The following is a 71,406-nucleotide window of genomic DNA, read 5'->3' as shown; positions in this document are numbered from 1 at the left end:
TAAACATGTGCTCGCTAGCTGATTGACGTCTGTCGTTGTCGCAGTGCACATGAGTCTTTTTGCAGTGTGTGTGCAGTTTTACACATATATATTTAATCGTTCTGTGATAACAAGTTTACCGGGACGCTGTCCTCCGTATCTGTTATTTTGAAACGGCAACAATTAAACACTTTTTTTTTTTTAGTGCAAACAGAGGGTATGCTTGAGTTGGTTATGGCACTCTTTGCCGTGAATGTGTTTCATTCAGTGTGTGATCTGTGCTCACGGGACCTCCCGGATTCTCGGTGTGGCACAGACTAATCTCTCAAAGAACCCTTCACTTTTATACACACAGAGCTACAGATAGTTTAGTAGACTCACAAGTGAGAAGGCTAGCTTTTTACCCACATTTTTTTTTTTCTGGAGTCAAATGACTGTGCATTTTTCATTTCCAGAACGTCGCATTTAACATTGTAGGCGAAGCAAGGTGAAGGCCAAAAAGTCTTTCTCGGCTATTGTAAATCTGTCGATATGTGCATGTAAAATGCGACGTTCAGAAAAAGGTTGTAGCGCAGGAAAGGCATTCCGTACATGACAGGGACGGAGGCCTTGAGTATCTAGTCAGTGGATTTACACACGTGTCCGTGCATATGAGCGTCGTGCGTGAGTGCTGTTGTCATGTAGTGTTGCATAAGCTTATCTGTTGACATTGTGCCACGGTCAGTGACGAACGCGTGTGGGTATCTTCTGCGCTTTCGTTTTCTTTCTCTCTGTCCTTACTGAGAGATGATTTCAAATTGTCAACGTCCCCACTTAACGCTGCACTTTGTCACGACGTGTAGTGTGACCGCGCACCGGCCTGTGCTTTTTTTTTCTTTCCATGCATGCTTTACCTAGCGCATGCGCAGTAAGCCGCTCACGTGCGAGGACATGCCCGTGCGTGCAAGTAGCGACGAGCGCGGCCGAGTCACCTGTCGCTCACAAATCGCCTTTGCTTTTCCAGCGAATTGCCCGCGCCTCGCGGCGCGCGCCAGACGCTCGACCGCTCAGTCCTTTCCTCTCGGCTGTTGGACCCATGCGCCGGGGAAGATTATAGGCGACTGCCTTTTCCTTTGCCATCCTCCCGCATCCTCCCGGAGCAATTGCTGCTGGGGAAAAAGCTGGAAGAATCCGGCTTCTTTTTACGTCTGGGAGCAGGCAGTGCGCGAGCGCTGAACTGATGAATTTCGGCGCTGCGACGATTAGCCAAGGAGGTCGAAGTGCTAGTCGTTAGGCGAGGAGGATCGCTGGCATCTTTTAAGAAGCTGAGAGCACTGATTGTGTTGCTTCGTGTCACTCTCGCAGAAAAGACGCATTGAGGCGAGAGATGCTCGTAGCAGTGAAACCAGAGATCATTTGTCGTCCTGGCGTGGCGCCCCCTTAATTGCCCCGCACAGCAGGTGTACTACTCACCACCCAAATCGTTTCCCGCCACCCACCACCTTGCACCCACCCGAGATTGTTTTAAGAAGTGAAAAAGAAACCAAAACGCCGTCGACTCGCACGCGGCGCAGTCTCTTCGTGGGGACTTGAGATAAAAACACGATGAGTCGAGTCACAGGGTCGCATACACACTTGTACAGATCTCGTTTAAAGCCAAAGCTGTTGCCCCCATTCGCGTGACTTGGCGGCCGAAAGGAGCCGCGTAAAGAATTAAAGTATGCGCGCGTTGTCAGTTGAGTTTATTTTTGTTGATGACATGTGGTGAGTGATGAGGAGGGGGCAGCATGCCTCCTCAAGTTGTTCTCGCCGCCTCCGTGCGCACCCAGTCAGCTGGAAACGTCAAAAAGTATAGAACAAGCAGGACAGTGCAATATGAGGAAGAAACCTTTTGTTCCTGCGTCAGTGCGCGCGAAATGGAGGTAAAAGAAAAAAAAAACTTTTTGTAGCCCGGCTGCGTATCGCTTGCATGTACATTATTAGATCGTACTCTGTTATTGCGTTCTTATTTTTGTAAAAAAAAGATGAGGAAAGCGCGCGTGCAAAAGCAAAAAAACAGTGCTCAAGAGGCGGAAAGTTTGTTCAAACAATCACTACCGTGTATGACTGTTTCTTTTTTTTCTTTTGGGCGGGAGAGCGAGGGGAAAAAACAGTGTGGCGAGGGGCGGCGAAGCAAACGCGACGCTGTGTATAGATATAGATATGTATCTATATATGTGTACTCTCTACACCCACTAAAAAAAAACATATCATGCACTTTTTTCACAGTTTGCTCACATATCTCGTCGAGTGTGCTTGTGCTCGCTTGAGCGCGCGTGCACGCGCCCCGGCAGCGATTCGCGGTCTGCGCACCCCCCCCCCCCCCCCCCTTCCTCCCCCCGACGCAGGCGGCCATCTCTAAAAGCAGCGCAGTGGTGCCTGTCGCAGGCGCTGGCCCGGCGTTGCACCGTTCCCACCGCCATACCGCGGAAATATGTCGTAACGAGCCAGATACATCATCCTCTTCTCTGTGGTTGGGCGTGTCAACGGCCGAAGTAATCAAAGCTCGAAACGCGATGTCACCGAGGCGTGGCCGTTTGTAGCAGCATGCTTCGTCTTATGCCTTGCGGACTTATGCTAAAGGTATTGTCTCCGGAGAGTGAGTTTGCTAGCGTGCGGTGTGCCTCCTGTACCATTCGTTAACGTCACAGAGCACAGGAAACGCGTGTAAACGGCATATTTTACGCTAATCTGTGGGCTTATGCTACTGGGTCAACAGAATTGCAGCCGTGACGAAGGCGCAACTGTGAAAACTTCTCAGTGTCTGGCTAGCGCATAAGGGTGCCGTTATAAAAGAGATTAAAGAGGATTTGGAGTTTGTTGAGCATGGGACAGTTACTGAGAGTACTGAGAGGAGAATATGCCACACGTCGCATCCCGTAGGCAGCGCCCCGAACTGAGGTTGCTTAATCTGTGTGACTATTCTTTGTAGCGCTCGCTTCGTAGCTACTCTGCGGCGTCGCGATCGTTGCAGTAGTAGGTAACCTCTCAGCAGCCGCCGATGTATGACGTAACGCCGTGCAAGCGCATCCACTCCGGCGTTGCATTTTTTACCTGCAACGGTGTGCGCGCCGGTGGTTGTGCCGTATTCGCCGCGTCGGCCGTCAATCGCTGTCGGGGCTCGGGGAAAGGAGGGAATAAGATGACGACGCCCTGAGTTGTCTGCCAAAGTCGGCGCGTCGATGCCAAGGTCTCATTTATGCAAAAAAAAAAAGAAGTAAATATAGTGTGTAAAACCGCAAACCGGAGGGAGAGGGGACAGGAAATATACATACAGCAAACACATGAGTTCGTTCGTTTTTTGTCGAACTTGTTTCACTCATTGTACAGCGGAGATGTGTGTGACTGTGTGTGTGTGCGTGACGCGCCAGCTGGTGGACGTTTTCTATTGTTATTTATTTGCTGTTTCATTTTCTTTGTCGTCGTCTGCATGATAGAAGTGTCTCTCGTTATACTCAGGAAGCAGACGCCACTAGTCTTTAACATAGACCTGCGCGGTGATCGTAACGGAGCCCGCCTGCGTTCGTTTGCACCAGATATATCGTGTATGCATAGTAGCCGTACTGTTCTCTGCCGTTGATGCACTATTTCTCTTGGGTTTTTCTCTGTCACTTTTTTGCCGCTTGTTGTTCCCGTATTGTGTGTATAACGCGGAGAAGGAAAGCGCATTAAACATTATATACACAGTATTTAAAACACCGTATCGAGCGTGGTGTAAAAGAGCGCGGAGATCTGGTGGAATGTACTTACATCGGGAGCTGTGAAAGGAGATGAAAAAAAGAAAAAAAAGAAATAAACACGCAAACAGCGCCGCTATTTGATGCAATAAACTCTGATGAAGGCGTGTGAGCACCTCGATTTACTCGACTCTCGAGGTAATAAAGGAGATATTTATAGATGTTCTTCACGACCCTGTTTCTTGTGTGTGTGAATCTCTTGTCGGCTCCGCCGTGAGCGCGGCGGCCGCGGCTTGCAGAGCTGCGCGACAAGCCGACACAAACTGCGAGCACCTACTGGAAGTAAGATCGCGCAACAACATAAGAAAACAAAACAAAGCCTGTGCGAGTGTTCACTCAGATGTCTCGCTAAGAGTACAGTGGAGTAGCACCAATATCTAGTTAGTGCGTGCATACACACAACAAATGTATAACAGGGAAAATCTAGTTGGCATTTCAGAATCCAAGCTATCCTCTAGAGCCAAGAACGAAAAACTGATGTGCGGGCTACTCTTCCTAAACATGCACAAGCGACTTTTTAACTGTGAGCTAATGCGTACGCCTCAACTGGATACAAATGCGCTGTTCATTTCTGGGGTAAAATGATGCCATGGCTGGCAATTATCGTAGCATGCCGAGTCTGCTGTTCGGATCCAAAAGAACTGTGGAAAGAAGTTTATTGACAAGACAGCTTGCATATATGCGTTGTTTTCGGTAACTTTAGAATGCAAGCAGCCGGAGTGCGCGTATTCTGTAGATAGTCGGGCTACCTGAACATTCCAATTAACGAAGTCCCTTGCAGCTTCCCCCAGCAGGCCCTCACTGGCTCAGGATACAGTGCGACTAATAGTTCAGCTTCATGTTGCTCAACTGCACCACTAATCTGTGTATGGTGGAATGCGTGCAGTGACCTACTAGTGCCCCCAGATGTTATGCTATGAGGCGTTTCCTGCCGAGGCCCGCATCCTGCTTGCGGTGTCATTCCCTACACAATACGGGCAGTTCTCGTTGGCTTCCGCCCCATGTGACTCTAGTCATGCAAATGTGAGCGGGAAGGGACAAAAATGCTTTCCGCTTGGCAAAAGCTAGGAAAACAAGCACTGGCAGCTGCGCACATTATGACAGATTCTAGCTGCTCCTGCTTATAGCGAGGCTAAGCTATGAGTCGGAACAGAACAGCTTGGAAGGAATGCTCGCTGACCAAGAGCATAGGATCGGCCTCTCCGAAATCTGAACTGACACCAATATACTTCGCCTGTAGACAAAGAATACGTTTTCCGCCGGAGAAGAATTTATGCAGTCCATAAATTCTTCTCCTTAGGTACGAGCCATCGCGAGCACGTGGGCACCAACACTTATCCGCATGATTGGAACTTCATGTGCAGAACGCATATGCCAGGCCAAAGGCTTTGACGATCGCCGCATTGTGGTCAACGGAAATTGGTTTACTTTTTCCTTTTCCACCGCTTGGCCCTGGGAAAATATATAGCGGGACCTCGATGCCTTCAAGGGCACCAAGCGCACTTCCAAAACTGTTGTAACCATGCGACCATGCTGCTTCGGTACGGAAATGTTGGGCACCATTACAAACTCAGTGAGGTTCATTGCAGGTTCGTTATATCCCGTTGTAGGAAAATTCCACTTCGTAAAAACAAGATATCAAATACATGGGCTTTTACAAAAGCTCGCAAAAGGAATGATTATTTCTTCGTTATAACCATTGTTTCTTAGCACACCGTTTCGTTATGCGAGGTTCGACTGTATATTGTCATGTAGCAGTTTGATTTGGGAACTTAAAGCTTTTAATAGGCGGACCCTAGACGGCGGGGGAACGCCAACGACGAGAAGCGGCCAGAGCGGATCTTCAGCTTCTTGACCAAAGTACCAGTGTGGCGCACAAGCTCCGCACCAAGCAGCCGCCTAGCGGCTATCTGCTGCGCGCCCGTCACGTACTCTTTGCCCGCTCGCTGCTCCCACTCGAGCTGTGCGAAAGAGCATGTAACATTTGTGCCGCTTTGCCCTAGATCAGCTTGTCTAGGGACTTTAGGCGTGGCAATCGCTATCTCTGGCCCCTCGGCTTTGGTTTCGCCCCTATGCAGCCCCAAAATTGTTTGCTGTAGCGGCGACGAGAATGGCTTTTTCGAAAATCTAGAAACTGATATAGGTATTACTTACGATGGCCTACAAACCTCTCAATAAATGGGGAGTGTAAGTGTAATAGTTAAAAAGATAACTATTAGTATCATTCAACTATTAGTAACTATTAGGTGTTAGCTGGCCTGCTAGCTAACACCTTTAGATGTGTTTTGATGCACGCCTCCGCTGGCAATGTTATGCCGAATACAGAGCTCTTCGAACTCGGAAACCCTATCTTTCTTAACAGTCTTTGGAGGAACACCCTGTACACTTAATGGAGCGTCGAGGGCCTCTTGGCCTCTTGTGTTCAGCAGGTCGTTTCCCTTGGATAATATTCGAAGAAAACGAACAGAAGAGAAGCGAAAGAAAGGATACCAGTAGGCGAATATAGCTTTTCGCTGAAGACGGCCACGGAAAACTCAAGACAGGGGAAGTGCTGTCCAGCTAAGACCCGAAAGTTGCAATGCCCAACAGACTTCTGGAATAGGGGGGCACCGACCGGAAATTTTAGCTCAAATTAAAAAAAAAGACGATTTAGCATGGTTAGGCCAAATGCGAATCAGGTGCACTGGCACTTCGGTTGTCACTTCGGTTTCGATCCGACGCTCAGCTCGCAAGGTCAAGCAGGCTTCAAAGATTGGCAAAATCAGCGAGAGGGACCTTAGTGCCAGCGCACTAAGACTGTAGAGGACTATTAAGCTCCGCCTTGAGGGTATGACGTGATAGCGTCAATTAATGGGTTAACTCCCATATATGCGGAACTGGTCATTCTCTATTTAACAGTTATGGATCGCTGGGAGTCCCCACACCACTCCTGGCGTAGTGGTGCAGAGGTTAAGAAAGCGACGCGCCACTGCCACCAGTGGGGCACGTGAGACAGGTTGCTCTTCCCGAGCAACCTCTCGTGACCAATCGTTAACTGAACTGCCACGGTGGGCAGTTTGCTCAAAATCCGGTGGGCAGGTTGCTATGATGTCACCATGTTACATGACCTAGGTGGCCCACCTAGATTCTTTCAAGGTCAAGCAGGCTTCAAACATCGGCGAAATCACGGAGTGCGGGCTGAAGTGCCACCGCACTAAAATGCTTTCATCATCATCATCAGCTTCAGTTTTACCACCTGAGCACTTCTGTGCGGTAACATTGTCGTTGCAGCCAAAAGTAAAGGCCACCTGTAACGCAAAATTGTAGCTCGAATTTCTGGTTGTTGGTAACTGCATTGCGACACCGGTAACTTTTGGAGCCTACTTACAACCTTTGTCCGTAAAGTTCCGAGACTGAGCCCATTAACAAAAAATGTGTTTAACATTGAAATCATTTGTGCAGCACCCCTTTGAAATAGTCTTCCTTGCAGTCTATACACAGCTTCCAACGCTTCTTGAGGTCTTGGAAACAGTTGGAAAACGCTTCTTTTTGCAGGGCTGTCAGCTCCTTTGTCGTGGCGTCTTGAATGGCCTCCACAGTCCTCATCCAGCGACTTTTTAGGGTTCTCTTCACACAAGGAAACAGGAAAAGATCGCATGGGGAGAGGTCAGGCGAGTATAGCGGATGGGGAAGTCCAGTAATGTTGTGCTTGGCGAGAAATTTTGTCACGCTGAGAGCAGTGTGCGGCCTTGAGTTATCGTGGAGAAGGCTCCATTGTCCAGTTGCCCATAAGTCACGGCGACGGCTTCGCAGTGCATCCCGCATAAGTTGGAGTACGCGGATATAAAACTCCTGATTCATTGTCTGCCCTTGTGGGACAAACTTGTGATGTATGACAGTTCTGGCATCGAAAAAAAACTATCAGCATCGTCTTTGTTTTTGTCTTCTATCGCCGCACCTTTGGAGAGATTGTGGACCGCCATTCGGCGCTCTGCCTCTTTGTTTGAGAATCGTATTGAAAACGCCATGTTTCGTCTTCAGCAATGATGCTGTCGACGAATGCAGCATTCTTCTCGGCCTCGGGGTGCAAATCAGCGCTCACTGATGCCCGCGTGTCCTTCTGGTCCTGTGTGAGGGAGTTCGGCACAAGTCTTGCATTCAACTTTCGTTTCCCCAAGTTCTCACGCAAAATTTGGTGGCATGTTTTCTTATGGTGACTTCCAATCGCAGAGTTGGAGCACTTCTGGAGCAACGTTTCCTGCTCCTTTCGGAGCAACTGTATTCCAAACGCAGATCTGAGGCACGGATCGAGTCTTCCAATCGTAGACAGGGAGCGGTTGCCGAGCCGAGATTGCTCCGCCGAAATCGGCAGATCCGACCGGAAGTTTGCGTGACGTTCTTTTTCAGCGGGGATAGCGGCGCCCTACATGCTCTGGCCAGAGCAAGTGTACTCCAATCGCAATTTCAGGTCGCGCGCTCTGCGCCGGATTCAGGCGCTCTGTCACAGAGCGTGCAGACCGCTCCGGGCCTGCGGTTGGAATTCACCATTACTAATGTCGAGAGCATTTGATAACATGTGGGCTGTAATGGTGCGGTCTTGCTGTACGATTCCCCTGATCCAGGTCACGTTGTTTTCATTCCTTGAGGTTGAAGGGCGGCCCTGCCTTGTGTCGTCTTCCACCGACGTTCTGCCCGAAACGAACCTCTTGTGCCACTCGAAAACTTGCGCCCGCGATAATGTCTCGTTGCCGTAAGCGTCATGAAGGAGCTCATGCGTCTGTGTGGCTGTCTTGCTAAGCTTCACATAGAATTTTATGTTTACACGCTGTTCGAGGTGGGCATCGATCTCTCCGCATTCACTCACAGTGAAATGCGCAGACGAAGACGACTAGTGACAACCTATTTTTCTACATGTGCCATCTAGCGGCTGCCACAGCAATTAACATAAATAGCTCAGGTTAGCCCGAAAAGATTACGCTACACATACGCACCGACATTTGTTTTGGGGAATCATTTCTATAGAAGGAAATAAATGAGTCTCGAAATGTTATGGACGAAGGTTGTATTAGCGTGGTTCAATTTCTGTCGAAAACCAATTTTGGTATGCACGCGGATACAACACTGATTCTGTGGACGGAGTACTGTAAGAAACTGGCTATTCGACTTGACGGCACACTCCGCTGTCCTTTTTAATTTTTTTCAGCCGGCTGTATTTGAAAGACTCCACAAACATCGTAGGGGGAGACGTGTGCCTAGTATCCCCTGAAGCCATGGACGTGTTTACCGTCTTGCGGTGAGGCGTCAGATGATACGAACATAACAGTACCGTGGCTTGGCGATCTCGTTGTTGTTGTTCTCTGTAGAAATGGCACAGGCCTTAGACGGAGGATTGGCCAGGGTTTGATGCCGAATCTCAGAAAAGAGAAGAGATTCTACTGACACATAAGCCAACTAAAAATCCTTTCAATCACCCCGTTTTCCTCACTTGATTTTGTACTCTCTGTACTGAACCTCTCACTTCTGCTCTCCATCTCCTTTCTCATTGTCCAGCGGATCCTTCCCCGTGCGGCATAGTGCACCTCAAGACGTGGGAGGACTGGGAGGTCTTGCGCGCTCCGAGGACTCGGTCGCGCAGACCATCACTATACCTACCGAGCTGCCAACGTTATGAACCGCAGCAACATAAACGCTTGAGTGCAGTGGCGCTGTTCGGGGGCTCGGGAGCCTACGTGCTCCAAACTCCTCAGTTGGTTAATAAGGTTTCTGATGATGATGATTCAACGTAGAGCTATGAGGAAAGGCGATATGCAGCCTTTCTTTCCTCTTCTTTTAACAGCTCTGCAATGGCGGCACTAATATATTGTTGCCGGGAAATACAGTTAAAAAAAACATGATATTTATTTATTCCATGTAGCTAAGAACGCGCCTTCATGACTGCAACGATAGTGGCCATGTGCCGCTTACCTTTGCCAGGACAGCATGAGATATTAAACGAAGAAACACCAACTTCTGTCGGCACAGTGGCGTTTATCCTACATAATTAAAGAATTTTGCTGGTGAGCGAAGAAACCAGGGGCCGTTTGATTCCTGTTAAGTTGAGCAATGGTCTATAAAAGGCGTCGCGAGGGCTGTCGTGTTTAAACATTCATCCTACGGGACTCCGCATCGAAACATGCCGTGTGGGTTTCCATCTGTGTCGAAAGTACCGAAGCACACTTTGTGGACACATCACAGCTATACATTTTTCCTAAGCAGCCAACTCCTTGCCCGTAACGGCTAAGCATCAAGAACTTTTCACGTTTCAGCAGCGCAGCATGTGCTGTTAGGAATGGCGATTGGCTGTGGGTATTGCTCCGTCTGGTGCAAGCGTGCAAGTAGTAGGAGTAGTAGACCTTTATTCAATCATAATTTACAGGCCGAGCATTCGAACGCCTGGGCGACCAGGCGACGCTTTTCTTCCCCTTCAGCGCCAAGCCAGTCTGGCCAGGAGGCGATGGATAAGGAAAGGAGGGGGTTATAGGAACCAGACTGCTGAGCAGCCGGGCAATAGAAGAGGCAACGGGCTAGGTACGCATAGGCAGAGGGGAGTTCGGACAAGAAGGGCCCGATCGACAGCGATAGAACAAGAGGCGGGAGGGGGGGGGGGGGGGTAATGACTGTATTCATTTGGATGTTCCGAAGAAGGCGAGCCTCCGGCACTGTGAGTGATGGATGAGGGGAATGGTAAAGGCGTTTGTCAAAGCGGAGCTCGAGGTAGACCTACTTTACGGTGCGGCGCAGGGAGAGCTCTTCCACCGTCCTCCGATGGCTTGGGCCAGGGAACCAAAGAGTGTTACAGGCGAGCTGATTGGCCAGATGATTGCCGCCAATCCCTGAATGCCAGTGACCCAGCGAAGTAAAACGGTGAAAAGCGGCTGCGTGGAGACCGCTCGTTCGACCTCCTGTTGGAGTGGTAGGGGGCGGTTTTGTATGTGGCGGATAGGGGCTTGAGAGTCGAACTAGACCGTGTACTCTGCAAGAGAGGGAAGTAGGACAAATGACTGGAGGGCATGTGCAATGGCGAGGACCTGCGTCCGGAGGGCGCAGGTACGGCCCGCTGGTGTGGGTTTCAGGTGCAAGAAGATGGGGAGCGTGAAATACACTTGCACTAAAACAAAGCAAGCGAGGAGATGTGTTGCCAATTTACACCTGGCTGCTTGTCTGTAACCGCGTGCGCTTTAAAACGACCGGGAAACAAATCGCCGCTCGCATACCTTCCAAGGCGCAAAGCGATTCCGTTCTGCCAAAAGGTATGATCTGATTCCGATTTTGCGTGAGCGTAGCTTATGGCCTTCTTGCGATGCAGTGCCTCTCTTTCTGCAGTTCATTCCGTAAGAAACTCATCCGTCGAAGAGCCGAGCACGGTTTTATCCCTTTGTTCGGGACAGAGGCAGTTTCACTTGCAGGCATGAAACATCATGTTGAGTCAGTGTTACCTCACCGGAATCAACGATGTTATGCTTGCGCTTCCCGGGCCGTTAACATGTGTGACTTCACCTGCAACCGGGTCCGTCCCGCTAACACGTGACATTTCTGCGCTGCCTGCGGGTAGGCGCTGCCTTTCAGGAAGCGCGTTCCCGTTTTGTTTTCACTGGAATGATACGCAGAGGTGCGCTCAAGAACCTACACTGATTGCGGAACCAATGAGCTCCTGTTTGGCCTCTGTCCTTCCCTTGAGGGCAAAATATTTCGCATCTTCTATAACAGAGATAAACCACTATAGTTACTGATTTCCAGGGTGTGGGCTGCTGCGCAGATGAAACGTTATGACACGTTTTTTTATTTATATACATGGACACGAAAGGAGAGATTTACGTTATGCTGAATTGTGTTTAACGTCCCACAGTTCCCCTGGCACAGCATGACATTCAGGTTGTTTGTATTTCGCCTGCATGGAAATGCTGTCTACGCGGCCGGGATTCGATCCCGCGACTTTGGGATCAAGAGCCGAAAGCCACGGCCACTAAGCCATCGCGGCGGGTGTCCAGATGGAACATGTTGGTGACAACTACGTCACTATACTCAGGCTTTAGCAATTTCAAAAAGGTCTGAGCTAAATCACGAATGTGAAAATAGTGCGTTTGGCACTTTTGTACATCCTATTTACATAGTATTTAGTTCTATGTTTTTTCTGCAACGCTGCCCCTATGCTGTATGCATATAAAGCCCCAGCTGCTTCATAGCTTAATTCATTTGGAAGTTGGCGCTTCTCTTGTCTCCATGTACAAGTCCCCGTGTCTGGTGCTCCGGTACCCGTGGTTATGTTGTCGTTGTTAGTGCAATGAAATTACCTGAATGACTTCCGATCAGTACGTGAGGAACCCTGGAACCAGAGCATAATTAACCCATTTGGTTTTTCTCTCTCAAAGTCTTCTTACGCCTCCTCCCCCTCTCCCTTTTCAATGCAGGGTAGTTAGCGGCACGCAGCCATGGTGGTTGTCACTGCTACTCAGAAAATATATTCACCAGATTAAGAGTTGAGGGGTTCTTCTTCTGTTGTTGCTAGGAAAAATGAAAAGGAAAGTGCACAGGCCTGCCCACTGGCTCAAGCTGAGCCACAATCGCTACCACGTGCGGAAAGTTGGAGAGTTTAAAGATAGGATAGAAAAGACGCGCGCTATAATGTCCCAGGCCGATCCCGGAGGCAGTGCAATACCAGGCCAACCGGTGGCGGAAGTGAAGCAACCTTCAAGCACTCCGCCACATTTCCAAAAATATGTTAGGTTCAAATGGGACCCGTATCAGATATTCTATAACCGAAAACGGCCCACGGGGCTTCGAACTGTTCATCTTTAATAGAAATAGACATAAAAATAGGTAATAGAAACGGATAACTATAAACGCGTGACAAAAGAAGAGCAAGAGGAATGCACAAAATTGGCAGTCAGGCTTGGACACGGAGCGAGAGCAGAAATATTGTGGTAGTTAGCACGGGCACCCTCCCGCATCTCTCAGCAAAGCATTAATTGACGCTGCAGACTGGAGCCTCAGGTTCCGCTCCAGGGCCTGCCTGGATCTCACGCTTCCAGAGCATGCCATCGAGCTATCTTCTTCTTCTTCTTCTTCTCCTCAAGTAATATGGCACATACCCACGTGGGGGGATTGGCCAAGGTATAGGGTAGAATGCCAATGAAGCATTTGCGCGGGGGAAGGAAACGTCAGAAGACTGAATCAAGATAAAAAAAAAATTGGGAAAAATAAAATGAATTCAAGAGGTATGAGTCATCCGGAATAGAATCAATCTAGCCTTTTTTGGACATGCGAAAGAATTTTGTGTATAGCTAACAAGATAATCGATTAGTTGCACTTATGTAATCGTGAAGGTAGCCGCATACACTGCTTAACGGGAATCCCTTGGCACTCGCACCGAACGATAGAAGAACTGTAAGAGACAGAGGCAGTCCTAGTCTCGAAAGAGGAACCCCAGATATTGCTTTCTCTGAACCGCGAACCGCCGGCAAGAGAGCAGAAAATGATCGATTGATTCAACTTGCCCACATGATACACAAAGGTTTGTCGCAGCGAACCCGCACCTGCATAAGTACAAGTTTAAGTGAGGTATTCTACATCGCAGGAGCGTCATGGACACTTCACAAAGCCTTGACTTACACCACCGGATATTCCATGGGTACTTTAGGTGTTGAAAGTCCACGGTATTCAGTAACGGATCACTCAAAGTGGCTGAAATATGTTGAAACCGCTGGAAACGTGAAGCTGCTAACAGAATGAGGTGAGGGACGGGATATATTACAGGTGCGCTGAGAGCTGACCTTGCCAATAAATCAGCCACCTCGTTAAAATAGACGCCTGAATGCCCAGGTACCCAGACCAAACGGATCTCGCGCACTGTGCTCGGAACAAAAAACCTAAGTGAACGAGTCAAGAAAGATTTTTCCGAATTTTGGAGAGAGACAATAACTGAAAGGCAGTCTGTGAGAATAAGAACCCGTGCGACATGTCTGGGAATTTTGAGAAGAGCCAAACCAATGGCCAAAAACTCTGCGAAGAATATAGGAGTATAATCAGGGATACGAACGGAGTAGCTCCAATCTAGATCCTGCGAATATATGCCAATCGCCGCCTTCTCACAGCTGCCGGAGGCATCAGTGGAGAGAACAGTATGATGTGGAAAATTCTGTAGGTGTTCAGAAAGAAGACCATTTAGGGTATGTGCGGGCATATGCGAGCTATGCCGGGCACTCCTCCTTTTCCTCCAGTACCCGGCGCGGCCGCTGCACGGCGATCGGCTCCTCGACTGCCAAAAAACACGAGCTCTCATTAATTCAGTAAAAGTGCTTTCGATCATTAAATTCTTCTTCCTCCGCGTCTAAATTTTGTGAGGGCGCTCGAGTTGCCGTTTTGCCCCGGTCTGCTCTGCGTGCTGGCGTGCGCGCGACTCGGGACGAGCACGAGCCGGACCTGGGCACGGGCAGTGGACCTTTGGATCCTGTGTTCCACCGGCGCTGAAGATCGGCGCGCTCGTCAGCTCTACCGGGCCCCGCCTTTGGCCTTCGGAAGCCGCAGCTGACAGGCTGGTAAGGACATCGCTGCGCTGACAGTATGTAAGTTGCCGAAACGCAGGGACTGATGTTGGCTTCTGACACTTTAGCGTCAGTTAATTCCTTCGGTCGGGCGGGGAATGTGCTTGAGGGACCCGTTGTCCGTCTTTGCTGGTACATCTGTTGCTGCCGTGTGGCGGCTCGAATTTATAGCTTGCTTATTTCGAGCGTATAGTGCATTCGTCACTACTTTTCGGTGTCCTCTTCGCTGAAATGCGAGAATGGGTTGTGCGTTTATGCAGAAGTCTCAAACATTCGAAATGGTTTCGAGGCGGCATGACCTGCGGATTATGTGAGGGGAGCTTCGAGGAATGACTCGACATTTCACCGCGACGCCTGCTTCACTGGTTGACTGCGCGCTGATATGAGCTTTCCTTTTCAGAAGCCAGCATGAAGAACCTACTGCAGAAGGAAGAAAAGAAAGAAGAACGTGAGTTCCTGACTGACTCTGTTTCTCTGCTGATGTGACATCGCCAGAGGCTGACGCTATATCTTGCGCAACTGGTTTCGCCCCACGGTGCAATCTTGGCTTGGCTTGCATAATTGCTCATAGTGCCTCTTGCTTTGCTACCGGCAGCAAAATATTGCATTGTATATTTCAATACGTCTGTTCCGATATGTCATCATAATTACCACCACCAGCTCGACTAGGCCCAATCCAGGGCAAAGGCCTCTCCCATGTCTCTCCAATTAATCCTGTCATTTGCCAGCTGCGGCCACTGTATCCTCGCAAACCTCTGAATCTCATCCGCCCACCTAACTTCCTGTCGCCCCCTGCTACGCTTGCGTTCTAATGGGATCCAATCCGTTACCCTTAACGACCAGCTGTTATCTTGCCTATTCGCATTGAAGTGTGAGTTGTAATTGTACGTAACTGTTTTTGTGCAGCTGGTTCTCACACTAAGGCATTCAAGTGATATGGCAATGGTATAGGAACCAGAATAATGTCTTGCGCCTTCAGCAGCATTTGTTTCTGAGCGGAAAAGAATATCTCGCCGGGCAAAAAACTAGATGCGATGCATTTCTATGCTCCTGGCTTATACTGTTAATTAATAATAATAATAATAATTGTTTTTTCGGGGAAAGGAAATTGCGCAGTATGTGTCTCATATATCGTTGGACACCTGAACCGCGCCGTAAGGGAAGGGATAAAGGAGGGAGTGAAAGAAGAAATAGGTGCCGCAGTGGAGGGCTCCGGAATAATTTCGACCACCTGGAGATCTTTAACGTGCACTGCCATCGCACAGCACATGGGCGCCATAGCGTTTTGCCTCCATAAAAACGCAGCCGCCGCGGTCGGGTTCGAACCCGGCTGCGTTTTTATGGAGGCAAAACGCTATGGCGCCCGTGTGCTGTGCCAAGTCTTCTGTATACGGATTTATAGTCGTCTCTAAATCGGCCGTGGAGGGTGCACTAGCTTTCCAAGCAAGTAATGAATGCGCGAAAAGTATGCAGTACAGTTGTGCGTTTCTTTGCGCGAGTCACATTCTCTGTTTGTTCGCGAGAACACAAACATTAATAGGCAAACTTAGCAACTATAGTTTTACCACAGCTGAAAACGCATTAGATATATCGACATCGGCAGCCACTTTTCGCTGGGCGCGAAAAGCACAGGTCAACGTACGTGGTGGTTCTAGCATTTGTTAGTCAGCCGTCCTACATTATGTGGCGCCCATTTAGCCGGCAGCCGCAAGTACACCGCAGGTACGCCGCTCTAATAGCCAAACTTATCATGCCTGTTGACAGCAACTAGACTACGGTTCCTTGGTGTGAAGGCACTTTCGGTTGGAGGATTTCGAAGAGAGACAAGTTTTCATAGGGTGGATGTTACTGCACAAATGCGGTACTTAAACGCTCGACCGTAGCCGCAGTGTGCAGTTCCGCAAGCCGCATGTTATCCGCATTGTGACGTCATAACTGACGTCACAGTGGCCGCTTTTGGCGCCACTTGTACCCCCCGTGTAAGCGGTGGAGCGAACTTTCGGAAACTATTATGTTTCCTAGTAACCGAAAGAAATTGATCTGCTCGATCTATATGCACAAGTAGCTTTCGGTTCTATGCCGCTCCACTCCTGTTATTTTCAGTGGGATTGAAAAATAATCCTTGTTAATTATTTCACCTTGTGTCATTGTTTGAGCAGCTATTATATCACGAGAGTACGGCTGCCCTGACAGCTTCATCCAATATTATAAAGAACGCTCGGTTTATACTAAAACGCTAGTATTGTCTCTACGCCTTAAGAAAACTATTGTTGAGGCATTCATCTCCAGAAATACTAATATAGGGGCGCACAAATGAGCCTCGAATGCATGCACGGACGGCAGTCGTCGAATAAAACCACCTTCCATGTAAGGTTGTATGTGGTTTAGAGCCATAAAGTACTGAGGATAGAGAATGTGGTTCAGCTGGCAGCAGAGGGGTGCACCTTATGTCTTCGTGTGTGCAGCCGAGCAGGCCGTCCCCTGCGACCACAGGACGGCCTCCCGCTGCCTGCTCAACCTGATGCCCGTGGTGTCAGAGACGGTGAGCGGCACGCTGCTCAACGGCACCTTCCTGCCCGACATCTGCCTCGAGGTGGTGCACGACCGCGCCTTCTCCAAGCTGCCCTTCGCCAAGATGGCGCTCACGGTGGTCTTGTTCGCCGACATCTCGGGTGAGTCCACACGTGTGCAGCGCGAACACGTTGCTAAACTGGGCTCTATAGTGGCTCTCATAGTGGGTGGATGTGCACGAAATCAAGCACGTGTTTAGTCTCCTGTCTAATGGCTTATTTCAGTGGGCGAGCAGGTGCCTTACACCTGGCGAATTGTAGTGCGTGCCACTGGATGAAGGGTGAAAGTGCTTTAATCCAGTGGCAGAACAAGAGTTGTTTCGCTCCACCGGGAGCAGTCTAAGCATTCCATGCTGTACTCTCGTAAAAAGCAAGAGTTCGGAGGAATTTACGCGACATTAAAGTGTCATATCCTCGCTGTCTCGATTTTTTTTCGGCGGCACAAAAATGGCGGCAGCAAAGCATGATCGGCCCGCAGTTGGTATGAAGATGAGTTTGGTACCTCAAATTCTATTCTATGCGCTGGCTCATTTCCTTTTTCTCGGTCACTGGTAAAGAATTGCACAGGCGCCAAAGCATCGGCGCTGTCGAAAAATCCGGTGCGCAATCGTCAACTCCGGTGGCCGCGGTTCCGGAAAACAGGGTTGATGTTCACGTAGCTAGCAGGCACGCAGAGAATGATGGGGAAACACACGTGGTCCGCGGAATGCTGCTCTCGGAACCCAGTTACTGCTTTAGCGGGGGAGATCAAGTGCTCCTCCCTCCCTTGGTGTGCTTCTGCTTCATACCCATCTTCTTCAATAACCATCATCCTCTTCAATAGACGTCATGGAGGAAGAAAAGAGGAGAGGCGGATACCACCTGCTCCCCCTCTACTTGGCCACCGTCTCAGCGCGCTTGCGCATGCGCAGCAGGAAGTGCAGCAGACGGCGGCGCTGAAAAATTGAAAATTGTTTTTTGAGGAAAGGAAATGGCGCGGTAATTGTCTCACTTATCTCGGCGGACACTTGAACCGCGCCGTAAGGGAAGGGAAGAAAGTGGGAGTGAAAGAACAAAGAGAGAAAGAGGTGCCGTAGTGGAGGGCTCCGGACTAATTTCGGCCACCTGGAGATATTTAAAGTGCACTGACATCGCACAGCACACGGGCGCCTTTGCGAAACGTGGCCGCCCCGGTGGGGATCGAACACGGGTACACCGGCTCAGTAGCCGAGCACTCTAACGACTGAGCCACCACGGCGGGTACGCCGCTGCGCCCAGCGTTACTACTGGCTGCACCGTCGGCCAGAGACTCCCAGCAGTCTTTGCGAAAACACATGACTTCCGGCACACTTTTTGACGTGTAGCTCAGATAGCGAGGGCCTCTTCTGTGTTTTGCTTCCTCCGTAATAGACGTTTATTCACTCACTCATTCCTCCCTGCTCGCCTCTGGTACTGTTGGGCAATGGACTGCACCGTAAACCTGAGGTGGTGCGAACGCAGATGCACAGTTGCAAAAGCATGACTCTTTTTAACTTCTTCAATAGAAGTTAGCAATTTTGCAAAGGCTGAATAACATAACTGCGAATTGTAAGTAGCATAAGTGGCTCGATGGTAATCCTCTCTCAGAATTTTGGTTTGACATGCAGACTGAAACTTAACACCCACATGATTCGTACGCTTCAGACACGCTCTGCATACACAGCTTCGCACTTCTTGAATTCCTTCCTGTACCAAACGAACCAATGTCAGCGGTTTTAAGCTGACTGGCGCATGTTCTTATGTTTCGTTGCTGTGCTGCCCATACGTCCAGGGTTCACCGCGCTCACCGAGACGTACTCACTCACTGGCGCTCTCGGCATTGAGGCGTTAACCAGGACACTAAACCACTTCTTTGGACACATCATTCAACGTACGTACAGAACATAGTCTAATTATTTGGTTGATGGGTCAAGTTGCATTCCAGTGTTCATGTTTTCCCGCGGTTACTTTTGCGCAGATATTTTCTCTGCCGGAGGAGACATTTTCAAGTTCGCCGGTAAGACGAATGCCCTCTTCCTTGTTTATCAGTCGGACCAGTGTAGAATCGGTTGTACATTCTGCGAGACACGTACATTCTCTACGCTTTCCCAGAACGCAATATGCATGCATTTAGAATGCCGCAGTAATTCGCGATTCTGAATTCACGCAATTCTGGGTCACCATGCGTCCTGCATTTAAAAAATTAAAAAAAAATGTGTCCTGAACTCTTTGACGTACACAGTTCTGACGTTTGCCGGGCGCTTGTCTCGAATTCGGCAGGCGATGCCCTGTTCTGCATCTGGAAGGTTGACGACGACGGCACGCTGGCCGAGACCATCCAGACGGTGGTGGACTGCAGCCTGAACATCCAGAAGAACTACGGCGAGTGGCCAACCTGCATCGGGGTCACCCTGCGCGTGAAGATCGGTGAGCGAGCTCGTCTTTGGCCATCGATCCCTGGCTGATCAGCGCGCTCTAATTTCGCGACCTGGCCACAGCTCTCTCTTCTCCCCGAGGGCCGATCTGTGAGAAAGACTGCGGCGCTGTGCGCTAACGGGTGTAAAATTTTATTGCGCGGAGCGCTTATGTACCCTGCCGAGTAGAACATGCTGTAACGTTCCTGCAGTGAGAAGAAATACGAAAATTGATCAATAGCAATACATTTATTGCACAAGGAAGGGCTTGACAACCAAGGAGATCGATAGTTCCTTTTTTTAGTGAGCTGTAGTGCTCCTACGAACTTTATTGCCCTAGTGAATCCCATGCTTTTGCAGTTAGGGACATAGCACTGAGGTGTTTGCGTACCTTTGAGCGGCGCTACATGGCTCGCGTCATTCTGCTTCCTCCAGAAGTTGGCGTCGGAGCTTTATACCGTGAACCAATTAATTTGGACGATGCTTGCACAGCAGCGCGAGTTTTGCTCGAAAGGGCGGGATTTTGGTCTTCATTCAGCCACTGAATGATCCAGTGACAAAGAAGCAATATCAAGTCAGGGCAGCGTGTGCGGTGTGAACACTATTTGGCATTTGGGGACAGCTGGGAAGTCTCTCGAAAAAAAGCTGTTGGAAAGAGGGAATTAGAGGTGACCGTTTCACATTTCCACTTCTTACCTATATAGCACGAGTTTGTCCGAGTTAATATTTGTCCGCTTACGTTAATATCTCTGGACTTTTCTTCACTTCGCACAAGCTGCATTTCGCCTTTTGAGGCTGCTGCTTTCCACTACTCCCCCGTCGGTGGCAATGCAGTGTTCAGTTTCCATGCATCGTATATGATGCAGTCGCGATGCTTCCGTTTCCACGTGGCCAACGTACGTGTGAAGTCCGCCCCGTGGCTTTCGGTTCACCCCGCAGGGATCGCGACGGGACTGCTCGAGTACCACTTCTTCAACGACGAGTACGACTCCGTCCATTACTCGGCCAGCGGCACGGTGGTGGAGTACGTGCGCAACGCCGAGATGCTCTGCACGGCCGGCGACACCATCCTCACCACCGAGGCCTGGCGCTACCTCGAGAGCAAGGGCATCCACACCCGGTACACCTACACCGCCCTGCCCGAGGACATGGTCAAGGTTTGGTTTGGTTTGGTTTATGGGGGTTTAACGTCCCAAAGCGTCTCAGGCTATGAGAGACGCCGTAGTGAAGGGCTCCGGGAATTTCGACCACCTGGGGTTCTTTAATGTGCACTGACATCGCACAGCACACGGGCCTCTAGAATTTCGCCTCCATCGAAATTCGACCGCCGCGGCCGGGATCGAACCCGCGCCTTTCGGGCCAGCAGCCGAGCGCCATAACCACTCAGCGCCATAACCACTCATGGTCAAGGTGCGCCCTGCTTAATCACGTCTCACCTGCCGCTCTAGGTGCCAGTGAACGAAACTTGAGGGACAGTGAGGACAACTTCATCCAACTACTGTTCTATCATTAAATATTGACTCTGGCTCTTTCAGGGTATGATGACGTTATTCTATCGAAAAGGAGTGGTTGCTACAGTTTTGTGCTGAATGGTGCGGTGCAGCCTATCCTTTAACACACCTTGCGCTTTTCTTTCTAGAAGCCCGCTTAACGAAGTAAGGCCAACAATCTATAGTATCGACGAGTGATTTGGAGATCCCATGTGCCCACAATTCTTGCGCGCAACTTGCTTACTGTTCTCGTTCTCTGCTATGTTCTCCGTGTGGAACAGCCATCTTGTAGGTAACGCTGTGCGAATTGCGATGCACTCTATGGTAAACTTCTAGCCTCTACTTAAGTGCATTTAGTTGCGGGGCCAAGCGCATCGACAGAGGTAGTTCGTGCTTTGGTTCGTGTTATAGACGGCTTCACTTGCTAATTTATTAACGCGCCTTTCACTCTAAAAAATATCGGTTCACTGCTGCCTGAGGGCCTAAATGTTTCTTGTGTTTGTAGCGTAGTGTGTGTTCCACGTCAGAAACCATTGTCAGGACTGGCGGGGCTCAGCTCTCTATAGAATGGGTGCTTCGTGTTCATGAATATTCGTGCAAGTTGATTGGACAACAGCCAATGCATAAACAGAAAAAAGAGACTCAACATGTTTAGGCAGTTTCATTCTTCCCTTCCTTCTTGTGAATGTCTATACCTTGTTTTAGTTATTGCTGGGTAATTTCTTTAGTTCTGCACGAATTATGTACTTCTCGTCTTTTCTTGAACGCAGTGGCCAAGTTCTCACGGGAGCGGTATATGCGCGAATATTCTACGTATCTAATGAAACCGCAGCTGTAGCCGAAAAAAGAAAATACTGTACCATGTCTCCACTGCAGTGTCCTTTGTTGCCTGTGGTGTTACTCCGGCACATAAATACACGTAACCGCAAACTCGTTCGTTCGGAATAAACAAGCACATTTGTTTTATCGTCGACAGGTACTGTGCTTTGACCCAGGCGTCACGGAGGAGGACAGAATGGCATTCACAAGCGGTAAGGCGACCGGCCCTGCACCTAAACGGGAAACGAGGAAGGGGGCAGAATATACTCACGGCTGCGGAACAGGCAAAGCATCTCACTCTGTCCCACGCTTGCAGCCTTCACCGGTGTGCGGCCCGCCCTTTACGCGCTCAACTTCGAAGACGCGCCTCTTCTGAAGCGCTTTATCTCTCCTGTGGTCGTCAACGTGAGTGTCCCGTTTTACGTGGACTATGCCGTGAATTCGCTGTGTGGTGCCTGTAATAGTAACCGGGGAGAAATCTGCAAACACGAGAGCAGGAACTGGGCATGTAAAATATCTAATTAGGAGGCTAAAATGAAACGAACTTCACCTCATGTAGAATTGTTAGGAAAAGCGTGGCGTAGCGACCAAGTATAGCGAGATCTATAACTAGCCTAGCCTTGAGAAGCCAGCGATGAAAAGTAGTCCGGAGTAAAGAAATAGACGAGTTAGCAATTAACGAAGGGAAAAGTACAGCAGTTCAGGACTTTGCTAGACAACATATATTCCGCTTTGACTGAGGGAGACTACACTATCGCGTAGAGGCGGTGAATCCGAACCTCGCCAGTATAATCACAGCGCGGGCAATTGAAATTGAATGTAGGGAAGATATGCAGGTTACTGACAAGTTTACCCAGGAAACAAGGTGCCTTATTGCAAACGTTGTAGCATGAAAGAATACGAAGTCGCGTTAGTGAAATGTACATTGGTGGCACATGCAATGTTGGATATTCGATGGCCCGTTAATGTAACAGGGTAGATTATAAGGAAGGGAATACGTTGAGGGGATGGCAGTTTGTCAGGTTGACAGATGGAATCAATGTGAGAGGCCTTTGTCCTGAAGTCGACGTAAGCGGTCTGAAGAAAGAAAATGTTGTAACTGCGATGTAATACCTCCCTGACCAAGCCGCTGCCTTCTGAGCGCTACCTGCCCTGCACCGTCACAGAGGCTTGCGAGCAAACAAGTGAGTCTCTCCTGAAGGGTCCTGTTTCTTGATTGCGATCCTGGTTTTCAGAGAAATCGCGCGAGCGTTGTTATCGCGGAGGTTCGGTAAACAGCAGAAGGGCACTGCCACAGGTGGGACCGGTACATAGAGTGCAGTACTTATGCCTTCCTTAATTTGTAGAGGAGGCCTTTCCTTTTCACATTCTTCTTGCCTACTGGCGTAAAAAAAAAGTACGAAAATCCGCCAATTTCACGTGGTAGACATACTAGCTGACATTCTCCCCTACACACAAACCCACGCGCTTGAAAAATAAAGACGGTGTGGCACTTCTTTCAGATCAAGACGCAGGAGGAGCTCATCTTCCTGTCCGAGATGAGGCACGTCACAATCGTGTTTGTCTGCATGCCAGACTTCATCGACATCGATCTGCCCACACTCTCCGCGCTGTACAGAATTGTCAGCGCCGCCCTCAAGGAGACGGACGGTAGGTGCAGACGGGGCGACCTGCAAGGCGCTTGCTTAAGTTGTTGCGTGCGAGCATAACAGCGTACCGAACGCGTAAACAACTCAGAAACCCAGTTTGATCGCTGGAACTTTTGCGCAAAAGCAAGCTGTTCTTACGGTGCTTTCATTTTGGCCTTTACGCTAGGTGTCCTCAACAAAGTCATCACATTCGATAAAGTAAGCTCACTCGCTCCTGTGTCCAAGGACGCGCACTTTGCTCATTGGTTGTCGTTACTCTCTACGCCTCGGTCGTTGACTGCAACTGTGCTGCCCCCTCGTGCGTTCTTCCCGCAGGGCTGCTCCTTCCTGGCCGTGTTCGGCCTGCCCGGATACAAGGGCAAAAACGAGACGTGCAACGCGCTCATGTGCTGCAACAAGCTGGTGCACGAGGTCAGCGCCATGAACATGTGAGCACGTCTCGCTCGTATTGCGCCCCTTTCGAGATGCAACCTTAGGCCGACTGTGAGCGCGATGTAAAACAACTTTCCTCCGCAGCAAGGTGACGGCGGGGATCACCTCAGGCATGACATTTTGCGGTATCATTGGACACCCGCTTCGCCAGGAGTACACAGGTGCGTCGTGATAGCCGTAGAGCGGCGCTGTGTGCGTTTCCCATGTGCGCGCCTCTCATGCTTACGCGGCCACCACTGCAGACTTTGTTACATTTCACATGGCGGCAGCGAACAAAGCAGTACGCCAGATTTATGCACAGGTAGGTCGTCAGTGTCATGAACCTGTTTAAAATTCAAATATTTTCTGGTAGGATGACAAAGGGTAGTGCAGGCGCGGGCCTTTCAGTGGTGAATCAAATATGCTCTTTGCGGATAAGAGGTTTTAAATGAAATAGGTTTTCAAGGGGCTTCAGAGGGGAGGGCTCTGCATTAATCTAGACCGCCTGAGGTTTTTTTAACACGCGCTCATATCGCACAGCACAGGGGCGTTTTCGCATTTTGCCTGCATCGAATTGCAATCCGATCCCACGACCTTAGCATCAGTAGCCGGATGCCAAAACCACTGAGCCACAGCGGCGGGTCTTTAAATGAAATAAAAATCCCCTTATGACAAGCTATTTCCCATCCTATTGCGACCCTGTGGGAAAGCGCACTTCCCCGCTCCTCTGCGTCGCATGACCACGCACATGGCACAGTCTCGAAAGTGCCGTACTCCTCCGGCCCCCTTTCGATAAGGTCCTTCCTGGGCAGCGGGTAAACGCAACATACCTTGACGATGATGTCGCAACCCCGCGTAAATCTTCCACATAATTATCGTTGCACTCTGAATACGAATACGCTTGAATGGAAGTAAAATGGAGTAAGCTGTCCTTAAGGACACTCCCTTTTATAAAAGGGAGTGCGCTAGAGGAAGACAGCTTACTCCATTTTAACGCCTTTCTGCTTAGAGTGTGCAGAGAGAGGGAGTTGGGCATGCAGAGTGAGTATCGCGTGCCCGCCCTGCTTGCAGTGATCCCCCATAACTATCGCTGTAGAAGGAGGGAGTTGGGCATGCAGAGTAAGTATCGCCTGCCGGCCCTGCTTGCAGTGATCGGCCGCAAGGTGAACCTGGCCGCTCGGCTGATGAGCAAGTACTCGGACTACCTGATGGTGTGCGACGAGGACACCTATCAGCGCTCGGTGCTCCTAATGGGGCCCAACAACTTCAAGGAGCTCGAGTGGCGAAAGCTCAAGGGCATCGAGCATATGGGTCGCGTCTTCCAGGTCAAGATCACCACCGAGGAGTGAGTATGCACTTCTAACCCCTCCCTCGACTCTTGATCGATCGTGCACTTGGATCTTGTCCCTGGACTGCTATGCGTGGACAAACTCTGCTCCACTCATATTGACTGTTTAGATATCGATCACGCCTCGTTCTCTGGACGCGGCCCACAGATAATGTGAGTGCCCGCGAGATCTCCCATCGGTGCAGGCCGCCACAGCGAGGTCACAAATTTTTCACACTTTTAAATGGCAGCTTTAACTCTGCCGTTCGGGCTTGACTTCAAGAAAAAATGAATGTGGATTAGCTCAGCTAATCCAGGATATACAAAGCGAAAGATGTCGACGTTCACTGTGTTCATTGGCGTTGGCGTTGACGATGTTCTAGACGGCGATGGCTTTGAGCAAAGGAAGGGCGCATAACTGGCTCCCTGGATAAGCGGACGCCTCATTCGTGCTCTGATACATCTGGCGGTGTTGAGAGAGAGATGTGGCCTGAATGCATTAGCGCTGACAGCGTTGTGGCTGACATGCGGCACTGCAGCTAAAGCTAGGCCGCAGCGTTCATTTGGGGATCATTCTCTCGCGATCAACCATTAACTGCATGCCACCTCCCAGGGTGGCAGGGAGGGCGCGCTGCCTATCCAGTGTGCGGAACGCAATCAAAGCAGGCTTTTGCAGTTGGACACCAACGCCACATACATGAAAGCGAGATTGAGGTCCCCCTGACCCACGGAGCCGGTTGCGCGCCTTTCCTTTTGTGAAAATGAATGGCCTTTGCAAAGTTGTCAACGCCAATGAACTCTATGAACGCCGTCGGCTCACTTGTTTTGTTTGATTTTTGAGGAAAGGAAATGGCGCAGTAACCGTCTCACCTATCTCGGTGGACACCCGAACCGCGCCGTAAAGGAAGGGATAAAGGAGGCAGGGAAAGAAGAAAAAGAGAACTGAAAATTGAAAGTTGGATTTTGAGGAAAGGCACGACGCTGCGCAGCGGCGGAACACCTGTGGCTCGGTGCTACTAGTGGCGCATGCGCAGTAGTGGCTAGGGAGCGAGAGAGAGAGAGAGAGAAAAAAACTTTATTGGCGCCAAAAATTGGTCGATTCAGAGGGACCCGGGTGTCTTCATGTTGAAGTTCCGAGTATTCCAGGGGTGGTGCCCTTATTCCAGGGCCCCACTGAGTCTTGCTACCTCACACGCATGCTGGACCAGTCCTTTTTGAACCGCCAGCACGCTGCTGGTGAGCAGGCTCTCCCACTGTTCCGCATTGGGCTCTTTTAGTTTACGGAATGAATAATTGTTTTTACACTCCCATGTAATATGGTATAAAGTGGGGGTTGCTCCACACCACTTGCATGTGTCCGCGTACTGGTTCGGAAACATTTTGTGAAGTATGTGTAAGTTATGAAAGCTTCCTCTTTGCAGTCTACGCCAACCGACTGCCTCATATTGCGTTAATAGCTGGTGTGGTGGAGGATACGCTATCCTCTGTCCTCTGTAGTGATTTAGGATTTCCGCGTACGATGGTTCCACCGTTGTGGTGGGCTCAGGGTCACTTGATGTATCTGCTCGGTTGGTAAGCTCGCGAGCTAGATCGTCGGCCCTCTGACTCCCAGTCACCCCGGTGTGCCCGGCACCCAGAAAATTTTATGCTGAATTTCTTTGTTCGGGGGTCCCGCCTGGAGGATGATGCGTAGCGCTCCCTTGCTGATCCTACCATTAGTGTAGTGCCTGCATGCTTCTTTGGAGTCGGTGATTATTGTGATCGGTTTATTTCTGCGGTATCCTTCAGCTACTGCTAGCGCAACAGCAGCTTCTTCCCCCTCGGATACTCTGCAGCCGCTCTGTGATATACTGGTGACTAGGTCCCCTTGATGGTTCACCACCACCGATACTACTCTGTGTTCGTGTTTCTGTTCCATCGATGCAAAGCCGCATCTGTGTATACTACATTTGTTTTTTCAGCTAAGTGCTTTTCTACATATCTGCGGCGAGGCTTGCGTTGTGACGTCATGTGCCTCCTCGGAGTACCGCCACGGCGAAATCGCAAGTTCGCGGCCAGTAAAGCTTTCGCTTGAAAAGATGAATACATGTTCGCAGCACAGGATGAAGTGGCTTTTCTGCAACACAATAAGTAACGGGGACATGTGTCGCGAATTGGTAGCGCGTGCCCGACTTTACGAAGGGGAACGCTATAGCGTGCAGATTCGAACAAGACAACAAAGAGATAAAACAGAACAAAACGAAGCCGTGTTTATAATTTAAAGGAAAAGAGCCGATACGAAACGAAAACATAAACACACTCTCAACACGCGTACAACACTACAGAACTAAACAGTTCGCCAGGTACTGAGCGTCCCAGGTGAAGCGGGGATGCCTTGCAGACAGGGCGGACGCGGGTGGATGTAGTGCGATGCGTCGCTGGCGTTGCGTCGGAGAAAGCGGCGGAAGGGAGCCAGGTGGTGGTAGGAGCGGAGAGGAACACAGGGAGACGCCGGTGGACTCCCGTCAGCAGCCCGAAGAACTTGGCAGCAACAGAAAGAACAAGCGTTGCCGAGACCCGTCGATGGCGGCCCGAAACGCCAGAGGCTTAAAGCAGGCTATCCAAGGGTGTCTTTAGGCAGCACGGACCCTCAATCCATCGGCTGCCACCTCCACACTTGCAAGGAACGCAGGAGGCTTGCGTCGATGATCCAAGGGAGTGAGTCACGGCAGCACAGACCCAACGTCCGACGGCTGCCACCTCCACCACGCTTGAATGACACGAGCTCCGCTGCACTGTCTCCATGCACACCTCGGTTTTCTGACAAGTCAGCTCTCTGCTCCTCGTGCTCGCCACGCTCTTCGTCGCCGTCGCCTCACACACGCCATTAGCACACGCGTAACGCTGGGATGGAACGCGCAGCGCTCGACTGTCGACACGCCACTGTCGGCGCACGTACCGCACTCAAAAGGAAAACGTCGTTCAGAGGCCGGGTGAGCGGACGCGCTTCACATGCGCTCCGCAAACTTGTCCTTTACGACCGGATTTACTTATCCCAACCGTCTGAAACTAATGTCTTCAACCACCGCTTCTCGTCAGGAACCTGCCGATACCAACCTTTCCCGATTTGGACCACCACATCAAGAGGCAAGTCCATATCTTTTCATCACCCCGCTGCGCTGAGGCTAAGCCTCGCGGCGCAGCAGCCGCCGATACCGAACGCCGCTAGAGACGCAGCTTCGCGCTCCAACCATCGGCGCGTCGGTTCCTCGACGGCGGCATGGGACCCATTGTAGCAGAGGGAGAAGACATATCTCCCTCGGAACTTACCTCTACTAACGACTGGCAATCAGCGCACGACAAGCGAGGCTCCAATCGGAAATCCCCTCCCACCGGTACTCCGAATCTGCCTCAAGCCCCGGCCGGGCACCGGCCGCCGCAACTGTCTTCCCTACGCCACCCCAAGCTCCCCATCGACGACCATGAGATCATCCTCCGTCCCCGTGGCGGCCTCAACCTTCCGGCCGTGAACGGCGTTGTGCTTCGCGATGCCATTCTGCAAGCAGCCTGCCTCGGACCTCAAGAGGCCAAGCCCGACACAGTCATCATCAACACCCTCCAACATCTCATCCTCACCAACACTTCCGACCCGCAGCGCAGACTCCGCTACCTCGACATCAAGTCCATACTGATCAAAGACACCGCCTACGACATATACTCCTACCAAGTGGCACTGGAGGACTGCACCCGCGGCGTGGTCCATGGGGTCCCTCTCGACCACTCATTCGGAGACATCAAGGACCGTCTCAGTCACGAGCGGAACCCTCACATCCTCGAATTTAGACGCATGGACTCGACAGAGCCCATCATCATCCTCTTCGAACAAGACTGGGTGCCCAAACACATCTACTACTCTTCTGTATTCTATAGGTGCGACCTGTTCAAAACGAAGATCGAGCACTGCCGTAACTGCGGCGCACTCGGCCACGTTGCGGATGTGTGCCCGGCTCCCAAGCAACACCGCTGTCCCGCACCCCATACCTCGTCAAAAAGAGGTACGGGATGCCATGCGAGCCGCCGAGGCAAACTCCAGCCAGACTCCCACCAGTCAGTGTCCGCCTCAACACCGCAGCCGCTCCACGACCCGCAAGCCCCAGGCCCCGCAGCTCACATCGAAGTCCTTTCCAGTGCTGCAGCTTGCCGCACCAAAACAGCCGTCCGCCCCTAACAAGCTCAAGGCACGGTCCCGCTCCTGGACTGGAACCAGGCCACCACCACCTCCAGTCCCACCGAGACCACCTGCCCAGGCAGCCGGCCGCTGCACCAATGAGGTGTGGTGGGCAGGCGTAGTTTCCCAGAACTCCACCAACTCCCTCTATGAAGACCTGCTGCGTGTCCGCGCGCAGCTCGCCTCCCTCATAACCACCAACCTCCACCTTCAGGCACAGCTGCATGCCCACCAGCAGGCCCAAACCCCTACCCAGCACCAGCGTCCCCGGCCGCTCCTACCCCCACTCTTCCACCGCCACCTCTCCCTACTCGCGAACCGCCGACCAAGAAGCGGGCCGCAACACCCACTACTTCCCTGTCCACACCAACCCCGATCGAGGGAACGCCAGTCCTGCTTCCCAATTTCGAACAACTCATGGAGGCGAGAATTCAGGCCGCGGTGCAGACGGCCATCCAGGCCTTCACAAATCGATTCGCGAACCTCACTACCCGTCTAGACGAATTTGCTCTCCAAATTGACGAGCGATTTATGGAGCAAGAGGCTCGCCACGCGACAGCCTGTGCTGCCGTGCGGCTTAAAAAGAAAGCCGGGCTCCACACTTTCTTTAACTCCTCCACGGCAAACGACAGCTTCAGTGATGGCGAGACCACGCACTAGCCTCACCATCTGAAAGTGGAACTGTCGAGGCTTTGGTTCCAAGCGGGGGCTGCTTTACCAGTTCCGAGCTCGGGCAGACGGCCCCGACGTGCTCGCGCTGCAAGAGCCCTCCAAGCCTCTCACCCTACCCAGCTGCGTGCCCATCGTCCCCTTTTCTCCTACACGCCCTCGGGTAGCATTTATTTACGCCGTGCGCTCAGTACTATCTTCCACCCCTTAGACGTCCCCGAAATAGATCATCTCCTCATCGAACTCGTACTGCAGCGCACTCGGGATACTAGTCTCTTTATCCTCAACGTATACAGCCACCCGAAGTGCCCGCGGCACGACTTCGACCGACTATTCACGCTTGCTAAGCGAGCCGCACACAAATGCCTCCTCCTGACTGTAGGGGACTTCAACGCCCCGCACACGGCCTGAGGCTACACAGCCGACACCCCCAAGGGGCGCAGGCTATGGCTCGCAGCTCAGCAGGCCGGCTTCTCCCTTCTCACAGACCCCTCCACCCCTACTCGCACCGGGAACATCGTCTGCGCAGACACTACTCCTGACCTCACCTTCACCCACCGCCTCCCTCACGCTGCGTGGCGTAACACCCAGGAGAATTTGGGTAGTGATCACTACATTATCGAGATTCTCCTACAAGCAGGCCCAACACGCAGACCCTCTCGTGATGCTACCATCACGAAGTGGGACTCATTCCGCCCTTCCCGAGCAGCCTGCACTCTACACACCATCTCAGACATAGCTACTTGGTGCGACCAACTCCAGCGTGACGTCCGCGCCGTGACTCGCCAAGACAACCTCATTGTGCTTTCTGCGAGTTCTTTGTTTTATTTTTTTGTTGTTGTTGTCCTATCGCTGCCTGCTTTGTAGGGAGGCTGCGGGCTTCAGTCAAGTCGCTTGTTGTCAAGCGGCTTTTATCCGCAGTCTCCCCCATCACTGATGGAAATAAACAAGTTATTATTATAAAGCTCATACACACATCCGAGGCCTCCCCGCAGGAAGTCCTCGAGGAGCTTCGTGATCTCTACTTCCCCGCATCCCCGCATATCCCTCCGCAGACCACCCTGACTACACAGGCTCCCCTAACGACCTTCTCGACCAACCGATCACCGAGGCGGAATCGAGGGCAGAACTTCAGTGCCTCAACGCGTCCTCATCTCCTGGCCCCGACGGAGTGCACAACAAAGCACTCCGCAACCTGATTACCCCTCCTTCAAAGCTCTAACCGACTACTTCTACGAATTCTGGGTGCGCGGCGCCCTCTCAACTCAGTGGAAAGACGCCAAAGTAGTCTTTATTCCCGGATCCGGCAAACCACTTCTCCCCGCTAACCTCCGTCCCATCTCTCTTACGTCGTGTTGTGTGGGCGAGATCATGAAGCGCGTTCTCCAGTCCCGGCTCAGCCGGTATTTGGAGAACAACAACCTTATGTCTTCGAGCATGTTTGGTATCCGCCCGGCCTTGTCCACCCAGGACGTCTTTCTACAACTCAAGCGCCACATCCTTGACTCCGCCGCCGGCGACGCCAAGGCTATCCTCGGCGTCGACCTAACAAAAGCTTTCGATAACGTTAGCCACGCAGCCATCCTAGAAGGCTCCACGCCCTAGGCGTAGGCCCGCAGATGTACAATTACGTCCGCGATTTCCTCTCCGAACGAACAGCCACACTCACTATGGGCGACCACCGGCTGTCCGGTGTCTCACTGGGAACGCGGTGAACTCCTCAGGGTGCTGTACTGTCCCTTATCATCTTTAATATAGCCCTTCTCCAACTCCCCCACCAACTTGCCCAAATACCCGACATACATTTCAGCCTCTATGCTGACATCACTGTCTGGGCTAATCGAGGCAGTGATGCCGACATGGAACACAATCTGCAGTCCGCCCTCAACATCATCGACTCATACGCTCGCTGCACGGCCTAGCCTGCTCCCCTTCTAAATCAGAACTCTTCTAACGCCCGAGGCCGCACGACCCCGCCAACTCTCTCATCTCAATCACTCTAGGAAACCACCCCATTCCCCTGATCTCCAAGATCCGCTTTCTGCGCCTCGCCCTTCACTCCCACGGCGCCGCGCATGGCAACACCATCCATATTCTCCAGACCCAAGTCCAGCAAGCCACCCGTCTCATCGACGCGTGGCGAACCGGCGCTCGGGTCTGCGAGAGCGGAACACTCTCCGCCTCAACCAAGCCTACATCACGAGCCGCACGACGTACTCATTCCCCTACCTCCCCCTAAAGCAGAATGAGCGGGACCGCATGAACGTGCTCCTCAGGAGCTGCACGAAGGTTGCCCTCCACCTACACCCCAGCACCTCTACTACTCGGCTCCTCAACCTCGGTGCCCACAACACGTTCGAGGAGCTGGCAGAAGCCACCCTTACAGCACAGCTGACTCGCCTGTCGAGTACCGCGGCAGGCCGCACTCTACTGTCAGCTAGGCATCACCCCGATCACCCATCCTACCGAGGGGGTTCCCCTACCTCCAGACCTACGCTCCCATCTCATCATCCTTCCAATCCTTAAGAACATGCACCCCGGGTACGACGGAGAACGCCGGACAGCCCGCGCCAAAGCCTCGCACAAGCTCTACGGCAACAGTCCCGAGGTGGCCTACGTGGACGCGGCAGCGTACTAGTCGGGCTCCCGCATGGTTCTCGCCGTCGCTAATACTCAGGCCCGACTAATCGCATCAGGATCCGTCACCACAGACTCATCGGAAATTGCAGAGGAAGCGACCATTGCACTCGCTCTCATCTCCACCTGTGCCACCAAAATTTTCTCCGACTCAAAATCCGCCCTATCCAATTTCGCCAAAGGCCTGATATCCCGCACCGCGACTCGGCTTCTACACTTCTGGCAGCCCACCCACCCCGTAATCCTTATCTGGACCCCCGCACACGCCGGCCTCCCGGGTAACGAGAAGGTCCACTCCCTCGCCCAAGGTCTCACTTTCCGGGCCGGAGTTGGACCACCTCCAACATCCCAGGAGTGTCTGCTTACGTTCAAAGATATTCTTAACTACTACCGAGATACCCGGCGTGTTTACGCACCGCCAGCTTCCTCCCTAACCTTAACCCGGGCCTCCCACTGGCGCCTACTCCAGACCAGAACAGCTCCCTACCCTGTTCTCCTTCATGCCCGCTACCCCGATCAATTCCTTTCCGATCAATTCCGCGTCGATGAGACGGGTGGCTTGCTGGACTTGGGTCTGGAGAGTATGGATGGTGTTGCCATGCGCGCCGTGGGAGTGAAGGACGAGGCGCAGAAAGCGAATCTTGGAGATCAGGGGAATGGGGTGGTTTCCTAGAGTGAGTGAGATGGGAGGGTTGGCGGGGTCGTGCGGCCTCGGGCGTTAGAAGAGTTCTGATTTAGACGGGGAGCAGGCTAGGCCGCGCAGCGAGCGTATGAGTCGATTATGTTGAGGGCGGACTGCAGATTGTGTTCCATGTCGGCATCACTGCCTCGATTAGCCCAGACAGTGATGTCAGCATAGAGGCTGAAATGTATGTCGGGTATTTGGGCAAGTTGGTAAGCTCTGCGGAAACCGGGAGGCTTCCTTCATGTCCTCCTCACATGTCCTACCTTCCCGCACCCTCCATCCCCAACCACGGCGGAGTCATACTGGGAGACTCTTCTGGCAAGCTCCGCTGCTGCTGACCAGTGGCGGATAATTACCGACGCCCTGAAGAGGATAGCCCTCCAAGGGCTGTCCTTTGCCCAGTAAGGGCAGCTCCCTAAGGACTGCCTCCTGCAATGTTAGGGGGTTTGCCCTCCTCTATATTTGGCAGTAAATGTTTCCACCACCACCACCACACTCAAAAATCCCCTGAGAATTTGTTGTGCACCTCACAACACCCGCCGCGGTGGCTAAGTGATTAGGGCGCTCGGCTACTGATCCGGAGCTCCCGGGTTCGAACCCGACCGCGGCGCCTACGTTTCGATGGAGGCGAAACGCTAAGTGGCCCCGTGTGCTGTGCGATGTCAGTGCACGTGAAAGATCCCCAGATGGTCGAAATTATTCCGGAGCCCTCCACTACGGCACCTTTTTCTTCCTTTCTTCTTTCACTCCCTCCTTTATCCCTTCCCTTACAACGCGGTTCAGGTATCCGCCGATATGTGAGACAGATACTGCGCCATTTATTTTCCCTAAAAACCAACCAACCAACCTCACAACATGTTAACTCGGCCAAAAGAACACTGTGCTATCGTTCTTTAAGGCTATTAACGTGACAGTATTTTGGATAGATGATTAGGCTTGGTGGGGTGACATGTAGTGCCCTGTTGGGTGGGGTGAGATGAGGCCCACGAACTGGTTTGCAGATGCTTTTTTGCGCTTTACAAAAGAAAAAGAATACAGTATTTCAATACATCGCACATGATTGATAATCTTCTAATGGGCACCGGTTATACACAACCAGTCAAGATCATTATTCTCAGCATCTTTGTGCAGCGGAGGCCTTTCGCTCATGGACGGGCAAGAGCATTGAGCAGCATACCTAATGCTCGCAATTAAAGCAGACGCTTTTCTGGTTGAATGTAAAGGGACGAACACTTTCCGTTTAGTACCATTTATTTGCCATTGCGATCGGCTGGCCCCATTCACAAGGCGCAACCGCGCATGTCCAGTGTGTTGCCACAGACGCAATACCCTCTGGTCTGCAGGGAGGTGATGGACGAGATCGCTGAGTTTCCAGACGTCATGATGGGCATGATCCACGAGAGGGAGGTGGCCGACAGCTTCCTCACGGACTTCCTCACCAAGCGGCGCATGCCCAAGCACATGCTGCTGCTGCGAGGGGAGACCGGCTGCGGCAAGAGCCACCTGCTCGCGGTGACCGTCAAACTGGCCATCAAGAGGGGATTCAAGTGAGGCACCGCTGCTGGGCACCACTCGTTTCCCAAGCCTCCGTTGTGGTGTCCAGCGCAAACGTTTTGTTCTTTGTGGTTGCGTTGGCTGAACGGGTGTGCATGTGCTGTGCTGCTGGGTTTGCTACAGTCGGATACAACTCAAAAACGAAGCGGCTTTTCGCCGTCGACGGACCCCCTTCCAGCCAATGGCGTTGGCCAATTATCATGACCCTGCTAGCGTGACAATTCAGGGAGTGGCGGTACAATCCCTTACAAAATTTTTTGGACTGTCCACAGCCTTCTGCCTATAAAGTCTATGAACTGTCTATAGACAAATCCTGGAGAACAGTCTATAGGCAATACAAATGCTATGGACAGTCATAGAGAATCTATATATTTATGGCCATGCACTTTTAGTAGACCTTTGTCTATGGACATTCTACAGACTATGGATAGACAAAAAGAAATATCTATAGGAAGGCATTAGTGTCCATGAAAAATCTATAGCCTGTCTATAGACTGTTTTTATAAGGGATGGATAGATGTGCCTATATCACTGACCACAGAAGTAAGGTATTATCTCCTTTTATCCCACTCCCTGCTTTGTAACACTAGTCGGGTCATGCGAGTCAGCCGACGCCATTGTCTTGAAAGGAGTCCTTACATGGGGAAATGCCGCTGCGTTCTGAAGTTGTATCCGACGATGAGGAAGTCACTGTGCAGGCCTTATTCATGGAAAAGCCGAGTGATGTGCTCGCAGGACGGGCACCTGTCACGCCAGCGTGCGCACGATGCGGAACCCCTTCAGCTCGGTGTGCTTCCTGCTCAGCCGGCTGCTGGACAGCTACGGACTGAACCCGCAGCAGGAGAACAACACCATTCTGGACGACATACTCGGGAGCGACTCCTCCACGCCGCTTGTCATAAACAAAGGCATCATACGGCTGAAGGTAGACGGCAAACCAGCACGTCACGGGCACTCGTGGCGCTGGCCTATATTATAGGCGCGTGTGGTTCAACGTATCTAAGCGACACGTGGGAAATTAGTAAGGGTTGGACTTTTTAGTCTAAAACGAAAAAAAAAGAAACCGAAGATGCCTCAGAGCTAGCTGGCTATTGGGTAGAAGTTAAACTTAGTCGAATAAGAAAAATAATAGGCTCTGGTACCGTTGAATTAGCACAGTTTTGAGGCATTGCTTCGCTAACTTACATGCCTCTGCAGGCCGACAAGCTCCACTTACTCCCCTTTTGCTGGAAAAGCGCTGTTTAGCGTCATTAGCGGATAGGGATGTCAATTGCTTGAGTAGGTTTCTCGAGTACATGTAAGATCGAAGACAAGAAACCGTGAAAAGGGCTTACGAAAAAATGTTATGTTCTGGCTACCGCAATGGTTCTGTGATAGTTCTATCGCTGCCGGTAATACGCAGACCACGTAATGTATCCACACTCTCTGAATCCACCATAACAACCTAGCGATAGCACGATAACCCACTGCTCTATCATTGAACTTCCGTTACTTGCTTCTAGAAGCAAAGCTCCAAGTACGACCGTTTTACCTTAACAGATAAATAAACTTCTCTTGCTGACGACAAGGCTAAGGTAAACGAAGGAGGTTTTGAGCGCCCAGGAATACCATCTTACACCAGAAAAAGACCAGTAGTTCACCCATATAAAACATAATTGCGGAATCCCATCCACGAAAACTCCGCACTGCAATAAACACCGAAACAAGAAGTGCTGCGATTTCTCAAAAAGTAAAAAGCAATAATTTCAACACCGCGCTAGAGTGGGAAGCCATAGTGGAGGGCTGCGGGTGAATTTCGACCTCCTCGGGTTCATTAACATGCACCGACATCCCACACCACACGGGTTTCGTTGCATTTCACCTCCCTCGAAATCCGGTTGTCTCGTTCTAGATTAAACATACGACCTCGTGCTAACAGCCGAACGCCGCAACCACTGAGCTACGGCGGCGGGTAGAGTTAGCCTTATTTCTTTACAGAAATATTTCTGTACACTCTTATGATTTTTCTTCATTTTTTTTTTCTTGCAGAACGCGCCAACCCTCAAACTGGCGACAGCGGGCAGCCTGGCAGATGTCTCCTGGCAGAACAAAAGCTTGGCCCAGGCTAAGGACCACTTCATAGCGGTCGCGGAGTGGGTACGTTGAGGCACGCAGCATTTTGTACAGAGGCTGTGAGCTCGCTGCAATGCGGGTTTTGCGCCTGGGTTCAGTGAGTAAATTTAAGTGTGAGTAAAAAAAACGCGGTGGCAGATGGACTACTGGTAACAAATATTGGTGCAAGTATTGTGCCCAAATGACGCGTCTGTATATGTACCGCCTTCGCCACTAACCAACCAGCGTCATCGTGGCTATGACCCTGCCGGGAAAATGTCAGCTGACAGCAAGCCCAAAACGCCACGACGTATGGGTACGGGCATGATTAAACGGAGCACGCTATTCTGTTCTAACTGCAATCACACCTTCCCTATTGGAAATGAAGAAACATTGTTTGCTTATGAGAAAGTGCAACATCCACTGCCAGCGTGCACACACCATTGTTAGAAATTTCAGTTAGGCAACAAGTGAAAAATATTCAAACACTGTTGCGCGTTCAGTTTACTTTTGTCCGCACCTGTACCGCTTTAATCAACTGCGCCATGTTAGTAACACAGTTTATGGAATGGTGGCAAGTGTGTCGGTTATTTAGCTGGAAGGACTCGGAGCCTACACTCTAAACACAAGGGAGTAAAAACGGAGTAAACTGCCCTCTATCGAACACCCTTTTATGAAAGGGTGCGCGCTAGAGGACAGCCTACTCTCTTTTTACTACCATATATGTGTATTGGTGTTTGAGTGGTGTACCTGGTAGTCTTTACTACTTGCAGGGCGAAAACTAGGCAGGAACGCGGCGGCCCCATCGTCATACTTCATAAACGGTACTTGTGTCACACACGGTACTCGTGTGCTAAGGGTCGTGAAGTGGCCGTCCTCGTTATGAGCTTGCACTTATGGCTCCCTTAATAATAATAATAATAATAATAATAATAATAATAATAATAATAATAATAATAATAATAATAATAATAATAATAATTGGTTTTTGGGGAAAGGAAATGGCGCAGTATCTGTCTCGTATATCGTTGGACACCTGAACCGCGCCGTAAGGAAAGAGATAAAGGAGGGAGTGAAAGAAGAAAGGTGCCGTAGTGGAGGGCTCCGGGATAATTTCGACCACCTGGGGATCTTTAACATGCACTGACATCGCACAGCACATGGGCGCCTTAGCGTTTTTCCTCCATAAAAACGCAGCCGCCGCGGTCGGGTTCGAACCCGGGAAATCCGGATCAGTAGTTCAGCGCCCTAACCACTGAGCCACCGCGGCGGGTCCTCTTTCAATCCGCCGTGGTGATTTCATAGCTCCCAGAGGGGCGGTGAAATGCGGCAGCCCTCGTTCTTTCGCGGCGCGCAGCTATGCGGCAGGGCTCCGTGCGTCCTGGCCGTGGACGACGCCAACTACATGGACACCCTGTCGTGGGAGCTGCTGGACAAGTTCGGTCAGCTGACCAGCCAGTACCCGTGCGTGGTGGCCATGACGTCCATCCCGCACTCGGAGCGCGTCCAGCAGCCGCTCCAGATCCAGAAGATAATGGCCAAGGCCGTGCTTATTGTGGAGATCCAGCCTCTGAGCAAGGAATATATTCCCGACTTTTGCTTCCAGAGGCTGCAGATCAAAGGAATACACAACCAGATTCTGCGGTACGACCTCCTTTCAAGTTTGAAACACGATGCTCAACTCGGCAGTGTGAATTCTAAGCGTTTCTTTCAGCATTTTGCAAAGAGCGCATAACGACTTAACCGGGAGAGCTCAGCGATGCGTTCAGAACTTTACTATAGCGCTTGCATTGATCGTGAGATGATCGTGGCGCAGCCTGCTGAAGGAGTACACCAAGGGCAACCCCGCGGCCATGGTGGAGATCCTCCAGGTGCTGAAGCAGAAGGGCCTCATCCACAACATCAACTCGACCACCGTCGTCGAAGCGCGCCTCAAGCGGGAGTTCACTCTGGCCAAGGAGGACGAGCACGAGCTGCGAGAACATCGGCCGGGAGAAGGATATGTGAGTCGGCCTCCTCCTCCGGGCAGAGTTGCTTCCGAGCACCTTCCAGGACGTGCCGCATCTTTAGCTGTAGAAAAAAAAATGTCACTGGTACGCACTTTCACTTGTTCAAAACTCAAGAGTATTTGAACATTGTTCTTGCGTACACTGTGTGGAAGAAATGCAGAAATCTGAAAGTCAGCTACCCTGCACAACGAAATCTACTTCACCTGGGTGGTCTGACTTGTTTTGGGGCAGAAATTGGATGCAGCGCAAGGGACTTCTGGAGTCATAGAAATGGCGCGCGTCTTTCCTGCTCACCCCTTCGGTGTGTTGTGGTAGAGCAGTTTAGCTCGTCCCTGCCGGTCCACAGCTTGGCAGGTGCAACATGCCTGCCGCGCATTTCTAGTCGAGACGGGAGGTGATGCACCTTTGCGCGAGAGATTAAAATCGCATATTTCTAAAATCTTTATGATCTGTGTATTACCAGCTTCTGACGCCGAAGCATTGTACGTGCCTTTAATTTCCCTACAGTTGTCGCAATTGGTCCAACTAATTGGCGCAATTATTTTCACCCAGATGATCTGCGACGTGGTCGGCGAGGGACTCAAGGACGACGTACAAGTCCCCGATTCGCTTCAAGGTACGGCATTCAGATGCGCGGATAGAGCAACGCTGTTGGGAACACAGTTCTAAAACAAGCACTCCGATTTGCGCAGCCCTGACCGTGGTACGCATGGAGATGCTGAACGAGCAGGAGATCGTGCTCCTGAAGAAGGCATCCGTGTGCGGCAAAGCTTTCGAGGTGTCCCTGCTGAAACTCCTCAGCCCCACCATCACCACGGCTGAGGTGAATACAAGCCTCCGCAACTGCGCGCCGTGCAGACATTATTTCGCGCACTGTTATCCTTAACTGTGTGCTCTAGGATATAGGAGAACAGATGCGCCATACGATTCCGTCACTTCTCCTGGCACAGATCACCGGCGCAATCAAGAAGCTGGTGGAGCAGCACTTCGTGACCTGCTCGGCCAATACGACGACATCGTTTGTCTACCTGCTGGAAGGGAAGGTGCAGGATTCCCCAGAGTGCCCGCAGTGCGGGCAGGTCGGCTCCCTCATGCGCTTCCACTCGGCGGCGGTGCACAAAACTATCTACGGCACACTTACCTACGACAGGTACGGCTGGACATAAAACCACCCGCGATTTGCAAACCCGTAAATATACAGTGATGAAACCTCTTGTGGTACTGAAGTATTGATGGGTCGGTGTTCAAGTTTGTGGGGCTCCGGATCATAGTACCGTGCTGCTCAAGTATCTTAGGAGTTCATATCGTCGTCTAGAAAGTATTGCGGAGGCCTCAGCTTCTGCTCGAGCACCATGTTCTTCGTCATTTATGCGGCAACCGATCTACTTGCACTGTGTACGCACATCGTCCTAAATGTACGCTAATGTTCAGCTCGGGCTTGCCCTCGCAGCAAAGCTGAGATTCACCAGGACATCGCCACGTGCCTCGAGGAGAACGCATTGCAGTGCCGATTCTGCAAAGAGTACCTCAGCGTCGAGGTGTACTCCTCAGCTACAGACGAGTTCCTCATGTGGGCATATCTTTCTGATCTTTCAACTCTTAGTACGGGAAGACAGCCGGGTTGCCGTAATCTTGGCCCCTTGCGGGCGGGTCGTTGGCTTGCAGGCAGTCTCCTCCGGACAAGGCCGACCTTCGCGTGTGCAAGTGCCACAAGACGAAGGCGAACGCGTACGGGCAGATCGGCAACCACTACTACATGTCCGGCATGCGGGGCCGTGCCCTCGAGGCCTTCCTGTCGGCCGCTCAGTGCTCGCTGGAGGTCGACGACGTCAAAAAGGTAGGTGTTTCTCGGTAAATTAGAATGCCTCAATCCGTAAAGTTGTTTGCTGGTTTTGACAAGTGACCTCAAGTGTACGATTCCTGGACCTTTTTGTTCCTTGAGTTTCAAAGACACAGCCCCTGGTGTGCTCGCGCCACGCGCAAAGGCAGTGAATGGGAAATGAAAATTAGTGAGCAAGATGTAATTGCGTAACAGTTAAGAAGAACGATGTAATACGTAAACGAAAACATGCGCTTCGTTCCGCAGGCCGAAGAGTACCTGGAGAGCAGTGAGAATGTCTTCAAGGCCTCCAGCTGGGAGAACGTGGACGAGCGTTACCTGAAGCTCAAGCGCATCGCGATCAGCCGCATGAGAGCGACCGTAAGTGACAGTGGACCGGACCTGTAAGGCGCAGTGCATGTGAATCGTGAAGTCGTCATCCGCCGTTGCAGTGCACTGCTTAGAACACTAAAAACGACGTAGCGGGCTCGATACTTGCGAAATATGAAACGCGTGCTTGGAATACGCCGTGTACTAGGGAACTTCTATGGTGCTGAATTCTGTTTACATCGAGTTCTTTGTATCACGTGGTCAAGGCCGCCACCATAAGCCGCCACCTCTCGATTAAGGTGGTGTATCGATCCTTACTCGCTCCTGCGTTGCACTGTGTATGCAATTTACTAGTGCCGGTCGTTACTTTAGAAAGAATCGACCAATGACGCAGATCCAGTTGTACTACGGCAACGTGGACGCGTCGCTTCAGGAGATCAAGCTGGCGTTCCAGTGGCTGGGCAGGAACATCCCCAAGGACTACCGCAAGAACGCCTCCAACTACGCCCTGCGCGTCGTCCAATGGTGCGTGCTCAGCGTTATGCAATATGTTACTGAACGAAAACATAAAAACTGCGCCGTGCCTGTGCTCGTCCATGTTGCCGAAGTCTGGGTGCTGGCGATCGAAAAAGCTTCTAATGAGGCTAAGGACAGTGCAGCAAGCAACGCAGAAAAGGGGGAGGGGGCAATGTTCCTTGCAGTACGTGGTCATGGTCTCGCTTATTGAAGACACATCGTTTTTAGAATGGTCGGGTTGAATACTGCAGCTGCCGCGTGGACGAGATCGAGGAGGAGGAGTTCTGCCTCCAGACGGCGGCGCGCGTGTTCCTGAACAGGCGCGATCCACGCGTCGCCCTGGACGTGTCCAGCCACTTCTGGGAGCTGGTCACATGCCGGAACGCGCCGCTCTACAAGGTTCGCAAAACAAGGAATATGTGCTACAGTATAGAAAGCCGGGCTTTAAATGACCATGACACGCAGCGCAAGAGACTGGCATAGCAAGGAAACAACATATAACGCGCTGCCTAGAGAAATGGGCTGGTGGTGTTCCTATATTCACAGCGCCTGCGCATCCGCTTCTCGCACACAGGGGCTGTTCGGAGCACTGCATGCATATGAGTAGTAATTTAGATATTGCCTGGAGGGGTGTATGCCAGGTACCGGACATTGCCATGGCAGTGCTGCAATATCTGTCCCGAGAAAACGAGGCAAAGGGTGGTCTTCCAAAGCCATAGCTTGCGTGAGACAGCCGAAGCATGTGCCTTGGATAACACACTCAATCTGAAAACTGGATGTCAGGCAAGCGGCGCAGCTTGAATGCCTGCAGGCAGGTCAACTAACCACTGCCGAGGCTGCCACCGGGCAAAATATCGCTACTTCATTCGTCTAACGTTGTCGTGTGCAAAAATAGGGTATTTCTTTATCTCGCAATCCGCAGAAAATGCCGGCCATCTCGCTGGTGATCGAGAGCAGCCACTACGTTCACATCGCGTACAAGAAGCAGAAGAAGCTCGAGGACACGGCCATCAAAGAGTGAGTGTCTCCTTGTGGCGGTGTCCTTTGTTCTTACCAGTCACCCCTTAACAGCTGCATCCACTCGCTGGAGGTCGACAAGCACCCCCGGGTGAGCGACCTGGTGGCCGTGCTCAACACCCTCATCAAAATCGTCGAGGTGCGCTTCTTGCGCACTGAAATCACCTCGGCCGTCGACGTCGGTGAGTGCACGCTCGACGAAGCTGCGTGCAAAGGTGGCAAGGACTGCGTACCCTGTCTAAAGCATAAATAAATGCAACGACACAATCGGACCACACGGACGCAAAGTGATGCTGAGCGATTTCCCGCAAATATAGTTTACATACACACAGAAAGCATAAGCAATGCCTCGTCTAGGCACACATCCCACTAATCGCGCATCTCCCTGTGCAGGGTACGAAGCCTTCCGCATTGCCCTCGGCGTCCACTACACCTCCATGCTGCTGAAGATTTTGCCGTACCTGGCTCAGACGCTGCTGTACAGCAAGAAGTGAGTGGCTGCTCGCAGTGGCATGCGATGTCCAGCTGGGAGCACACTGACACCTCTTTCCCATGCGCAGTCACAGCAAGTGCCGCGAAGTGCTGAGTCACCTGCGGCATGTGGCCGAAGTCGCCGAGGACACCGTGGGCATGGCCCTCTATTACGGCGGCCTTGCCGAGCTCCTCGTCCACCAGTGTGAGTGCCTGTTGAGAACTGTGGTGCACGACGGTCGGTTTCGATGTGGCATGTTTTTCGTGGCTTGCAGTGTATATGTGTTTGCACAGCGACATTTGGTGATGTTTGTCTGAAGCCTCAAAGAAGCGAGCACTGGCAACGGGGTTTGGAATTTTGGCGCTACCGGAGACGCAATGGGTGGCGCGTGACACGTCAATTTGAGTTAAGGTTGTCGATGTGATGGTTACTCACAAGACGTGCCCTAAAGTTCCAGCGAGCTAATGAAGAGTGTCTTATTACGCATGGTCGCGTATGCATCACCTTTCGTCGAGAACGCAGTGTGACGCGCATGTGAGGCGCGTGTGAACGCATGGTTGTTTAGTCGGCAGCTGTTAATTCGCTTTGTCGGTGGCGCGCACCAACTATACTCGTCGTTTTCTGAGCACTCTGGCCACAGATTACGCAAGAGGAATCATACTATATGAATTGCGGTGCGCTGTATGGACAAACAATTTCATGACAAAATGTTAGCAGCCATGTAGTACATATTCTTATCCTTCCCTTCCTCCCTCTTTTCGTCATTATCAATGGAAGGATTTCGACTACACCCCTTGTTTCCTTATTCCCCCCACCTTTTTTTTTTCTTTCTATAACGTGCCTTTATTCCCAACACAGCTTCCACCCCCCCCCCCCCACCCCCCATAAAACAAGTCCGGCATACACACCTGTGCGTAAATGCGGGGCACTGAGTTCCGACGAGCTCTCGCAACTACGTGTGGTGACAGAATTCGCGCTTCCTGCTGCCCGGAACAGGCTTCTGACAAACGACCGATGCAGAGCAGCCAAAGACATTGTGTGACGTTTTAATTCTCCTTGCGGCGCAGTCGGCATCGACGTGCCGGCGCTGGACAACGTGCAGGAGCTCTACAAGACCTGCCTGGAGTTCGCCATCAGCCAGTGCAGCAAGGCCCCGTACACGCACAACAACGAGATCGAGTTCTACCTCACCGCGGCCATGGCCATGTGGTACGCGCTCTCTGCTGCTTCTACTGAATACCTGAGTAATCGCGATTCGCTGATGACGTTGCCTTGCTAAGTCACTCAGGAGACGAACAGCATAACATGATCGAAGAGTTAGACAGGCAGAGTAGTACTGTCGGCTTAAAAATGTAGAAAACCGATGTAATGATAAACACTCTCGGAAGGTCGGAAGGGAACAGCAGTTCACAATTGGTAGTGAGGTGATGGAAGTTGTAAGGGAATACGTCTACTTAGGGCAGGTAGTGACCGCAGATCCGAATCACGTGAGTGAAATAACTAGAAGAATAAGGGGTGGAGCGCATTTAGAAGGTTCTCTCAGATCATGAATGGCAGTTTACCATAACTCTTGAGAGGAAAGTAATAACGGCGGTATCTTACCGGTACTCACCTACGGGGCAGAAACGTGGAGGCTAACGAAAAGGGTTCAGCTTAAGTTAAAGGCAACGCAACGAGCCATGGAAAGAAAAAATGATAGGTGTAACGTTAAGAGACCGGAAGCGGGCAGAGTGGGTGAGGGAACAAAGGCGGGTTAATGACATCCTAGTCGAAATCAAGAGGAAGAAATGGGCTTGGGCATAGCATGTCATGCGAAGGCAAGATACCCGCTGGTCCTTAAGGGTAACGGACTGCATTCAAAGAGAAGGCAAGCGTAGCAGAAGGTGGCAGAAAGTTAGGTGGGCGGATGAGATTAGGAAGTTTGCGAAAATCTGGTGGCCGCACCTGGCACAGGACAGGGTTAATTGGAGAGATATGGGAGAGGCCTTTGCCCTGCAGCGGGCGTAGTCAGGCCGATGATGATGGTAGTGGTGCACAGCGGTACACTCTGTGTGCTCGAAATAAATCAGGAGCCACCCGCCACGGCACGCCTCATATCCTAGGTATAGCTTCCAAATTCACTCAATTACCGAGCGACGGTTTAGTGCGAATGTGACCGTACAGCGCATTTTTGCGTTGACGGGCGTATCTCGGGTCTCCCGCAGGACCTCGTCGTGCGGCCTGGACCAGAGCTGCAAGGAGTGGCTGCGGCGTGCGAAGGAGCTCAAGCGCTCTTTCCACTGGCGCTCCTCGTACTGGGGGCGCCGGGCGCAGCGCCACTTGTCCGAGATCAAGTGGAAGTAGCAGCCGGCCGGCCCCGTCGTCTTTTCGGGATGCGGCCACGCTAATGCGTCGCTTTCCAGCGGTGACGAACGCGTGGCGGAGAAGAAATAAATATCGTTCGATTGAGCCGCCTAAGATGTTAAGCCTTTCATCAAACACATTTTCTTTTGTTTATTTCAATCCTTCAGCGTGGCGGCGCAGCCATGGCGTCGCAACAGCCACGTGGTTGGTCTCGTGACCAGCCACGTGGTGCGGCAACAGCTGTGCGCATGCGCCGTGTCAAGTGTGACGAAGATGAAGAAGGAACGCCCAGCGAAACGGAGCGGCGAAAGACTGACTTTGCAATTCAACTGAGCAAGTTCCACTCGGCCAGCTGTAGCTATCGCGTCACTCCAGGTTTAACCAGAGCTAAACCACAGCCATTTTTTTTACGGTTTATAAACTGTCTTAAATCGCTCGCGTATATGTTGTAGCTTCTAACGCAGCCGCGTATGACTCATTTAAGATCAAATGTCGAAAATGAAGGGTCAAAGGGCAAGCCACCATGGTGGACATAAGACACAATGATGTACCTCTGGTAGAGAGAGGATGGGCAGATTGTTCTTGGTAATCGCAAAGTGAGGGAGGGGAAAGCCTTGGGGGGGGGGGGGGGGGGGGGGGTTCTTCCCAACGTTTCGCCCTCTTGTCCAAACGCTGCACGGCTTGACGTCGAATTTGGTCCAAATCGGCGAAGATCAAATTTTGGAAATGACCCGGGCCAAATTTGGAGGTCGCCATCGTGTTGGGCGCGGTTAATTATGGTTAGACGGGGCAAGATGGCGACAGCAAAGAGGGAAGAAGGGAGGTAATTACCTGACGTCCTCTCGCTGTCGCGGCTCGCTGAAGTCTCCCTCCGGCCACGGCCAGTACCCGCTATCTCGGCGCACTTGCGTGTTGTCACTTTCGGACAATCAGCGACCGCTCCGGCGGCGCCTGGCGGTGCGCGCTTGCGACAGATTTCTTCTTGTGGCTACGTGTGTGTGTGGGGGGGGGGGGGGGGGGGGGGAGGGGGATGTGCTCGGCTTCTGCCACCCTTATCGTGGGGGCAACTGCTTGGAGCGGGGATGGGGATTTGGGATGTGGGGGGTAGGAGGCGGCGCAGCGCTCTCGAGCTGACCTCCTGGCTACACGCCCGTGTGGAAGGAGGAAAACGTCCGCTTCCCTGCGTCTCCACGGCGCGCCTCGCCGGCCAGAGATGGAAACGGCACTCCGAAACTCCGACAAGTTTCACATGCTGCACGGGATGAAATGCAACAAGCCTATTGCAAGTTTCGATACCACGGTGCGATTATTTGCGTAAGTTACGAAATTTTTAGCGATGCTAATAGTTTTGGTTATTTTCCGGGTGTTTAGTTTTCTACCCAAATTTTCCCTTTAAAAACCGCGAAAGATACATTGGTGAGGTCTGCATATGGATTGTACGGCGAAGCGAATATTGCGATAGAGAACAATACAAAGGCGAACTAAATGAGCAAATTTATTTGAATTTATTTTAGGGCTAATCAGTGCGAAATTGAAAGCCGCTGAATCCATCTTTAGAAAGACGTTATTTTTTTATGTGCATCTTCTGGACGTTGGGATAGTAGACTGTTTGCTACGAAGATCAGATACTAGTTTTGCTGCAGCGCCAGGAAGCACTGAGAAAGGTGATGGTCGCGTCAACCACAACGCGCTCAAAGCAGCTGGTGCCGGTGAGCACGTATGTGGCGATAAGGAGCTCGTACGAGAGATGGACAGCGAGATGCTTCTCGCCGGTCGCAGTGCTCGTGGGGAACAGGGAGAAATCTTGCACGACGCGCGGCTGTCAATGCAGGGCCAGATGTGCGGCCAGAAGACACCACGCACGATACACGAAACGCCAGGTCCAGTTGGTGTGGGTAGTGCAGGAAAGCCAGAGCCAGCGCACCTGCAGACACAAAAGGCGATCGATGTAAAAAAAAATTGCACAAACAGGAAATCCGCGAGCGAACTCTGACAGCATCCAACCAACGTTGCTAAGCCCAGCAAATTTATTTTGTAGCAAAAAATTACGAAATCCCCCTGACATTTAGCCGTGTGGCAAGGCGAATTCTATGGATAGATGGCGTGCGCTTACTCTGTGGCAAGGAGTATGTGTCGTGGGGGACGGCAGGCATGCGTCGCGCGCTGTCGCCCATCCATCCATAATATATGTGTAGACACATAAGCGGATGTGGGAATGCGGCGAGTTGACAATGTAGAAATATCATGGGTACAGTCAGCGGGTGCGAGTGTGGGAATTAAGGGTGTGGGGTTGAATTGGGATTTTATGGTGTATAAGTGGACTTTGCACCTCAGGTTCATGTTTAGTGTGGCAGCTGTGCAGGCGGTATGTACTAACGGGACAAAAGTGGTATACTCCGCGCAGCGGGCGCCGGAGCAACGGAAAACTGCATCGTAACGCCACTGTGACGTTCCCGCCTTCCAGGGGGGGTCAGCCACAAAGCAACCTAATTTGTTGCTATCTGCGGGTCCTGCTGAAGCGAGAAGAATTGAGCCAACAAGGCGGTAACCCGGCAAAACATTTATTTCTCTGCCTGAAAGCGGAACTGGGGGTCCGCTCACCGCTGGCTTTTAGGAGAACTGGTTGTCCGTCCGGCAGGTCGGGGCTTCACTCCGCTCATCTTGCGTCGGCGGGCCGTGGCTGCCTCGGCTCTCCCGTGGTCTGCCTCTCTTCCCGGCGTCTCGGCTGGCGGTGCTGTGACGGGTCGAGGCCATAGGACTCTTGGGCGTTTCGGCTGGCGGTCAGTTTGCTACGGTCCCTGAGGTCCGGCTTCGCTGACTATAGACCAGCGCGACCTTGCGTCCGTTCGCCTCCCCCGTCTCTGCTCGACCTATTTCCTTTGTCCCCCTGCCCCCGCCGCGTCTCTCCGGAGATTCCCTTTCTCTCTCTCCCTCTCTGTGGCTAATCTTCGCCCAACGGTTTTTCGTTGTCGCTGCTCATTCAGCCGACCAAGGGCACCCGCCAAACTTCTAGGAACCCGCGACCGTTACGACGGGAAGGCCGATGGCCTCGTTGGGGATGGGTCGAAGGGGATCAGGTGTCCCTCGGAGGGCAACGCTTCTCTGCAGTCAGTCTCGCCTCCTCTCTGGCAGCCCGTCTGGTGCCAGCCGCCGACCTCCTCCGCCACCTCGAGCCGTTACGCAGCCTGTCGTGTCCGCTGCTAGTAAGGTCGCCCGTCGGCCTGCACACACAAACGCACAAACGAACCCGTCTGCGCGTGCCGGTTGGAGGGGGGGGGGGGTGTTGAGCACCGCTCAAACCGCAGGGAAGACTGCGGTTGCGTGCGTAGGGCACCGCGCGCAGCCTCTTCTCTTTAGCCGTCTGGCTGTCTTTGCACGTCTGTATTCTGCATCGCCGGCCGCATTCCCCACCACCGTCTTCGCCGACATGTCTGGGTCGATAAATTTGAAGGCAGGCAAAATGTCTTGGGCACTGGTCGCCGGATTAGTTCTTTTCAGCAATGCCTGGGCCTCCCGTATGCGGCCCTTCACACCACTTACTGGCGGCATCTGGGATCGAGGCAGCCAATGGGAGCCCTTTATTATCTGCAGGCATGTCACTTGACTCGTTTGAATGTTTCGTGCTTTAGATGGCGTTACGATGCAGCTTCCCGTTGCTCCGGCTCCCGCTGCGGGGAATATACCAATTTTGTCCCCGATAGTGCATTACAGGGGTGTAGGGGCGTGCGTGTACAACGGGACCTCACAGAACGACACCCAAACAGCTGTAGCTGAGAACTGTAATTGTAAAGAAGCCAAAGTAAATAAAAACCCGCAGAAGCAGGCTTAACCTGCAATCAGATAAAAATGAAACAAGTGCAGCAACCACGGAAGCGCCATTTTCAGGTGAACAATAAAGAAAATAGAGGGCGAGTGAAAAAAACTCACACAAAGAATAAAAACGTTGAGGCTTCGATGACGAGCTGGCTTCGAGGGGGAGAGCCTCGCCGAGATGAACGCACGGCAGCAGTTGAAGAAGAGAAAAGAACATAAACAATAATACATATAAAACTAAGCGAAAAGTACACAAAAATGAATGCCATGAAAAATGTCACGAAGGCGGTTGAAAATGATACATCTTATTCAACGCAGAACTAGAAAAGCTAGCTCACACATGCATGGCAAACAATACAGAGGTTGAGTTTTATCAAAAGCTGATCAGTTGACCTAACAGAGAAAGTTCACTTAGAGTAGACACTCAATGCCTCGACGCGTCGCCTCGAGTCGATGGGCGAGGACAGGGACAGATGACCAAGGCCGCTTCATACACCACGCCGGCATGCAGTAGCTCTGAGCTGGCACACTGGAGCCCTCGCAGCGGCGACGACGGCCCGGGAGATGCTGGCCACCATGTCTAGAGGCCTAGAGGCGTTGCCTGAGGGCCCTATAGTTGCATTGAGGGGGATGGGGTAGGGGGGTGAGGGGAAGGCAGCAGCGTGGAAAGCGTTGGTGTCCATGCCCAGTAGGTAGGCCTCGGGAAGGAGACGACGAAGACCGCTTGCCACGTCGTGCCGCCGGCGATAAGAGTGTAATCCCGCACATGTGCCACACGTCGTTATGCCACATCGGGTTTATACTTTCACAATCCTTGCTTTGCCTTTCTCTTCTGAGCACGTTGCACAAGCCTCCTTGGTTTCACTTTCTAGTCTTATCTCATCCAACCTTGTGCACTAAGTCACCACAATGAAGCCCACGGAACATCTGTATACACTCGATTAGAAAAACGAAGGCTCAGATACAAACATCCAGGTGAAATACATAAGGAAACAAGAAAGGCAGGGAAAAAGCGAAGTAGAAAAAAATTGGCGGTGGGTTAGCTCTTGTTAAACCTGGAGTGACGCGATAGCTACAGCTGGCCGAATGGAAATTGGTCACGTGACCAACCACGTGACCAACCACGTGATCAGCCACGGCTCCGCGCCGCCGGCAGCTGCTCCGCACCGCGTGACCAACCACGTGACAGCGTGGCGGCGCCGCTACGCTGAAGGCTCGAAATGCTACCGTAATGTTGCTATCGCTACAATAGAGCCTAAAGAAGAAAGCAGCATTGCACACCGCAAAAGAGCCGGACTGCACGTCCACCTTGCCTGGTCAAGAAGCCCCCTTGAAAGTATGCAAATGTCACTATCACATACAGCTGATCAGGGATGGCTCCGCTTAGGAGAAGGCTTGCTTCATTTTGAATTGCTCAGGCCCAGGTAAAGTGTAATTTGAATAAATGACAGAATAAGGAATTTGATGGAATTGTTGTACAATTTGCAAAGTAGTGCCAAAGGTATAAGAATTTGACGACACGTGCAAAAATAATGATGAAAGGAGAAATCTACGCAAACGAAAAAAGGTGAACACCTTTAAGCCGTAATGGTGCCCCGAGGGTTTTGCTGGCAGAAATGTATGTGCTGATATCAAAAATATTACGCACACAAATGTAAAGCTTGGTGTCTGAATTATCTGAACATTGCTTATGTAACTCTAGTTTAGGTGCAATACATGTAAAACTTGAACGAATTCAGTGAAGTGTACTGTAGATGCAGCTGGATGGGGAAAAATTAGTGTAACGTGGGTGACTGGAAGCAACATGATTAAGCGAGACAGACAAACGCGAAAAGAATAATTTACATGGAATGTAGGATGAACAGATCGAGTATTACGTGGGCCATCAACTGTCCTAGACTCACGGTATAGGTAAAGCTCTTTTGGAGGGAGGAGGCATCTTACGTGAGGCAGGAATGGAATATCTTGTGTGGGTGCCTGAATCATGGACCGGGCCAGAGATCCGAACTCGCACTTTCTAAGGTGGCTCCGAAAACTCAAGTCGGCGTATCTGCAAAGACAAGTAGAAAGCATTGGATGTCGTGCGCACGGTGTAGAGGGGTCCGACGAACACGCTGCAAACTTCCCGCACTGACGGCAGAAAAAACGGCGTAATATGCCACGTGAGCTTCGATTCAATTGCGCTTACCTCCCTATTCCTGGCGGGAAGGCGGCTAAAGATAACAGGGAGAGGGGGGGGCGCTTTCATCTGCAGCCATGTCACTCTTCTCGCTTCTGTCCGGACAGCACAGCGTTTGTACGGGAGGCAGCAGCATACGCAAGCCTGGAAGGGGACATTTGCTCGGTACATGGATGCCGGACCTGGACCAAAGACCTGAGCTCGCACTTGCTGAGTCGGCTTCCTACTGTCCGTGTCCAAAGAAGACCCTAAGACGGAATAGCTGCAAAGATAAAAACGAAACCTCAACAAAGGGAACAACGAATGTATTTCAAATGCGGCCGAGGGCCACGCTGTACTACACTTGCTGTATTGCAGGTAACAAACGTGGCTTACACCACGTAAGCTTCAACAAGCTGCATCCTCCGCCGCATTCAGCGGCTCCTGGCGTCGGACAGCCTTAGCGTGTATCGCTCTCTCCTTTGCAGCCATCTCAGTTTTCTCGTTTCGATAAGTCGCGGTCCTGCTTATCGAAAACGCAGAAAACTGGCGCAGCGATGCAGTGTAATCAAAGCTTCTGACAGTACAGCGCTTGCGAGTATCTTTTAAGTATCTTTCTTGCTCATACCCTTTTTCACAGGAAAACACAAAGTGTATGATGTAAATTTTAAAAATAGTTGCTCCGAAATATAGCCTCGTGAGCATTATTTTCTCCCACTTCATTTCGCAATTAATTCTTTTGCTTCATAGCCTTCGGTCACCCCTGCCTTTGATAGCGGAATCGGTGATCGAACCGGCCTGTTCAGCCGTCAAACTAAAAGTCGACCAAAATAGCCAGTATTTCGCCCACCTCTTGGTGTTCCAACGGTGCAGTAATTGCTGGCCAAACGTGGCTAGTGGGCAGAGCTTTCCGTGAAGCCCAGGCCCGCGTACTCTTGTACAAGTAGGAGCCCACCCTTAAAGACCTTTCGTTCTTTTGTTAAAATAAAGTTGTGCCTATCCACGCCACAGGTTGCCGCACTATTTCAACGCAAATTGAGCTTCCCGGGAGTTTCTTATGCTTTCTTACAGCGCCAAACGAGGGCGCCAGGAGTTCGAGTAAACGAGTTCTGCGGGGAAGTGGAAAGTTAGGAGAAAAAAAACTGGCCGAGGCTTCTGGCTGCGCAAGGTGAAGAAAAAGCAAGAAGCGCAGAAATATACAAATGCAGATAGCTTTGCCAGGCAGTCCATTCATATTCATTTTTTTCGCTGCTGTCGCGGATACACATAAGCATAGACACGAGCATAAACATGCGCATACGCGTGCACATATCCTGCACACAGACACACCACAGAGAGCGTCAACACTAGTACTCTAATTCACTATAGTCAACACCAACTGTTTATATCAGGTGTTCCGGGGAAGCCCGCCACTAATTTTAACGATAATTTTTAAAGCAAAATGATTACTTTTGCGGCATGTATAATACTGCCAGTGGTGGTGGACATCAGAAAAAAGGTTAATTAGTAAGTTAGATAATTATTAGAATTTAGGCATCCAGCTTACTAGTTTACATGGTTCACTTTTCTTCTGACGTCCGCCAACAATGACATTACTATTCGGCAAAGACAATCTATTATCCTCAAATTGTCTATTTTTAGAAAATTAGCGGTGCACTTCGTCGAGATAGGCAGATAGGGTTCTTTTATTGAAAAGCAAAGATTTTAGCCGGCATGAAAAATTCGCTGACATGCTACTCTGCGACAGGAAGTGAATTGGGGATAGAAAGATGGAAGACGAGAGGCGCGCAAAATTAAGTATAGGAAGAAAAATGAGAGAAAAACTATAGAAAAGAATGCAAATAAAAAACGCATTGAGTTTTGGACTGAATTGCATAAAGGAGTAATACTATATGTGATATGAAGTGGTGAAGAGCAATGTCCTACAAAGGAGATGACAAAGTTAACTGAATGAAGAATGAAGAGCGCAAAATGGTGAGATTTACGGAGAAGTTAGGGTTCGTCATGTAGGCCAGCGTCATCCAAGTACACAAGTCTAAAATTGATTGCACGTCTCTGCTGCATAAATCCGGCTAAGGGACCTAGCACACAGTGCACTATACAGCCTTCGTTGAAATATCGTGCATACAGACGGAGAGTAAGACTCTGCGGCTCCGTGTTCAATTGGACATGACTGTTATTAAAAAATCCTTCCTAGTAACTGAAACAAGAAAAACCTCGAAATGGTATACAGTTAGCGAGTCTGTAGCAAGTAGTTGACGGAGAAGTGCGCACAGCAGCATTCGCTTCTTCCACTTCTGCCATGCTGAACGTACACTTGCAGTAGCAACCCTTACACATCCACATTGGTCATGATGGCATCGCAAGGACGAAACAACGGTTGCGGGAACAGTACTGGTGGCCCGAAATGAACTATAAAGGTGAAGTCATGATTGAGTGAAGCCTTAAAGTCGTGACTGTGCTGCTTGCGACGCATCAGATAAATCGGCAAAAACTAACTGCCGCGTTGCAGCCAGTACAGTGATCTGAGAAGCTCTGGTAAAATCTCGGAATCGACATTGTCGGGCCGATGAAGCGAGCACGTCATTAGTGCGGATTCGCAGAATCTGTTATTGATTACCACAGCAAGTGACCCGAGGCGGCAATCGTGTCCATCATCTGCACAAGCATTAGTAAACGCACCCCCCGAACTCTTTTATGAGGGAAGGGTGATGCCCGAAAAGCACTGTGACTGACAATGGGCTTCCGTCCATGTCGACATGTTTTGAGCAGTTTTTACAGGATAGGGGAATCGAGCACTGTGTTACAGCCTTGTACTTCCTACAATGCAATGGTCAGATTGAGCGATTTAGCCACGTTCTTAAGGAATACATCCATGTTGCGGTGTTGGAACGGAAACCACTGAAGGAGGCTTAATAGGCTACCCCGCAGCGTCAACGGCGTACGCGCTGCATGGAAGAAGACAGAGCAAAATTGAATGTGGCCGGCCTTCCAGAAAGGAAACTTTTCGAGCAGCGTTGGGACACCACAAAAAAAAAAGTTGCAACATTGGGTAAAGAAACAGCAGAAACGAACAAAAAGGTTCCTCTATTAGAAAGTGGTTGCCAGATCGTCTACCATTGAACCAGGAAATTTCGTGAAAATAAAAGGTGTACCGACAACGAAGTGCAAGTTTTCTTTTCCGATGCAGGTAGAGAGAAGAGAGAAAGTGCTGAAGTTTGACTTATTTCAGGTTTTTCAATGTTCCGCTGTTTTATGAGGGGGTAATGTGTTGTGTGCAGGGAGCACTGCCAATTATATCATAACTATGCACGAGATTGTCTTCAAAATAAAGGGGAAATTCTTGGTTCCCCATCAATGTAGTCTCTTCTCATCACTAAACGATATCGCGCTACCCCAATCGGTATACAGTGTAGCTTCCTTTATGATGATCGCCCTTCTGCGCAGTGCCGACGGGTAGTAACTGATCACAGCAGTTGTAGGTTGCGATACACCAGTTGTCAGTTGCCAACACAAATGAAAATAATCGCGTATAAGCAATGGCAAAACAAGGAAGCCAAGCACGTTTTGAAGACACTAATTGTGTCATTCCTTTCGAAAAGCTGGGAGTCAAGTCAATTAAATTCGACGTGGCATTTGTAGGTATTAACAGTGTACACTGCTTATTAGTCATTAATTAGTCTATCGATTAATAATTACTCAATCATTAAATAAATCAATTTTTATTCAAGTGTCAAGGGAGCACCTTTCAGCGTCAGTATAGCGGTGGACAAAAATCAAGCCTTTTTCTTAGTTGCTTGTACTTTACAAAGGTGAGCACACTTGTCTAGATCGCTGTAGCAGAGGTCTGCTGAGAAAAGGAAACGGAATTTTAAAGCTGGTACAGAGTGTCAAAGATTATACTTGGAACTCGAGCACAACCATATAGACGTACAAACCGTGCAGGTAAAAGTGCCTTCTCCTTTGCAAAGCAGTTCAGTTCAATTTCCGTTCATTTTCACTGCAGCACACCGCCCCAGGGCTCCAGACAAGCGCGCTTACCTCTGTACCAGCAACATTTGCATGCAGGCCTACTAAAGGAGGCAGTGGAAGTAACAATTGCATGTAGCATCACAATGTGAAATGGGAAAGAAGCCGCTACGTAAAACTGAGCACTAATAGCTGAGTTACAACACTACCACTTTTATTCGATTAACAAAGACACGAGGGGCACATGCACACGGAAAACAGTAATTTTGAGACAGACTGCGAAACATGTTCATATGTCCACACATTTTCCTAGAGTAAGGCAGTCTATATAGAGTGCTTTCGTGGCGTGATACCGTTTGAGTTGGTGGCATTTGTCGCTGCCTAGAAGGCTCGATGCAGCTATATATAATAGTGTAAAATATAGATGTAGAATCGTAAGCCATAAGAAACTGCATGCGCGTAAGAAATTGTTTCAAGCCCTAGACCACTCATAAAATAAATCACAATACTTCCACTGTGTGACCTTCACGCGTTCTAAACAAGTGCACGGAGAACTGTACAGATCTCTTTTTCTAGTCTGTGTGCTATGTACTTTATGGGTTTTCGCTACGCATGCATGTCATATAGCGAACACATTTCTATGGCCGTCCAGCACAGTGGCTTAGGTTGTGGGAAAGTTATTTTTCTTTTGCACTTTTTACTTATTATGGTGTTCTCGTGTTATATGGTTGTCCCTAACTCTATAGCTTCTGCCAACCTCTGCTTCATCATCATCATCATCAACGGCAGCAGCTGCAGCGGCCTGACTACGCCCACTGCAGGACAAAGCCATCTCCCATATTTCTTCAATTAACCCTGTCCTTTTCCAGCTGCGCCCACCCTATGCCTGCAAACCCCCTAATCTCATCCACCCACCTAACCTTCTGCCGCCCCCTGCTATGCTTGCCTTCTCTTGGAATCCACTCCGTTACCCGTAAGGACCAGCGGTTGTCTTGCCTTCGCATTACATGCCCTGTCCAAGCCCATTTATTTCTCTTGATTTCGACTAGGATATCATCGACCCGCGTTTTTTCCCTCACCCACTCTGGCCGCTTCCGGTCTCTTAACGTCACACCTATCATATTTATTTCCATGGCTCGCTGCGTTGACCTTAACTTAGTATTGGCCTTCATTAACCGTATTCTAAAGCAAGCTCGCATAAACGTAAAAATGCTTTCGTGCGTTGAACTAATCTTCCACATTTGTAATCCTCAAAAACCCTATTTAATCATTAACATTGAGTCCTTGCAAAACCTTGCTGTTCGCTTTTTTTTCTGATTATTCCAGTTAGTCTAGCGATGAAGTGCTAAAACATCGTGCTTAGTTGCACGACTTCCTTATAAGTTGTAGTATCGCAATACATTACTTCATCAAGACTTCTTTCAGCCCCCTCTTGTCATCTTTCGGAATCGCGATCATTCCTGCAAACGTAAACGCATCATCTGTCGCACACCTCATTTTGTGACATCTTCATATCGCGCACAATCACAGAGTGGAACAACTTATCATCCCACGCCGCAACAAAAACTAACCTGGTTGAATTTCAAGACCTTATACGATCAGCGACTACCTTTTTTATTGCAGGCTTCTTTTTACTTTCATGAATTATGTTTTTCTTTCTAGCATGGTCCTCTGTTTGTCTTGTACTATCTTGCTTTTACATGCCCATTCGCTCTGTGCGATACCATATGTTTAAAATTTCTCCTTTTGTTTGCACCCTGCTTTTTTTTTTGTACTTTGCTCATTGGTTTCAACCAGATCATTTTGTTTAACCTTACTATATTTGTTTGCTTTTCCTACACCGCTAGCGGTGACTGCGCATCTTTGCATCTCAGCACTTTTGTTCTTTCATTTTTTTTTGTTGTTGTTTCCATCGTGTGATATTCTTGTTCAGCTGGCCTTCGTTTATTGTATATATTTGAAACGTCTATAGACCACTTGGGTATATTCTAAATAAATAAATAAACATGTTCCGGTTATCCGCGTCTTCTCGAGAAAGCAGGCATCGTGGACAAGACTTCGAGTGTCGACAGTCTTATAAATGGAAGACCGAAGCGACTGGTGTCGCATATAATTTATTTTCCACTTCACAATGGCAATGAAATGTCGATAGCGGTTATTGTGTTTTGTTCTTTTTTCTGGGCAAATTATCAGCTCAAGAAACTTTCTTATACGAAGCATTTCACCGAAAGGCACTCATTGGCCTCCTATAGTAGGCTCACGTTGTCAGCGACAGTTTCTTAATTACGTGCGCGTTTCACTTTCGACGGTACGCGATGGTTTGGAAAATAAAAAACCAAGAAAAAACAAAGACACACACGTCCGCTCGCGAAACACGGAAAATCCGCGCCCCCGAACTTGAGTAGCGTATCTGGCGCGTCGCGCAGCCGCCGGCAAGCCTCATTGGGGACGCGTGCAAGAATTCCGTTGTGTCGGAGTGTGACGTCACCGACGTAACCATGTCAGCTCGTTGCGCTTCCGACACGCGCACGCTGAACTTTAGCCCGCAAACTGGACACCCGTGTGCTCCTGTTCTCTCTTTGCCTCTCTCTCTTTTCGTGCTCTCTGTTTTATCTTCGCTTCGGTCAGCTGTCTTCCTGTCGTCGTCTTGTCCGAGAGCTTAAAACATGAACACCGGCGCCGCATGGATTTTGAGTGACAACAGCGGGCCTTCGGGTGGTCGTGGAGGCTGTCGGCTAGCTGTGTTTTTTTTTTCTTTTGTGTAATTTTGTGATTTCAATCCATGTTTTTATGGCGCGCCTGCACACACACACACACGAACACATGCAAGGAAAACCACTCTTTAAAATCAGGGTCACGGATTAAAAAGAAAAGGAAACAGTAAGACGGAAAGGACATGTTTCCGGGTTGCTCGATTTTCTGGCAAGACCTTTCTTGCTTGTTAGGTAACCTCTTTCGGAATGGAAGTGGATGACTGGTTCCGAGTGTCAAGGCGCTTACGTAACTCGCTCTCGGTGGAAAAGAAAATTCTACCACTTCTTCAAACAATCTACATCAATGCCAGTGGACGCTCGTCACGTTCCTTTCTTTCTTTCCATTTCGTTGGCGAACCACCGCCTATAGCTAACAGCGACTGCTTTCTGACAGGCAGCCGTGACGCTTACATGACACTTATTTACATAGACTGCATTTCCCGTACCGCATATCAAAGTAAATCTGCGTTCCAGGGAAGGGCGAATATTTGGAACGTTCGACATACTATTCGAATTGTTCTCTTTTCGCCATTCGCACCGACCCAAATTGAAGCATTTGACCACATCGATTTATTCAACGTCCCCGAAGCTCATCAAATCATTTGTGCGTAATAACGGCCATCGCTGCCGGAAGTATTGTAATTGCCATCACTGGACTGACTGTAGAAAAATTCAAGCAAATGTCTCCGGTTCAATAAGAGATGTCAAAAGGGCGCCAAGCGCGGAAAACGAAGCACGGATGAAAAGAACATTCAGGCACTCACCACAGGAAGAGTTTGGAAAATTTTTTCCTGACAACGAGAGCAGTATAACTGGAGCCAGCTCAGGGAGATCATGGCCAAGCTAATTTCACAAGTACTGGCCCAGCGCAAAGCGTAATTAGTAGCATGTGTGTAACTGGTCGCTATACTTGGCTGCATCTTTGATGCGTAATGTTGATGTGCGGTGTTTAGGTTCGGGAATAGAGCCCAGAGGGCCAGAGGCACTATCCAGTTGCACTCTGCGCTGGGCCGGTACTGATTAAGGGGGACACTGGTCTTAGACCTATTTTCCTTACTTTTAGTCCAATCCTAATGAAACTGTATCACCTTGCTCAGTTTTTATACTGATTTCAAATATGAAATTGTTTTTTAATTATTTCATTACTTTTTAAGATTAATAATTTTAATTAGCCAATTTATTAGTACCTCGGTACAAAAAAAATGGCTCAATAAAAAGTAATTTTTAACCCATGCCTACATAGTATGGTGAGCAAAGAGTGCAATAATCAAAGCAGTTTTTCCATTTTACCTTCATCAGTAATTTTACCGCACTTGGAATAGCAGCATTCAAAGTGTGAATATCGTGCATCGATAAACTTTGAAAAATTACAAATTCTTGAAGCGTAATTGAACAATTGTGCTTCGATTATAGCATACAGTGTGCCTTCAGCTTCCCTAAGCAAACAATATGACATGTCTATCTGACTTAGACGTTAAGATATTGACGTACTAAGACAGCCAGGTGTCCAAAATTTTCATGGTGTTAAATTGCCTGCTCCTGCACAAATTGAGCCCCACAGTGATCTAAATTTAATATTATGGTCAAAATATCGATTTCCTGGAGGAGAAAACTGGTAGAGTTTAAGAATAATAGCTATAGGCTCCAAAAACGTCATTTTTAAAAAATTGATTTTTGGGTCATTTTTTGGTCCCAAAGACCAGTGTCCCCCCTTAAATTAGCTGTTGGATAACCACTTGCATCCTACTTTAGCCAACTATTCTCCCACGTCTTTCGATTACTGTCAATCGAACAAGAAGCGAGACTTCTCAACAATTAGAAATAGAGTAAGTACCAGGCGAGAGCCGCTTCTCGCCAAACATCTGGAGTGACTTTTGCTTGATCATTACCTGAAACTGATAACCTTCGACACAACACGTGCCAAGCAACGATAAATATATATGAGGACTTTAAGTACATTTTTTACTTGTCTTAATATGAACTAATGGCACTCAGAGCATAGACATTTTCCACTGCTTTAATTCGTGATTGTAACCTTCACATTAGCGAAAAACTTGGGGATTATGTAATGGACCTTAAGAGTGGATACCATTAGAGATCCCCATTGTTGCTATTTTGGGACCACCAGCACCTACAGCAGCTGTATTTTGCAAACGCATATTCGAATTTTCTGCTCTCACTTCATAATAAATCGTTAAAGGTGACTGCGTTGTCAGCACCACACTCATATTTTTTTCCCGCTTTTACGACTGCTGCGTACGACTCGACGCTTGCCTCAAGCCTACTGCACGCCATGTAATGCACCTGCTGAGGTCATCGGGGCCTGCTTTCGCCCACGCAGTTCGTTTTTTTCGCCGCTTTTTTTGTCGGAGACACTTCATCAAGTCTTTTGGGTTTGTTTAAATAGAAAGGACGACCCCGAAGATGTCAGTGCGTTGCCCCTTCGTGCGCACACGCACATGTGGACGTGACACGCACAGGCGCCGACAGAAGTAAATGCAATATGCACGTGGTCTTCCAACAGTACTCACGCATTGCTCATAGAGGTAATCCGGAGGTACAGTATGTGCACGGGGGTGACTATCACTGGTGCGATTCCGCATGGAACCAGTACTTTTCTTGATTTTGAGTACGAAAGCACTACTCCAGACGTACCAACCCCGAGCAAGAGTCTTGTCTTGTGTGAAGCATCGGTGTCACTCGGGTAAGCTCGGGTTAGTTCGAAGGAGCGTCGCGCCAGCTGCGCCCGAGTGGAGAGAGGGTGCGACGATGAAGACCGAGAAACGCGGTTGCGTGCACGTGCAGATGCCAGAAAGAAGAGGCGAAGAGTGAACACATGATTTTACACGTTTACTCGCTTGAGCTACGTGAAAGCCGTGTCACTTTTTGCTAATACACATTTTTAAATGCACCTAGAACAGAGGGACGCGCTGTGTTCTCTTCTGAACTCAAGTGCGCGCTTCCATATTGTACGACCCGCCACGGTGCCTCCATGGTTACGGCGCTCGGCTGCTGAGCACTAGGACGCGGGATCAGATCCTGGGCGTGGGGGCCGCGTTCCGATGGAGGCGAAACGAAAAATACTCCCAAGTGTTGTATAATGCCAGGGAACGTTAAAGAAAAAACCTCGAAGTATTTGTAATTTTTCCACCCGCCGCGGTGGCTCAGTGGTTAGGGCGCTCGACTACTGATCCGGAGTTCCCGGGTTCGAACCCGACCGCGGCGGCTGCGTTTTTATGGAGGAAAAACGCTAAGGCGCCCGTGTGCTGTGCGATGTCAGTGCACGTTAAAGATCCCCAGGTGGTCGAAATTATTCCGGAGCCCTCCACTACGGCACCTCTTCTTCCTTTCTTCTTTCATTCCCTCCTTTATCCCATCCCTTACGGTGCGGTTCAGGTGTCCAACGATATATGAGACAGATACTGCGCCATTTCCTTTCCCCAAAAACCAATTATTATTATTATTATTATTATTATTATTATTATTATTATTATTATTATTATTATTATTATTATTATTATTATTATTATTATTATTATTATTATTATTATTATTGTTGTAATTTTTCCACAGTTCTCCTCTACGGCACCTCTTTCTTTCTTCCATTTTTCACTCCCTCCTTCCTCTCTTCCCTCACGGTGCGGCGGAGATGTACAGCTGTCCGAGTTTTTAGTAATACCTTGGAAGCGTCGATGAGGTGGTCGTTCAGCATCCCATGCAGAACCGCTGTGACGAATCGGAGGAGAGTGCGTGTATGCTCACAGAACTCTTGGCAGTTGCAGCGTCGTATGCACGGCTATTCTGTTGACTTAACATAACCCTGCCGCTGCGCGAGCCATAGCATTTCTCATACAATTTTGAGAAACTTTATTGCGCGAGCAGGCGAGCAGCGTGGCAGGCCAGAAGTCCCAGACCATGGAAAGATCTGCAAAATACAGGCATGCTCATAGCAGTGCTGATTTTTTCTGCAGATTGGATGAGACTATTGATCTTATTCATATATTCTATGATGCATGAAGGTAAGGCAGAATAGCTACGGCCTCTATTAGTCATCGTGGCTGACTACTGTGAAACCCCTGCACCTTCGCCTACTACAGACAGCACCGCTGTATAGTCGCAGACAAAAGTACCTATTGCAGCTGTCGCCTTGAAAAACTATATAAAGTAGTCGCGTGCATGGCTAGATATGAACGCGTGAGTGTGCAAGCAAAGCTTCCTTCCGGTAGCTTGCACACGCATTAGGTCTGAGGCTGCTCGAACAGTGAAAACGCTACGTGGAGAATTCAAGGCGAGTGAGACACGAAAAAGGTCAGACAACGCGCTGCTAACACACGCGTCTTCTCGCGCCTCAGATCTACGCTGCTAACGAACGAGGGAAGTGGGCAGAGAGAGAGAAACGCGAGGGGAAGTGGAAGCAAGAACGAGTCGCTGGAATGTGAGCTGCACGTTAATAAAACCAAAGATGAGGACGACCGCAGGCATGCGCGAGGGCTCGGCGCGCACAGCGGGGGTGTGCGGATTCCTGAAGGTATATACCGCGCTCGCGCCGGCAGTGAGCAAACCTTCTTGCCCCCTTCTGTGGCTTTCTTTTTTTTTCGGTTGCGCTGCGCTTTACTTTGAGCGCCAAGCTCCCTGCGCCCAATGTAGGTCGACCAGAAGTGACTTCTGCCGCGCCGTCGCTTCCGACGCTTTTGTCTGGCTACCGCGTCTGGGAAATTCCGCGGATGATTCACCCGTGAGCGCGGTGAGGAAATCCGGCCTCAGACACCCACTCGAAGGTGGTACACTCACTGCACCACGGAGATATATGCGGCTGCAAGCATGCCGGGCTGTTAGGTCGTCTCGGTGCACGTGCGTTTCAGAAATGGTAATCTATTATTTCATATATTCTTTACCCATCAGCCGCCGCGGTGGCACAGTGGCTATGGTGTTGGGCTACTGACCCGAAAGACGTGGGTTCGATCCCGGCTGCGGCGGTCGCATTTCGAACGAGGCGAAATGCTAGAGGCCCGTGTATACTGTGCGACGTCAGTACACGTTTAAGAACCCCAGGTGGTCGAAGTTATCCCGAGCCTTCCACTACAGGGTCCCTCATAGCCTGAGTCGCTTTGGGACGTTGAACCGTATAAACCAAACCAAACCAAACCATCTTTACCCACCCCGGTGACTCAATTAGTATGGCGCCCTGTCATTGTGCACAAATTCGCAAATTTGTTCCTGTTCTTCGGGGTTGTCTTTCCCTGAACTCGAAATGTACTGATATTTTTGCCGATGGTGAAGAACCCTTTGCTGTCGAAACTAATATGGTGCTAGTCTCAAAGCCAGTATGCATGACCGTGCCGTGCCTATGTGACACACAAAATTACAATAGGATGGAATAATACGCATTATCAAGATTGACTGTCGTACATTTCGCGTGCAGTTTCCGTTGGCACAATGGGTTGCCCGCCGACATCGAGAGTACAGTCAGATACAACTCAAAAAATGAAGCAGCAAATGGCCCTCAGATCGGGCCCTCCAGTCATTGTCATCGGCCGGTTTTCATCTTCTCATGACGTCGTAGTTCATCTACTTGCACCTGGTAGCGTGACATCAAAGTTGGTTGGCAAATGCTTGGGGATTAACCATGAATTAACGGATTAACCATGAAGTCTTTACAATCGGTCGAAGCCATCGGCTGGAGGACCTCCTTTGAGGGACACTTGCCGCTGCGTGCTTGAGCTGTATCTGACTATAGAGGGTTAGCGATATTATATTTCTATTGCACCAGTGCTATAGCCCAGCAAAAAGGTTTTTGTTGATCGGCTGTGCAAATGCAACATGAAAAACCTTAAAGGGCTCTATCCAAAACACCTTCCGAAAAGAGCGTATCAGCTCGCTATATCACTATATTGTATTGTCATGAAGACCTGAGCGAAATAATACTCTTCTGCACACAGCAGAGGACCCACAATCACGCGCGGAATTTGGCGAGCCCTTCCCGGCGACTTATTCATGCTCGCACCCTCCTCCATCGCTCGCATCTGCGTATACAAGTTGAGAGATGGCTATTGGTTAGATTCTTTCAGACGTCAGGCAGCTACCGTGGCCGCGGCCAATGAGCCCCGTAGCTCCGGCGGTTCAGGAAGCTCCGCTTCCGGAGGTGGGGCCGCCTAAGGAGCGCCGACCTTCCAGCGTGCAAAAAGTGACGAGAGGAAAGGGAAAGACGCGAAGACTCTGAAATTCAAATTTTGACTACAGATAACTCAGCTTCCACAGAGCGCATTAAAAAAATCCTTGCTGCACAATATCCGTGAACATTCCAGACACACCGTAACTTTATTAGAGCCCCTTTCATAGTCCCTTTAATAACTGAATACAGGTGCATTTCAACGCATTTATTAACTCTTGTGCGTTTTTTTTTTCGTAAGAAGTGAGTGACTAAAGCTCAACGAATACCACCGGTAACTGCTGCAGTATTACTAATGTTCTATGATTTCTTGTTAAACACGTAGTAAACAGTCAGAAGCCAGCAAAACAGCAGTCAAAGTTATCAAAAGCAGAGTCGTAAAAGCTGCAGGTTCTAAATCTTCCCTAACTCATTCTTAAGAGTGTAGTTAGCTGAGACAGGACTTGTTCTGCAGATAGTTCTCGCCCAACAAACTATTCGGCTTCAGGTACGAGTTAGCAGCAAGGGTTGCTTACGTTTGTCGACCCGTCTTTTAGGCGTATGCAAGGCAATATGTTCTCAAAAGCAAGGAAGCATAACTTTTTTTTAAAATTTCAAACAAAAATGAACACTTGAATTTTCGACTAACATTTTAGCTGTGCCACGAGTACATTTTGCTTCTTTTTTTCATCCGAGAATATTGTTCGAACGCGCATTCGAATCAGTGGGTAGTACAGCCTCCCTACTTCGACGATAGCATCTGTCTGTCGGTTACTGACCACGGCAGTAGTTAGGTATTGCCCTCCGCACAAACACAGCAAAAAAGTAAGACTATTACCTTTCAGAAAACTTTTTATAGCAGATAGACACAAAACAGTTCTTGCTGCAAAAACAGCAACGCATCCAGCATCAATTAACACCGGTCAAAAAAGGCACAGTCTGCATCGAGCTGCAAGACATGTGATCCAGCTCACCCCACCTTCAGGAACAGCACGTGCCGCACTGTAGCACAGAAACCTCCTGCAAGGGGAAACAAATGTCCCTGTGAACAAACCATTCTTATAAAAGACACGCATTGAGGTACATGATCTTGTGGGTGGAGTTTAATGTTCCGAGGCTGCACATACATAGCCTGTGATCGACCCAGTAGTGGAGCGCTTCGAATTGGTGACCTATTTCTTATGGTGCGCCCGTGAACAGGCTATCTAAACGCCAGTTCACGCGATTAAACATGGCAGCAATACCCTTGAAAATTTATTGTTAAATAAAATTTGTGTAGACTGAATAATTCAGGACACCATCCCACAGGCAGTGTCTTGAATATAACTTCAAATATTTGCGTCTATAACGCTTATGTAACATGAGGCTGGCCTCCTATGATAGCTCCGTAACTTTGTTGCAAGCAGAAACGACTGAAATTGCAGAGGCCTATCGCAAACCAAGAGCCGAGCTAGCTACACAGAGAGAATTAGTCGTACGAACGCACACACTCCTCGCGCCTTGACTTTGTTTCGTTCATCGCTTTGTTTCGCGTAGTCCTGGCCGCCCGCGCAGAGCCCACGGGGCAGGAAACGTGAAGGCGAGCAGCTGGCGGCGATACAGGCACCCGCACCAGGCCTCCACGCTGGCTACCAGTTCAAGGCTGAAGCGTTGCGAAGACTCGGCACATCGCGTGCCCGCGCGCATCGCATTGCGCATATAGCGCCGCGTGCTCTCGCACCCAGGGGTCGCCTGCGGCAAGGGCGCCGGCATGCGAAAGATGTACTGTGCCCGCGCCAAAGAGAAGGAACACAATCGGCTCGTTCCGGTATAAATTAATGGTGGCCTGTGCCTAGGATAAACGTAGTATCTCTAGGCTGTCAGCGAGTCGTAAGAGGCGAAAGAGAACGATATATACCTGACTCCCGGCTGAATATTTGTATGCTACGCAGACGGCGGCCGTTACAGGGGCCCTAAACCACACTTGTTGGCTTGCTCGTGGTTATTTCTGTACTCGCGTCCCTTGCGGAATGGGCATCTCGTCTGTGTGTCACTGAAAACAAAAAAAAATCCCATCGTTAGCCGCCACCTTTGCACGCGAAGAGAGGGGGGAGAGTAACATAAAAATACTCAGCGTATAATGACAGACGATCAGCCGATCGTTCGGAGAACAGCATCTGCTAAGTGGGCGTGCGGCTGTAGCTCCCAGCACGCTAGCAGTGCCGAAAGGAGAGGTAAAGCTTCAGAGAGAGATAACGGAAGTTTTAACGATGAATGGTTGGGACCAGAAAAGCTGGCCTTGGGGTATCAGGGCGTTTTTTTTTTTTACTATATTCGGTATATTCCTCACGAGTAGCTCCGTCATTAGTATTTTATCGTAACGCTTGTGAGTTAACACCTAGATTGCATCGGCGCATTTTATTTTTATTTTTTAGAAAAGAGGAGACGAAACTTCATTAAATTTAACGAAATTAAATGTCTGCATGCTTAATAAACTTATTTGGCTATGGTCGGATACAACTCAAGAAAGAAGCGGCAGATGTCGCTCAAAGGAGGCTCTCCAGCCAATGGCGTCGACTGATTTTCCTGACATCGCGGTTAATTCGATTAAGCCATGGTTTTTGCTATTCATCTGCCACTATGTGCGATTCCACGTTATCAGCTTCAAAGGGATCGGTCAAAGGGTAGAGGAGAATAATCGGTTGATGCTATTGGCTGGAGGGGCTCATTTTAAGGGCATTTGCAGCTTCATTCTTGAGTTTAATGCGACTATAGTTCTGATTATTAAGTTGTAAAGAGATTCCATTAGAATGGGGGAAAACGACTTGCCGCCACTTCACTTAATAATAATAATAATAATAATAATAATAATAATAATAATAATAATAATAATAATAATAATAATAATAATAATAATAATAATAATTGGTTTTTGGGGAAAGGAAATGGCGCAGTATCTGTCTCATATATCTTTGGACACCTGAACCGCGCCGTAAGGGAAGGGATAAAGGAGGGAGTGAAAGAAGAAAGGAAGAATAGGTGCCGTAGTGGAGGGCTCCGGAATAATTTCGACCACCTGGGGATCTTTAACGTGCACTGACATCGCACAGCACACGGGCGCCTTAGCGTTTTTCCTCCATAAAAACGCAGCCGCCGCGGTCGGGTTCGAACCCGGGAACTCCGGATCAGTAGTCGAGCGCCCTAACCACTGAGCCACCGCGGCGGGGCTCCACTTCACTTCACAATCAAGATATTAATCAATTAACTCGTGGGAGTCTGTTCATTAAAATATTTATGAGCTTTCAGTTCGTGAGAAATCTGGCGAAGACATTCCTGTTTAAAATTTAATTGCCGTAAAGTTTTGGCATAAGAAGTTTTAATTGCCGTAATGAGCTCATACTGTGTTAACTGCTTTTGATGAGCAGTATTTCCGAATGCCGCAAACACTGGGTAAAAGAAGCTATGTCTCCAGGAATCGCCCCGAACCTCAGCGTAGTGTTCTGGCTGGCCGCAGCTCTATTAGCAAGCCTGAGCAGTGAGACTTCTTAGAGCGGTCGCAGCACTCATCTCACCTCCTAATCCTCAGTGGACCCTTCGGCGCATAATGGACAACGTGATTTCCCTGCAGATTCCGCGTGCTCTATCAGTCTTCTCATGCGTCATCATCAGCTCCCGGCGTCTGCCTCCTCGTGAGTCGTCCCTTGCTGCAAGTAGGACGCAGTCTCAGCGTCGTGTCTGCACCATCGAAGACCCCTGCAAGTTCGCGTGGATGTGCAGTTGAGCACAGATTACCTTGATGTATTGAATAGCTCTTCCGGAAAAGACGGAGTGGGAACGGTGCTTCAAACGAGGCATTCCTGGTGATTGGGCCGTTTTCCGTGATCTGCTGCGAGACTTTGTCCCGTGCTTCAAGGCCTTCGCGTACTCGTTTGTCTGTGGCTGCTCTCCCGAAATAAATCGCTGGAAAGACGTGCTATAGACTGCGGGCAGACGTGCAGCAACTACCGCCAAGTGATGGCCACTAGGTTGTCGCGGACGGGCCTGTTTTTACTGCATAGCGAACGCAACATCGTAAGGCTTTGACGGGCGTGTCTTGTATTTGGTGTTGAACTCAAAAAAAGATATCATTTCCTGCCCTTATACCTTACCATAGAAACTGTGACAATAACTTTGCAAATATCAGCAACCGGGGTTTAAAAATGGCCTTTCCACTTTATGAGTAATGAATGCGATCTAACGATGTCATCTGAAATGATATCGGGTCACATGGTTAGCGCAAAAATGTTTCATGGAGGATTACTGAATTGGTATTACTGAATTGGTATATAAATTATTCCTCGTCTATTGACTGTTGATGTAGCATTGCCTGGAACCGTGCTCTTTTTTTAGTTGCATATTTCGTTTTCGTCATGTGTAGAAATGTGTAAGAATAATGCCTATTTTTATCGCCTAATGTTGTGGAACTGAGCTAATCACTATTGGGCCTTTCTATGTCATCACTGTATGCCTCGTAATAGAAAACTCGATTTCGCATAAAGGAAAACTTGAGCTTCTTTTCCGAGTGCCTTCCGTGATAATAAATGTAAACATATGATCTGCATGCTCTTCAAAGCACAAAATATTGACTGCCCTGCCCAAGGTAAATTTTTAAGGAAACAAAGAAATCAAATAGGGAAGAAAAAAAACAGCAAGAATGCATTCAACGCCAAAACTGTTTATTGCCGCAACACTTATTCCAATAACATTCTGTTGCTTTCTGATGCAGAACCTGCGAGTAAGAGCTAAGAAGCATTGTTGTGTTTCTAATTGCCTCCAGAGTAATGTTTACATGGCAGCCTTGCTGTTGTGACGAGATAAGAAACAGTTCCTCATTAAATCACATTCGAATGAGCGCGGCGCTGACCTATAGCAGCGTCTTTGTAAAAAGTTTTAGTGAAGGCACAGACCACGATAGAGACGACGCAAATATAAAAGCGCTAGTTTGAGCGAAAACTCTTTACAAGATTGATATGCACCAACTCGCCCAAAAAGGAATTTTAATCTAGCTACGTCCGAATTCGGGCATTCCCTCATTAAACCGTGTGGAATATTCCGAAGTGACCACCTTGGTTAAACGGAAATGCAGTGACACACCGAGGCCCCATTCGGTAATTTATTGTCTACGGCGTTTATCCGGCGAGCAAAAGTTTGCAAGTTATATACTCGACCGCGATATATAAATTCGCGGGTTTGGCCCCTGCCACGGCAACTGTATTTCCATGGAGGATAAATACAAAAGCCGCCGGTGTGCTGCGCGATGTCATCGCACGTTAAATAACACTATAGGCGGTCTAAATTCATCCGGGGACATCCACTACGTAGGCCTTAATTAACTGCCGGAATCGCTTCGGGATGTTCGAACCCCACAATTCACAATCGACCACGATTACCATATTCCCCTAGTGACCAAAAGGAAAACGCCTTTTTAGCGGGGTTACGGTGATCGGCTCGAAATTAACCCGTTGCTCTCCATTTTGGTTTTACTAACGGCTCGATAAAGTGTTTTAGGACGTAAATACACAGGATCTTCTTTCTGTCCTACTTTTTCGTATTGCACTAGAAGAAAAGGGAGGTGAGCAGAGACTTCAGTGATAACGAAATGCGGATAGTTTAAGCTCGAGGGTTGGCTTTCTTGCGCCGTTATTAGCAGTTAGGTGTATGCTTAACACCACAAAATGAAACAAGAGACCAGAGGGAAGCCTCAGCCCACCGACCAGCGTTTTGACAAGAGGACCGCTCTTGATCTTGATAGCTCATCAACAGGACATTGTTGACACGTCGGTCAGCAAACTCAAGCATCCCTCCAGTGCCTTATTCATATTCTGCCGTTAAGATTCCCATCTTCCCTGCTATCTACCTCAGATATAGACCTATCCAGTTAAGAAATAAACGTGCAGTGTTTAAACCCGCTTGACAGCGACGCAGTCAGCGAGCGAAAACTAATGGTAAAGGCCCGTGATCTATGCGCAGACACTCGTTCGTATACCTGTAGTGCAGCAGTTTGTTACATGGAATACGAGATCGGATCTACAAGCGCTATGGAATGCTAAAACGCTAGGACAGGAAACATTTCGAGCGATAGAAGTTACGTTTGGCGCATTTCACCTCGTGCCGTTACTTCTCGCGGCTTCTGGGCGACCTCCACGGGTTTCCTATCTGAAACCTGTTTGGTGTTAATCCCGCCGTCTTTCTTCCAAGCCAGATGACTGGCTCGTGCGTTGTTCACTACCCCACTGCTCCTCGCCCGTGCGAGCATTCAGTGTGTCACATTTTACATGTCCGCACGCGCTTTAAAGTGGCTTAGCCGGGAGATACGTTATAGGAGTAGCGGTCATCGCTGCGTGTCCAACGGTAATGAACGCGCGCGCTAGCATTGGAAGCATAATCGATTCGGCCTCGAGAAATAGAAACAGGCGACCTCTCCGTCGGAGGAGGGGAAGGTATACGTGCAGCAAGTAATGGCCGAGGAAGACGCATGCGGGTGAAGGTTCAGCGGGTTGCTCTGTCTTCGCTCGCCTTGGCAGCGTTCCGCAGGGCAGTCCGACGCTATATACCCGTTAGGCAGTGCGGCCGGAATGTACCTACCGCAATCTGTGGTCGTACTCGATGAATGACCGCGCACACGGGCTGCATCGAACGTTGCACCCGCGCCGCACTAATGTTGAGGGGTGCGCGGATGATGCAGTAACGAGTTATGGCAATGGGAACAGCTTGGGACGGATTCTTGCTCAGGAGTGCAGGTCGAGAACACCGTCACAGAAAGCACGACCTTTGACGGTTGGTGTTGAATATGCAATGTCTTCATTGGTTTTTACGCATAAAAAAAAATCGCGAGCATCGCAAGAAAGTGCACAAATATAGGACAGATATGTTCTAAGAACTCTGTGAAACGAACTACTGCTATTCCACATTTCCATCCAAGCCTCACGCTTCATAGTGCGGTATAGACATGTCGCGCGAAATCAAATAGTAATGTCCCCCCCCCCCCCCCCCCCCCCGCCCTAATACAAACACCACAAACAGGGGCTGCTCGGGCGTCCTATCTAGCCCGTTGCGGTGGCTGCCCATCAATTATACGAACGATGCAGGAAAGCCTGCCCAGAAGACCACTAATACCCGTCACCTTATTCCGCTGATGTCTGGGCAGAACTGGCTCTCACCACTTCTACCCTGGCTCGAAAGCAATTCTAGCTCATCTTACTGCCGCTGCTAATCCAGCACGCCCTTG

The 71,406-nt window shown here is 50.0% G+C and overlaps 2 protein-coding genes across 13 annotated transcripts in view; both read left to right on the top strand.

The window, feature by feature from the left end:
• mub (poly(rC)-binding protein mub) overlaps positions 1-3,907 on the top strand; it is a 385,362-nt gene extending 381,455 nt beyond the window's left edge. For all 12 annotated transcript variants that reach the window (XM_077627372.1, XM_077627365.1, XM_077627374.1 and 9 more), the window contains one exon: positions 1-3,907. This exon is cut by the window's left edge and continues 5,304 nt beyond it. The gene's annotated coding sequence lies outside the window, so the exon portion shown is untranslated.
• A 10,136-nt stretch (positions 3,908-14,043) lies between these two features.
• On the top strand, positions 14,044-45,423 carry LOC144093717 (adenylate cyclase type 10-like). Its single transcript, XM_077627328.1, has 33 exons — positions 14,044-14,287; positions 14,694-14,741; positions 16,759-16,965; positions 18,653-18,751; positions 18,839-18,877; positions 19,141-19,287; positions 20,214-20,431; positions 21,741-21,795; positions 21,900-21,988; positions 23,086-23,233; positions 23,399-23,430; positions 23,548-23,660; positions 23,749-23,825; positions 24,793-24,988; positions 34,512-34,715; positions 35,458-35,647; positions 36,751-36,858; positions 38,171-38,457; positions 38,630-38,816; positions 39,375-39,438; positions 39,515-39,645; positions 39,773-39,972; positions 40,273-40,392; positions 40,488-40,659; positions 40,909-41,022; positions 41,366-41,496; positions 41,739-41,886; positions 42,410-42,504; positions 42,559-42,686; positions 42,898-42,994; positions 43,065-43,180; positions 44,044-44,185; positions 45,181-45,423. The coding sequence occupies exons 2-33, from the start codon at positions 14,702-14,704 to the stop codon at positions 45,317-45,319; spliced, it is 4,233 nt and encodes a 1,410-aa protein (XP_077483454.1). The 5' UTR covers positions 14,044-14,287; positions 14,694-14,701; the 3' UTR covers positions 45,320-45,423.
• The last annotated feature ends 25,983 nt before the right edge of the window (positions 45,424-71,406 follow it).

This window comes from Amblyomma americanum, chromosome 6, assembly GCF_052857255.1.
Source record: "Amblyomma americanum isolate KBUSLIRL-KWMA chromosome 6, ASM5285725v1, whole genome shotgun sequence".
In the NCBI taxonomy this organism is placed as follows: Eukaryota; Metazoa; Arthropoda; class Arachnida; order Ixodida; family Ixodidae; genus Amblyomma; species Amblyomma americanum.
Note: the sequence above shows the minus strand (reverse complement) of the source record. Positions and strands in the feature narration are given on the sequence as shown.

Bases quoted from the DNA above. Each gene is read 5' to 3' on its own strand.
- LOC144093717 (XM_077627328.1), top strand. From the start codon at position 14,702: ATGAAGAACCTACTGCAGAAGGAAGAAAAGAAAGAAGAAC. The intron at 21,796-21,899 runs GTAAGGCGACCG...CCACGCTTGCAG, and splicing joins CAGAATGGCATTCACAAGCG to CCTTCACCGGTGTGCGGCCC. The intron at 40,660-40,908 runs GTAGGTGTTTCT...TTCGTTCCGCAG, and splicing joins AGGTCGACGACGTCAAAAAG to GCCGAAGAGTACCTGGAGAG.